At 45.5% G+C, this 71453-nt stretch overlaps 4 protein-coding genes across 4 annotated transcripts; all 4 read right to left on the bottom strand.

Moving 5' to 3' along the window:
- Positions 1-27949: 27949 nt before the first annotated feature.
- LOC142772184 (uncharacterized) lies at positions 27950-35409 on the bottom strand. Its single transcript, XM_075874346.1, has 5 exons — positions 35342-35409; positions 32645-32784; positions 30871-31196; positions 29196-29469; positions 27950-28111 (listed from the first exon to the last, which is right to left on the bottom strand). The coding sequence occupies exons 1-5, from the start codon at positions 35355-35357 to the stop codon at positions 27950-27952; spliced, it is 918 nt and encodes a 305-aa protein (XP_075730461.1). The 5' UTR covers positions 35358-35409.
- A 1723-nt stretch (positions 35410-37132) lies between these two features.
- Positions 37133-50553, bottom strand: LOC119164877 (phospholipid-transporting ATPase ABCA3-like). Its single transcript, XM_037417080.2, has 11 exons — positions 50252-50553; positions 49239-49392; positions 48221-48346; positions 47320-47577; positions 45727-45971; positions 44593-44751; positions 43746-43904; positions 41314-41495; positions 39841-40014; positions 38324-38546; positions 37133-37384 (listed from the first exon to the last, which is right to left on the bottom strand). The coding sequence occupies exons 1-11, from the start codon at positions 50522-50524 to the stop codon at positions 37151-37153; spliced, it is 2187 nt and encodes a 728-aa protein (XP_037272977.2). The 5' UTR covers positions 50525-50553; the 3' UTR covers positions 37133-37150.
- Positions 50554-51301: 748 nt separating this feature from the next.
- LOC142772182 (uncharacterized) lies at positions 51302-57157 on the bottom strand. Its single transcript, XM_075874345.1, has 4 exons — positions 57116-57157; positions 53630-53792; positions 52069-52328; positions 51302-51499 (listed from the first exon to the last, which is right to left on the bottom strand). The coding sequence occupies exons 1-4, from the start codon at positions 57155-57157 to the stop codon at positions 51302-51304; spliced, it is 663 nt and encodes a 220-aa protein (XP_075730460.1).
- A 914-nt stretch (positions 57158-58071) lies between these two features.
- LOC119164878 (phospholipid-transporting ATPase ABCA3-like) lies at positions 58072-64181 on the bottom strand. Its single transcript, XM_037417081.2, has 5 exons — positions 64060-64181; positions 62795-62949; positions 61557-61712; positions 59761-59933; positions 58072-58329 (listed from the first exon to the last, which is right to left on the bottom strand). The coding sequence occupies exons 1-5, from the start codon at positions 64139-64141 to the stop codon at positions 58083-58085; spliced, it is 813 nt and encodes a 270-aa protein (XP_037272978.2). The 5' UTR covers positions 64142-64181; the 3' UTR covers positions 58072-58082.
- Positions 64182-71453: the final 7272 nt, after the last annotated feature.

Below are 71453 nucleotides of genomic sequence, written 5' to 3'. Positions count from 1 at the left end.
AAACGCTGAGTATTCTTTAAAATAAACTGAAAGAAGTGTGTGGCGCATATTGTTCTTTACAACTCAAAGAAATGTAGGTGTACTAGGTCAATAGCTGCAACTTTCAGCATCAGTGAGAGGAGAATGATTGTACCAAAAAAAAGAAACAAACAAACAAAGGTGCTCTTTTTTTGTTCAAAATTCTTTTGATGACTTTAAGTGACCTGGTACGTGTACTTTATTTGACCAGAATGTAACTGCCTACCATGGGTGTGCTAGCTTTCAGTGGTGCTTGTTTCAGAAGGGTTGTGTGTAACGGAAATTTATTGACTTATTTTCAAAGTCACTCTTCACCTTAGCAAAAAAACAGGGTCCTGCTTATCGGAACTGAAAAAGTGATGCAAGTTCATTTTTATATAGGTTACAAGGGAACTTTGAAGGCTTCAAAGTAAAATTTATAGTTGTTCTACCATGTAATACACACTCCTGACGTGTCACAGCATTGGCCTGAGTATGAAGAATCAACTGACACTCGATTTGCCCTTTTGGAGCACTGCTCAATTGATATTTCTCTTTGCCTTAATTTTCCTCTACTATAACTGATGCTTGTTAAATGCCTGTCAATTGCCTCATACCCAACCATACTTGCGTACGTCTGTCTGTCCCTCCATCCGTGCCCTAGAATGATGCCAGCAGTGACCTCTCTCCCTCACCCTCACGTGATGGCATAGTGGAGCATAGCAACAGTTGCGCCACCTCATCTGCGGCCTCTCCCCCTTACACTCTCAGCAATTGCGTGATTGCTAAGAGCGTAAAAACAAAGACAAGAAAAAGAAGAACATGGCATGGTCAAATAGCAACAGGCTTTTGCAGAACACACTTTCAAATTTGTTGAGTGTCCTTAAATTTTTGGTTCACCTTTTTAAATGTTACTACCTGTAGATTATTACAAAGCTTGTGAAAATGTCGGGGATAATTGTCATAATTTCTGGCAGCTCCTAGCAGTAAATTGACTTCGGCTTGGCACCTGCCAAGCGCTCAGCTAACCGCTTTTTTCTACAACTGACAGAGTCTAAACACTCCGATTTCCATAAAGTGATCAAAGAAATCAATTGTAAAAAAGCCACATTGTCAACACATTCATAACTAGAATAGCACTATACAACTATTTCTGACAGGTTTAAATACAGGTGTATATGTACAGGTTGCATAAGCATAAGTGCCACGTACACACCTGCTGTCAATAACATGCACTACGTATACAGTAGACTCTCCGTAATTGGAAATCTCAGATTACCATTTACGATTAACAGATTTCAAATCTGTTAAGTGGAATTGCTGCTTAAGTGGAACAATTGCCTCCAGCACAATTAGGCTTCTTTACCTTTTTTTCATCATCATCAGTCTGACTTCCCCCATTGCAGGACAAAGGCTTCCCCCATGTTTTGCCAATAACTCGGTCCTGTGCTTGCTGCTGCCGCTTTATACCTGCAAACTTCATTGTCTCACCTGCCCACCTAACTTTCTGTCTCCCCCTCGCCCACTTGCCTTCTCCTGTAATCCAATCAATAATGACCAGCAGCTACTGTGCCTTTGTGATACGTGCCCTTCCCGTGACCATTTGTTCTTGATTTCGACTATGATGTCCTTAACACCCGTTCGTTCCCTGATAGACTCTGTCCCTTGGGGTTACACCTATGATTTTCCTTTGCACCGCTTGCTGTGTCATCCTCAATTTAAGTTGAACCCTATTTGAAATCCTCCAGGTTTCTGCACCTTTTAGGGGCGAAGCTCACTATGGCGTGGCTTGGGCGTCCCTCGTATGTAACCACCAGTGGCACATACCCGAAATAGGTATAACACTTGACCTCCAAGGTGGTGCCAGTGAGAGATTTCTTCTGTGCGTTGTTTAACAATAAAAAATAGTGCCCAATGTACATGCCAATGGCTGCTAATGGGGAATGAGAGACATGAGCATTCGGCTTTTAGTCAACGCGCACGCTGCGATCCCCATTAGCAACCATTGGCATGTACATTGAGCCCTATCGGACAAGAAAGGGATGCTACATTATACTCGCTGGGTGTAACCTCCTTAGCTTTAGAAAGGTTTAGCGAGTGTTGAGCCGCAGTGCCATGAATACAATGAACTTGTATATACCATGAATGAACTCAAGGTGGTTAAAAATGAGAAGTAGATACGAAGCGCAAGCCGTAAGAAAGTAAAAGCCGAATTCTCCTGTCTCTCATTTCTCATTAGCAGCCATTGGCATGTAAATTGAGCCCTATCTGACAGGGAAAGGTTGCTACGTTATACTCGCTGGGCGTAACCTCCTTGGTTTTCGAAAGGTTTAGCGAGCGTTTGGTCGCAGTGCCATGAATACAGTGAACTAGAATATACCATGAACTCGAGGTGGTTAAAGGTGGGAAGTGGACCCAAAGCGCAGGCCGTAAGAAAGTGTGCGTGTGCCACCTCTCGTTTAGTCCTTGGAATGTCCGCTGGATGGCGGTGCTTCTATATGGGGAATATATGATAAAAAGATGCGAGATGGTGGGACTTGGAGTGTTGAATAGATGAACGAACGGACACACAAACAGATGCATGGATGGACGCATGAACGGACGCAGGGGCGGATGCACGAAAGAACGCAGGGACGGGCGCACAAACAGACGCATGGATGGTCACACAGAGGGACGCATGGACGGATGAATGCTTCGCCCCACTCTCCATCATTCACTCCCTGGATATGCTGCCATTTTTTTAATCTCAGTAAATGAAACTCCTGTTAAACAAAACACATTTTTTCTGGTTCCTTCACAGCTCATTTAATAAAAGTCTAACGTATTACTATTGAATAACTAGATCACTCAAGCTCAATTTTATACAGACGTGGTTGAAGAAAGTGAAAATTTAAGGGTTCATTTTTATTTGTTAGACACAATAATAATTAGAACTAATAGGCCGTTCGTTCTCACTAATAATGTAGAGGCGATGTTTCACAGTGTACACAGTTTAGTACCACGATTTGGTGCCTAACCCGGCTACATTGTCCAGTACATATGGAGTGCATGAAACATTGACGGCTAAGAGTATTGATTTTTTTTTCTTCTTTAGAACACAATGGTATGGGTGATGGAAGAACAAGTCACATGCAATAGGTCTTTAGCCATAGCCCTTGACTGCAAAAATAACAGTATGGTGACCTATTTTTGCGGACAGTGACAGCCTTCTATCACAGCGAATTTCACATTTTCCCTAATCTGTTTGAGCAGCATTCAGTCCTCCAGTGTACTCTTTATTATTACTTTGTGCAAAGCAATAAGTTGTTACATATTAAAATTGAAGTTCGCGTTAAGGCAACCAGTTTTAAATTAAATTCGGGAGAAAGACTTGCCTCATTGCCGGCCACTAGTTTGCTCTTGCTGCAAGGTGGGAATAAAGGGCCCTGAATAGCTGAGTCAGCAGTGTGCAATGTGTGAGCGTGCTCCTGTCTATGATTGGCTCATGCAGTTCTTGTAGAGTACTGACAGCACTGCATTGAGATAGAGTGTCGATATGTATTCTTGTACAGTCTGCCGAGTGTGCCCTAGCTTAGTCATATGCTAAACAGCTGGGTGAGCACGGGGAAAGCGCCTCCCCCCCCCCCTCCCTAGGAGTGCGAATCCTGCCCCATGTACCTTTACTCAATTGGATCTTTCATGGAAGTTTTTAATGCGTTGAGGTGAGGCTGAATGCTTGTACAAGGGTGGGGGGGATTGCAAAGTCTGCTTCATGCATTGACGTAATAGGGAAGGGAAGGCTCTGCGGCTAGCATTCGCCTCTCCCCTGAAAAGAAACCCTGGACACGTCCATGAGTTATCGTTAGCCTTTTCGGGCTAACGATAAACATGATGGAGGGAGAGAGGATGACACGCTTATCCTTAGCCCGAAAAGAAAAAAAAAGAATGCCGGGGCTGCGTCGTATGTTGCCTGCAGTCCCGTATCACATTTGCACGTGGGGGCCGCTTTTTTGTTGATTTTTTTTTTATCGGTACTATCGTATTCACCGATAGTCTGTTCAAACGACCTTCGTGTGAGAGCAGCCTTTGATAGTTACTTGAGCTTACATGTGAGGGAACCAAAAACGCCGCGCGTTAGGTGACAATCACGTTATATATATATATATATATATATATATATATATATATATATATATATATATATATATATATATATATATATATATATGTGTGTGTGTGTGTGTGTGTGTGTGTGTGTGTGTTTTCATTTCGCTCACTTTAAGCGCAATTATCTTACCACAGAGTGTGTGAAACAACTTTATTAGGCCCACAATAGGTGCACAGAGCGAAAATTTTATCGTCTCTGGTTGCGCGCTGCAAGTTTTGTATTGAATATTTTTATCTAGTGTCACTATTTGAAATGTTCATTAAGCATTTTTTTGTTAATTGCGAAGCTTGGCGGGTTGAAAAAAAATTATTTTGACTTGCTATGTATGGACGGCTCAGAACAATATACTGCGCTAACTGAGGACGCGTAGCGCTCGTGAATATTTTTTTATTATTACTTTGTCCTGGTACACTGGTATATGTCGCACACGTGCCTCGCGGAAAGCGTTTTTACAACGTACGCGGAAGAATATTCGCATTATTCATATCACGATCAGCGAGCCGTATTCATCAAGCCATTTTACCCGCCCGTAAAAATTTTGGTTTACTCGAAGTTAAGGAAGTGATCACGAGAGACCCCAGACGACGGAGGCGGCTAGATAGATTCACTGACAGACAGAGAGATACGTATATATATATCCACGTTAAAAGTGCGTGCACTACGCTAGAGTGTACTAGAAGTGTACGCTGTAACTACGCGAAGAAATGCTTCGCACTTAAAAGAACAAAAAAGGTGTGGTTGGATGGAGGAAAGGCGGTGTACAAACACGTGTCCCTGAGTTACGATTGTCAGAAAAAAGCGCCACTTTACAATGGGACTCTATATAGACTTATCGGTTTTTGTTGTGTGTGTATGCGTACCGTACCGCATGGCCCGGAGAGCTTCTTTTGAAACGTTACTGGCTGAAGTGTATTAACTCTATATTTCCCGTCTCTTGAGGACCATTGACCGGAGGATGTAAAGTTTGAGGTCATTGAAGTTGGGACCTGCTACATATATTGCCGTGCTACTGCTTTCGGTAATTTCTTCGCCGTGCCCGCGCGATGACCGTTTAGCCTAACATTTTAACAGGCTGTCCTGTTTCGCCAATGTACCGTTTGTGATAACATGAAGTTTGAGTTGGGGTTTATTTAATCGCAAGACAAGTACATGGTGCAAAGGGGGAAAAAGCTACACGTCACAGCTTCAATGGCTCCTTCACCCCGAAAAAAAAACCTCTTCAATTGAATGGAACAACTTACCATGAGCCATCGTCTCGAAGCGTGAAGCGTGCACATTCAAACTGTTACTAACAGCTCGCTCAAACTTGGAAGCTCATTGAAACTCTACCACAGTCACTGTATTGCATGCTCTTGTATGTGTAAAATTTGTACGCAAGTGTTTTTTTGTATTTGCATAAGCGCATCTCTCTACGTCTGTTCTCAGTTCCTGCAAAAGTATTGCTCGTGTATTTGTACTACTTTCTTATCTTCTTTGTTTTCCCTGTGTTTAGTAAAATGTTCTCCCCCTTATGCCCCTCCCTTAAGGGTCAAATAAATGATGATGATGCCGACAACGTTTAAAACAGTATGTAAACATTCGTCAGATGTTTGTCTGGTTGGCTATTAGAACTCCTCCCCCGCCCGAAAGACTGGCCAACAATGGACAGGACCCCCGGTGTCGTTTACAAAATCCCGTGCGCCGAGTGCCCTTCTTCGTATATCGGCGAGACGGAAAACAAACCGAAACGATGCAAACAACACGCCAACGACGTGAGGAAGCTCTACAAAGAGCGCAGCGCAGTCGCCGAGCATGCTGAGACGTTGGACCACCGGATAAATTTCGAGTTACTACTCGAGTCGTGGCATATGCAGCAAACGACCCAAAACATCAACGGCTCTCTCCGAACCTTTCCCCCAGTGTATACACGGACTGCACTCCCCGGCAAAAAGGTCGGACGCTCCCTGGATTTCGTGCCGACCGGTTGTGCGCCCGCGCGCTCGCGACCTTCGGCGTCATCGTGGCTCTGGCCGACTGGGCTGGCCCTACGTCACCTCCTGTCGCCGACGGTCTTCGGTGACAGCGCAGCTCTGACCTACTGGACCTGCTCTACGCCATCTACAGACGCCGACAACATCTCTCGCAAGTGTACCCCGTCCTCGGACTCCAGTGACCGTTTTCCATCTTTCCTGTCTCTCCTATCCCCTCAGTTTGTTGTTGCTTCTTCTTCCTCTTTTCTTTACTTCTACTCTTTTATCCCTCCTCACCCCCATCCCTTGTGAGCTCTGTGGCGGTGTCGCTCCTGAAGCAGACAATAACGGGGCTCACTTTTCTTTTCCTTTCTCTATCTTAAGAACCACTCTCCCCGGCAAAACGAGAGAGAGAGAGAGAGAGAGAGAGGGGGGGGTCATTATAACTGCTCCGCGAGTGCTTTGAAGACGCTCTGCTACGTAGTCCGAGTTTCCCCTGAGGAAGGAACCACGTCGGTTCCGAAACGTCGGATTTCTTCAAAACGACGATAGTTATAGCGCGAGAACGGAACGACGATAAAGGGACAAGAAAGAAACGAAAGGCACGAGCGCTAACTTCTAACTGCCCTTCGTGTCCTTCTTGTCTCTTTGTTGTCGTTCTGTTCTCGCGCTATAACTATGGTCATGCCATACCAACGGGATTCGCTCGCAGGATTTCAAGCTGGACGGTTGTGCCCTCGCGATCTCCGACTTCAGCGTAGCTCCCGCCGACGGTTCGCCCTCCGCGGTCTCCTGATGCCGTGCAGCTCTCGCATTGTGGTGCCCCGCCCTTGGACTGCTTCGACCGGATCCCCACTTTCCTATCTCCTTCTTTTTTCCTCTCGTTGGCTGTCTTCTTCTCCTTCTATTTTCCTTCTATTCTTTTTATCCCTCCTTCCCCCCACCCCTATAAGGCACTGCGCCGTGTCGCCTGAAGGCAGACAGAAATTAGGTGCCTTTTTCCTCTTTCTCATGAACCACTACAACAACAACAACATACCAACTAGCCAAAGCTGCCACACTTCTAGGTTTCTTCAAAAACTTTTCGTTGGAGTTTAAACCATTTCCAAGTTTAAACTAGAGCAGGTAAAGCTGGATTTTACATGATTACATAATCACTTCCAGTGCTTTTAACTGTAACGTGATCTTAAAGGTGTTTGCAAGTTACATATTGGACGAGAACAAGTTGTTATGCGGGTAGGTGAATGAGCGTTTACCTTAGAGTGCACTAACATGTCATTGAGATTCCAATTGTGGTGATACACGACATTTGGCACATTTAGGAATGCCTTTCTACGACCCCCCCCCCCCTTTCTTCTCATCAACCCTACCTTTTTTATTCTTCTATGTGTTTTTTTTGCGGAATACCTTCTTGTTTACTCACCCAATTTGCTACAGTGGCCTCTCATTGTACCCCACCCCATACCAACATTCGCTGTCGCCCTCTCTCTGCCCCCTTTGTCAGGGTGGAGGGGAGGGTGCGAAACATACAAGCTCAAGCGCCAAGGTAATGAGATGCAGCCTCAAAATGACAAGTTTGTTTGTCGAAACGTCAGCTTTGTCACTCATCCCCTATTTTCGAATTTCTCATCTCTTGATTTCCATCTTCCCTCTTTTTCCTTAATTATTTTGCTTACAAGAAACCTCTCATGCGTTCTCGCACCATGCAGGTCACCCGGAAGAAAAGTTGTGCGTGGCTGACTTGTTCTGTTTTTCTTCCTAGATTTCTATGTTATGTCTCTCTCCGTACGCCCTCGTACAACGTGGTTAACAAGCCTGTCTTTACTTCGCCTTCCGTCTCTCTATCTCGTGGTAGGAAACCACGTTCCTAGTTGCAGAACACGAAAGACATATTTACGCTGGCATCATTACACCAAGCATGTGTATTGCAATGACCAGAGGTGCGGAAATCCCCCCGAAAATTTATTTGGCTCCTTACCTGCCTCAGCGAGGGAATAATAAAGCTTCCGAAAGGGTCACCTTGTTACACAATGATACATGCCCACATCACAGACAAAAAATACATTCTTGCTGTTAATCCAGAATGTCGCCCACCTTGATGTACTGCCTTATGTGCAACCAGCAGTCTAGACCAATGTCCACCAACTGCTTGCCGTCGTCGTGGCTGTGGCAAGTCACACCATACTTGACGACTCCCGCCAGGCGCATGAAGTCATCTAGTTCGGAGAAGCTCTTGAGGCTCTTCTTGATCCGCGACACAGCCTCATATTGGTCGACGGAAGCAAGTTCCTGAACTTTCTCCGCAAGTCCTGGGTTCGAGTGCACCAACTCGGCAGCCGCCGCACAGTATTTAAGCCTTGTTCCTGCGACGAAATGCGCCGCGCGCATGACCAGCGTGCGGTTGCGGCGAATGACGTCGGCGACGTTGAACCAATCACTGGAGGGCAGCGGCAGTGGATAAACGCGCATGTCCAGGAGCGTGTAGTTATTGGAGATGTTCGGCGACAGCTTTCGCATCAGCGCGATGACACGTTCAATGTAGTGCGGGAAGAAGAACAGCTCACAAAGCGACCCGCTCGACTGCCACGTGTCCGCCAGCATTTCCGTTTCGGTCTTGCTGAAGCAGGGTCCATGAAGTTTCAGCCTGCGTATGCTCTTGTTGGCGGAGAGCGCTTTGGCCAGTTCCCGCCTCCCCTCGTTGAAAGCGTCGCCGATCCCGGCGCCGCTGATCCGCAGCTCGAGCGTCGTGAGCTTGGTCATGTCAGTGATGCACTGTGCAACCAGGGACAACATCTTGCCCTTGAACTGATCCGGCCGCAGTGACAGGCAAAGCGATGTCACGTGACTGCACGTCGACAGCAGGCTCAGAGTGGCGATCGCTGCCTCATATCTCTCGAACATAACTGTATCTACGGCGACGCTGGAAAGTTCCTTGCATTCCTTGACTGTACCTGCGGTGTTCTCGAGAACGTAGTGTGTTCCGACGAAGAAGCGCTCCTGTACCCCGGTCTCCCGTATGGCCCGGCATATCTCGTCAACGTCCTCTTGTTTGAACAGCTCAACGGTGACCTTCTTCAGGCATGGGTTGGACGCGAGTGCCCTGAACAGGGAGTTGTACTCGTTCGCGTGGAACGTGGACAAGTCGAGCGTCAACTCTTCCAGCGTCTTGTTTTCGGTGAAAGCTGCCAGACTGGACGTGCCGCGAACAGCGCATCTGGTCACGTTGACTCTCGTCAGCGTCCGATTCTGACTTGGCAGACGTGTAATGAGCTCAATGTCCTTGTCCTCCAGCGACAACGAGACTAAGCTAAGCTGGGCGAGGTTGTTGTTATTTGTAAGCGCCAATGCGATCTGCCGGGCCACCTCACTGAAATGTTCCACGTAGCGTCCTCCTATGCTAAGCGTGCGCAGTGTTCTATTGCCGCGTAGGTAGTCGAATAATACGGCAGCACTGCGGGGCGAGACCATCATATCGTTGAACTGGCCCGTCCTCAGTACAATGGTGTCGAGCGTCAGTGTTGTGATTGTATGGTTCCGCCCGAGTCCCTCCAGGAAAGCCACAGCGTCCGCCTCGCAAATAAAATACACGTGTGTCACAGCGAGCGCCGTCAGCGACCGAGTGCTCGACAGAAACTCCGAGAGGCCGTCGATGAAGTCGCGGTTGAATGTCATGTCTTCGAATTCGAGCTCTCGCAAATGGTTCAGATGAAGAAGCGCTGTGGCGATATTCCGCAGCGAGTGCCTGGCCATGTGCAGATCGTACAACTTGAGCTTTGCAAGGCTCAGGCTCCTGCATAACGCGTCGCACATCAGTTCGTGGTGTTGAAGGAACACTGACGGGACTACGTCGACAGATCTGAGGCAGTGGTGGTGCGTCAGCAAGTGGTGAAGTAGCGTGGTGACCAAGTGGATCTCCTGGTAATTAGCGCACTCTCCTACGCACACATACTCCATTTCGACAAGAGACAGATGTCCCGGCGACAGCTCCCTCAACTCGAGATGAACTTGGCAGAAATATTCGTTCCACAGCAATATTTGCTCGAAGATGTGGCACAAGCGACCCTCGCTACCTGTACACGATGTCGTGTTGATTTTGCTGCAGCCGGTGAAGTGACTCTTTTCCAAGGACATGTTTGAAGCGGCTGCGCAGACTTCTTCCACGTGCAGGACAATCCGATAAACGTACTGACACTACGCGTGACGCCCCTTCGCTGCTGCTTCACAAAGTAGTTGGCACACTTTCGAAGACTTCACCGTAGCGACGACACCACACTCCCGTCGCCGCGTCGGGCTGCGAAATGGCAGAGGTAGAAAAGGGTTGCTCAGGAGAAAGCAGGATCTTTTGGGCAGCTCTGTTGAAAGAACGGCTAATCCGCGACTCGGAAAAAGTGAGCGGGCAGGGAGAGAGAAGGCCGGTTCTGGCTTTTTCAGTGAGCTGGCTCAGGGCAACACCACTAAGGGAAAGCTTCTACGTACGCGGCCGGTTTGTCTGCCAGAGTCCACCGGAGGGACTCGGCGAGTGCACGCGTTGACATTCTTTGCTGTGCTCTCCCACGTTTTTTTTTGGCAGTGGTTCAATTATCAATTCGTTCCGTATCTCTTTTGACAATTTTCACTCTTTTTGTGGTCCCTGTGAAGGGAGAAGAAAGATTGCTTAGTTGCAGGAGGTCGTTCCCTTGTTCCGGGCGTGACAGCCTCCACGGCTGCGCAGCTCGTAGCGCTTCAACGATTTCGCTTACGGTCCTTTGGAGGCCTGATTGCGCCATTCCTTCGTTTCTCGCCCATGTAGGGAGTGGTGGTGGTACTAGTTAGAAGATGAGAAAAGGCACCTAATTTCTGCAACCCGGTCGGGAGCACGGCGCAGTGCCTCGTGTAGGGAGTCCGGTGGCTGCTCTGTAGACTGAACGCAGTAGACCTCCCCTTGTTTGTAAACAGTGTTTATTTATTTATTGATTTATTTATTGATTCCTCAAAGGTCCCATAGGGACATTACATGAGGGGTGGGCATGACACGGCACTTGAAAGAAGGGTAACAACATGGTAACGGCAACAGACTATGTACAGAAGTTATGGCGGCACTTCTATATAAGGGGTGCGGCACAATACTAGAAAGGAGGGTTACAATATCGTAGCGACAGCAAAAGAATGGGTACATTAATTATGGGGGCACTACAATGGCGTGTTTGAAACGAGATTGGTCCATGATGGTAGCAACTTCAGCAGGTAGGTCATTCCAGTCTCGGGATGTGCGTATCAAAAATGATTGTTGGAATGTATTAGTATACATTAGTGTGACGTCACTGCGGGCACCCCGCCCACCATACCCTCTCTCGGAGCAGTTGCTGGTTGGCAAGAAAGTTCCGCCAGCGGCATCTTTCTGCATAGTAGAGCTACGTGTCTGCATTACTTCGACAGGTATTTCTGCAATGCTATGTTCTAAAGTCACAGCTTTTTGAAAATTTGCTCGTCGTAGATGGATGGATAGAGAAACTTTATTTAGTGTATTGAGAGACGCGACTAGCACGCAGTGGGCTTCACCCACGTAGATGGCAGCAAAAAAAAAAAAAAAATCTGATCTTTTACGAAAGCGAATGTTTTGAATGTACATGGTGACTGGCACTTTGAAGAATATTTACATGGCATGGATGTAAACGTATTCAATTTCCATCGTGGCATGTGCAATGCAGTTTTACACGAGGTACATTCATGGCGGCAGCGTGGTTTTGAGCTGCTGTGCGCGACGTCACGCATAAGATTCTCACTCATTGCGCAAACGTCTGATCGTAGATGTATATAAAAGAAAGAAGCACTTCTTGCCGTGCGTTAGTAACATATACATACTCTCGTGAAAATTAAAGGCAAATTATGCCGCTCCGTTTCTCAGTAACCCAGTGTAAATTCATGTGATGTATTGCTGTGTATACACCACATATATAGGTTATAGGTGTCAAACGCATTGCTGCGTTTGACACCTATAACGTGTTTTCATGCCCATATTGCTCGTTTAGGCCTGATACACAAACTTCTAATGCGCATTGTGACTTATTAAGGATCGAGCCATAAAAGTACAAAGTAGATAAGAAACAAAAACCTCTGCTGTTTCCATTAACACGTATCAGGTTTCCGATAATACGAGTTACAGCCGTGGTGAAGCGTATATGCGGATTCGGCAACGCTACAACATGCTTACATCTCATGCGTAGTCGTATATATCACCCGGAGATCATGCACTTTTATTTTTCTGCACGCCGCGCATACGCTGAGATGCACACCCACTCGCGGATGATCGCGTCAAATACATTTTTACCTTGTCTAAAATGTCAGATCGTGAAGTTCCATTCACAACTGGTTAATGCAACCAGCCCACAACAAATACTGCAGTGCTTCCGCAAAGAGGACGCATCGCGTTATTCACAATGCACGCACCATGCACAATATTCCCAGTTTCACTGTTCGTAAAGGGGACCAATATTATCGATGCCTTTCAACGTGCAATACACGCCACAGTCAACACTGCGCATTTTCGAAGACGATGCCACTGTTTCTCGCACAGACCGCCGCTTGTGTTCACTTCTCCGAGATAAACAGCCAGCCAGAGTGGCAAATATTTAATCACGCACTTCACCACACACGTAGATGTTCTCAGACACATACCACAGCAAATGTTGCCACTGTGAGATGAAGATAGAGCTTTCAAAAGGAAAAAAAAAACTTGCCCCAAACACCGAGCGACTGCACCCCACTCAGCCACCAGCGGGAGTGTTTTGAGATAATTACACTAGGAGATAATTACACTAGGAGATCACAAACGTACCGCAGGGGCGCCTGCGCAAGTAGGCGTTTGGTGTGTAGCGACACCACGAACCCGAGCTAACGGGGGAGTTTCGACTCCCTCCCACGCCTAGCCGTGCGTGGCTTTGCCGTGTCCGAGGAAAAGGGGATCCTGGGGGTTGAGCCGACGCTGGGTGATTGCACCGTTAAGGCCCCCCGGCAGAGGCAACACACCCCTTTGGCCCCGGCTTCACGTAGACGGCACCCCTGAGCTGACCCACCCAGGGGAATCGGCAGTCGCCTTTTCCTATCTCTCTCTCCCTACATCTTCGTCTTTATCTCTTACTATTTATCTGTCCTGTCTTCTACTCTCTTCCGTTTACTTCCAAACTTCCTGGCGGCTAGGGTTAACCCTGTGCAAATAGCCTATCTTGGTCTAGGCGCATTGGGTTATAGTGGCGTTGTACGGCTGGCGTCTGCAGGTTTCAGCATTTGTAAACTTGTAGCGTCCCCTTGTTGGGCTCCGTGGTGGGTGGCCGCCAACGCTGCTGAACAACAATAAGGAAGACATGCATGGAGCTTTCCCACTACTGTCTGATCGTACCGGCTTAAAGCCGGTACGCACCGATGATCTCACCAGAGAAGGATTGGCCACCCTGGTGCAGTATCTGGCCACCCCCTCCCGTAGGCATTCGTCAATTAACTCACGGCCCTCAGTCCCCACCAGCTGCGGAGCAACTGACTACAACGGCGGTCAGATCTGCAAAGCAGCAGAGGGTGCTAGGAATCTCTGGATACGGACAGGCCACCATTGGAACTTGAACTTAGCAACGTTTAACGTTAGAACGTTATCTAGTGAGGGAAGTCTAGCTGTATTATTCGAGGAGCTAGAAGGCATTAAATGGGATATAAAAGGCCTGAGTGAGGTTAGGAGGACAGATGAGGCCTATACTGTGCTACAGAATGGACACGTCATTTGCTATCGGGGCTTGGCAGACAGAAGAGAACTGGGAGTAGGGTTCCTAATTCATAGAAACATAGCTGGCAACATAGAGGATTACTATAGCATTAATGAAAGGGTGGTAGGCATTGTAATTAAACTGAATAAAAGATACAAAATGAAGGTAGTACAGGCTTACGCGCCTACATCCAGCCATGATGACGCTTCAGTTGAAAGCTTCTATGAAGACGTGGAATCGGCAATGAGTAAGGTGAAAACACAGTATACTATAGTAATGGGCGACTTTAATGCAAAGGTAGGGAAGAAGCAGGCTGGAGACCAGGCAGTAGGAGATTATGGCATCGGCACTAGAAACGCCAGAGGAGAGCTACTAGTAGAATTCGCAGAACGCAATAATCTGCGTATTTTGAATACCTTCTACCGAAAACGAGAAAACCGCAAGTGGACATGGAGGAGCCCTAATGGCGTAAATAAGAACGAAATAGACTTTATAATGACTGCACACCCAGGAGTCGTGCAGGATGTGGAAGTGGTTGGCAAGGTAAGATGCAGTGACCATAGAATGGTACGGGCTCGAATCCGCCAAGACTTGAAGAAGGAACGACAGAAACTGATACGCATGAAGCCAATCAATGAGCTAGCACTCAGAGGGAAAGTACAGGAATTCAGAGTGTCACTGCAGAACAGGTACTCTGCTCTTAGCGAGGAAACCAACCTTAGCGTAGATACAATGAATGATAATCTGACGAGTATCATCACGGAGTGTGCAGTGGAAGTTGGAGGCAGGGTAGCTAGACAGGACACCGGCAAGCTTTCCCAGGAAACGAAGAACCTAATTAAGAAGCGTCAAATCATGAAAGTGTCAAGTACAACAGACAAAATAGAACTGGCAGAGCTTTCGAAGCTGATTAATAGACGTAAAGTATGCGATGTAAGAAGGTATAACATGGAGAGAATTGAGCACGCTCTGAAAAACGGAGGAAGCGTCAAAGCAGTGAAGAGGAAACTTGGGATAGGCAAAAGGCGGATGTATGCACTAAGGGATAAAGAAGGCAAATTAACTACCAATATGGATAGGATAGTTAAAATAGCGGAGGAATTTCACAGAGATCTGTACAGTAGCCGAGACAACCACGACCTTAATACTATAAGAACTAGCAGTAACCCAGACGACACCCCACCGGTAATGATAGAAGAAGTCAGAAAAGCTTTGGAGAGCATGCACAGAGGCAAAGCTGCTGGTGAGGATCAAGTAACATCAGATCTGCTGAAAGATGGAGGACAGATTGTGTTAGAAAAACTAGCCACTCTATTTACGAGGTGTCTCCTGACGGGAAAAGTACCAGAGTCTTGGAAGAACGCTAACATCATCTTAATACATAAGAAAGGAGATGACAAGGACTTGAAGAATTACAGGCCGATCAGCTTGCTCTCTGTAGTATACAAGCTATTTACAAAGGTAATTGCTAGCAGAGTAAAGAAAACATTAGAATTCAATCAACCAAAGGAACAAGCAGGATTTAGAACAGGCTACTCAACAATTGACCACATTCATACTATCAATCAGGTAATAGAGAAATGCTCAGAGTATAACCAACCACTATACATAGCCTTCATAGATTACGAGAAGGCGTTTGATTCAGTAGAAATATCAGCCGTCATGCAGACACTGCGGAATCAGGGCGTAGATGAAATATATATAAACATTCTGGAAGAAATCTACAGGGGATCAACTGCTACCATAGTGCTTCATAAAAAAAGCAACAGAATACCAATAAAGAAGGGTGTAAGGCAGGGGGACACAATCTCCCCAATGCTATTCACTGCGTGCTTACAGGACGTTTTCAGAAGCCTAGAATGGGAACAGTTAGGGATAAGAGTTAATGGAGAGTACCTCAGTAACCTGCGCTTCGCCGATGACATTGCATTGCTGAGTAACTCAGGGGACGAATTGCAACTCATGATTACGGAGTTAGACAAGGAGAGCAGAAAGGTGGGTCTTAAAATTAATCTGCAGAAAACGAAAGTAATGTACAACAACCTCGGACAGGAGCAGCGCTTTGCGATAGGTAATAGTGCACTTGAAGTTGTAAAAGAATATGTTTACTTAGGGCAGGTAATAACCGCAGAGCCTAACCACGAGATTGAAGTAACCAGAAGAATAAGAATGGGGTGGAGCACATTCGGCAGGCACTCTCAAATTATGACAAGTAGATTGCCACTGTCCCTCAAGAGGAAGGTATATAACAGCTGTATCTTGCCGGTACTTAGCTACGGAGCAGAAACCTGGAGACTCACAAAGAGGGTTCAACTTAAATTGAGGACGACGCAGCGAGCAATGGAAAGAAAAATGGTAGGTGTAACCTTAAGAGACAAGAAGAGAGCAGAGTGGATTAGGGGACAAACAAAACTTAAATTGAGGACGACGCAGCGAGCAATGGAAAGAAAAATGGTAGGTGTTACCTTAAGAGACAAGAAGAGAGCAGAGTGGATTAGGGGACAAACGGGAGTTAAGGATATCATAGCTGCAATAAAGAAGAGGAAATGGACATGGGCCGGGCATGTAGCACGTAGACAGGATAACCGCTGGTCATTAAGGGTCACCAACTGGATTCCCAGAGAAGGGAAGCGGGGTAGGGGGAGACAGAAGGTTAGGTGGGCAGATGAGATTAAGAAGTTTGCGGGTATAAATTGGCAACAGCAAGCACAGGACCGGGTTAACTGGCGGAACATGGGAGAGGCCTTTGTCCTGCAGTGGACGTAGACAGGCTGATGATGATGATGATGATGATGACACTAGGAGATATGAATGCACACATAGAGGATATAAATGGCTATACTGACCCAACAGGCAAAATGATCATGGATATTTGTGAAAGGCATGACGTGTTCATTTGCAACAGTACTGAAAAGTGTGAAGGGCAAATAACATGGGAGGTAGGAAGGCTGCAGTCGACGATAGATTATGCACTGATGTCACATAGGACGTATGATAGGCTCAGGGTAATACATATAGATGAATGCGGCTACAGAAGTCTGGGTAGGGATCACAAACGCATCAAGCTAAGTTTTGGAAGAGCAATGAAAGTGGGAAGGAGACAAGATGAGCAACTACATTCAGAAAGGCAAAAAAATAGGTACTAAACAAATTGAGAAAGTAATCGCTGAGGATAATAAAACAGCGTGGACGTACACGAAGCTAATTCAACTGTTTGAGCTAGAGCTTGCTAAGGCACGTGACAAGTCACCCCGGAAAAGAAGACACAAACCCAAAAGTTGGTGGGATGAGGAAGTCAAGAGAGCCATAGCAAAACGTCAGGAAGCCTCTACGGAACACATACATGCTAAGCAGCGGGATTGATTTGATTTGATATGTTGGGTTTAACGTCCCAAAACCACTATATGATTATGTGAGAGACGCCGTAGTGGAGGGCTCCGGAAATTTAGACCACCTGGGGTTCTTTAACGTGCACCCAAATCTGAGCACACGGGCCTACAACATTTCCGCCTCCATCGGAAATGCAGCCGCCGCAGCCGGGATTCGAACCCGCGCCCTGCGGGTCAGCAGCCGAGTACCTTAGCCACTAGACCACCGCGGCGGGGCGCTAAGCAGCGGGGTGAACCGACAGATGATGTTGATAGAAAATGGGTTATCTTTCTAAGTTGTAGAAGGGAAGCATTCCATCTGATCAATGAAACGACTAAAAAAAAGGGGGGGGGGGCTCAGTGGCTGGCAGAAGTACATGGAAAGGATAGAAAGGCAGCTGCTAAATTTTATAACCATCTAAACTCCCTAAGAAATGAGACTAGCCTAGAGCAGGGGAACTACAGCTCAAGGATGAATAAAAGGTGTTAAGCTAGAAGGGGACGAAGCTATTGAATATCTAAGAGCAAGGGTGACAGAAAAATTTCAACAAGGAAGTGCCTTATGCATTTTAATAGACAAGGATGGATCAAGTGGTGCAGTGACTTCATTTTTACGTGAGTGGGAAAGGGATGAGAAGATGGTTGCTAGTAGTACATCAACAGGCCCTGACGGCATCCCGATTACGGTGATAACGGAATTAGGTTCCAAGTCTGAGCAGACTTTGAGAGAGGCAGCGAGAAAAACAATAAGGGATGGTGAAGTCCCTGATAGATGGAAACTTAGCAGAATGAGCATGATCTATAAAGGAAAGGGGGACAAAGCTGACATAAACAAATATATCGTCCAATAACAGTGACATCAGTGGTTTACGGGCTGGTTATGCAGATTATAAAGGAAAGACTGCAGGCATGGATACAGGATGAGAGGGTGCTGGGGGAACTGCAAAATAGGTTTCGAAATTATAGGGTATTGGAAGACAATCTGTTCTCACTGACGCAGTGCATCGAAATCGCAGAAAAGAAACACAGACCTCAGTGGCTAGCATTTTTGGATATCAAGGGAGCGTACGATAGCGTGGTTCAAGGGGTCTTGTGGGGAATACTGGACACACTGGGGGTGGAAGATGGAGTAACTAAGCTTTTAAAGGATATCTATAAAAGTAACAAGATAGTTGTAAAATGGGAAAAACAGGTATCCGAGCCAACAGAAATAAAACAGGGGCTTAGGCAGGGGTGGCCTCTGTCACCTTTGTTATTCATGATGTACTTACAAAGATTACAGGCCAAATTAGAGGGGAGTGGACTTGGCTTCAACCTCTCTTTCGTCAAACAAGGAAAAATCATTGAACAGGCACTGCCAGCATTGATGTACGCAGATGGTATAGTGCTAATGGCCGACAACAAAGAATATTTGCAGAGATTGATGGACATTTGCTGTAATGTGGGAGTTAAGTTAGATTTGAGGTTCAGTAAGGAAAAATCAGAGCAGTCATGATTTTTAATGACAATGAAGGTAGTGAGCTTACGATACAGGAAGTCACGTTAGAGATAACGAATAAATACAATATATGGGCGTATGGATAAGCAATGGGACCGAGTACCTAAGGGAACACGACATATACGTAACGGCTAAAGGTAACAGGAATGCAGCGGCGATGAAAATAGGGCACTGTGAAATTACAATGAGTATGATGTTGTGATGGGAATATGAAGAGGGGTCCTGGTTCCTGGTCTGACTATCGGCATTGTGGTTTTATGCATGAGATCAGAGGTCCAAGCAAGATTAGAGATTAAGCAACGTAGAATAGGTAGGCTTGCTTTAGGAGCTCACGGGAATACACCAAATCAGAGAGTACAAGGTTATATGGGATGGACATCATTTGAAGGCAGGGGAACTAGGAGCATGATAAAATTTTAGAAGCGGTTGAGAGAAATTGGGGAGGAGCGTTGGGCTAGGAAAGTTTTCAGCTACTTGAATGTCGATACAAAGTGGAGGAAGCGAAGCAAAAATTGACGGGTAAATACTCAGAAAAGAGCAGGGGGCCAAACCAAAAGAACTATCGGTTAAGGAGAAGGTGAAGGAAATGGAGACCGATATGTCCGTGGAGAATTGGCATGATTAAGAAGTCCGCACTAGAGATCTGTCAAGCTTGTAAGTAAAAAGTTGCCAAGGAAAGGAATACTCGGGGTAGTTCTCTACTGTTTGAGGCCAGGACGGTATTATTGCGAACCAAGACATATCGAGCCAAATACGAAGGGGTAGACATTATATGCAGTGCGTGTGGAAATGAGGAGGAAACTGCCGAACGCTTGATGATGTTCTGTAAAGGGCTTCACCCTATAGTTCAGGATGATGGCACAGAGTTCTTCAAAGCACCGGGGTTTAGCGACAGGGAGGGCAATATAGATTTTAAGTGGGTAGAATTAACTAAGAAGACATTATCTGATTGGTGGCTAAAATTAAGGCACGAGTGAAAATTAAACCCTTTACTGCAAAGTACCATCCTCAACTTCACTATTTAAAGGAAAAAAAAAAGATACATCTAGTGTTTGGTTCACTAAGTATTACGGCTAGGTGGCGTTAGCCGTCGCTCGATCTAAAGGGTACAACTATCAGTTAAAGCGCACGAAAACAGACCTGTCTGTTTTCGCGCGCTTTAATTGATAGTTATACCACGCATATCCAACTAGCCCAACTTTGAATTCTGTTGCTAAAGGGTACATGCATATCAATCCATTCATCCACCGCCTTGCACGTGCACCGGTGACGTCACGCTGTGACGTACTCCGGTAGATGTCTATAGACAGTCTATCTTTGCGATGTCCGTCTTTCGTAGCTGAAGGAAAGGGCATGATCTACAAAGTATGCCTATATTGTTTGTTTGTATCCTCTAATCCATGGCTCGTACCCACTCTTGGGGATTGGCCAAGAGAACATATAGTCTCATATAGACGATAACTGCATTATTTTGTTTTGTTTCCCTGGGATGCCTATATTAGCTAGCATGCTTCTTTTTTTTCGAATCCGAAATTGGTGCCAGTAATGCGTTGTATCCGTCCTGTGACATGGGGAGATGTGCTATTCAGCCTCTTCAACCTTTTGTGCAACTGTTTTTCTCTTTAGGAAGGGCCCCAATATCCTAATGATCTGGACTATCGACGCTACCTCTCTGTTTAGTATACGATCTGTAGTACACTTTTGACAGCTGGTGTTGTTTTGCGAGCAAACAGTTGTGACTTCCCGGAGGAGCCTTTTAGTCCATTGCCATACACACAGGCTTGTACAGTGTTGGCTGCTTCTTGTAGTACTCGTCTGACGGCCTAGTCATTACCTTGTCTTCTCCAAATAGTCACATCGACATCGCCCGCGTAGATGTCGCCCGCGTAGATGGTCACATCGCCTGCGTTGACCACCCGCGCAGAGCTTGTCAAGTTGTTTGGACAGATTCCTCATCGCACATATGAAAAGAAATGGGGATAGGACTGCACCCTGGCGCTTATCTCTAGCACCAAGCTTGCGCAGGGGCTGTTGATGCCTCTGATGCTGAAGGTGGCAGTCCGGACCCCCCCCCAAAAATCGATGATGTACAGTGTCAATTTTTATGAAAGGAAACACGGGAGCGCGCGGCCAGCGCACTCCGGCGGCTTCTGGCAGCGCCTTCAAGCGGGAGCAAGAGCAATCACAGTTTCTTCTGGCGTCATCTCGCGGCGGGCAATAATTCGTAAAGTACTGTAAAATGCAGCATCATAATTCTTCTGCCCTGGTTTCGGTGGACGTACTCACAGGCAGTGGAGAAATATTTGGTTTTGTGCGTATAGTTTCGACATGACTTGAGCAGTTCATTTCATTTCATTCATTTCATTTATTGATACTGTCAGCCCTTTGCGGGCTATTACAGGAGTGGAGTTGATACATATAAAACAGAAATGTGCATAAGAGAAATATAAGAAAAAGAACCTTCTCTACTGGAACACATCATTTCAGAGCACATACAACAAATATATCATAATGGCTAAGCATACAATTTAAACAGAGAAGTTAGTGAAAAAATAAGAAAAGAGAGCATCACTTCCGAAATACACATCATATTTTGCGCTTAATAAAACACGTAATAAATATCATAGCCTAGTTACAAAGCCCGTAATTCACACATATTCACAATCTTAGCGCATGGTATCAGAGTGCACGATATCTTTTATTGCTTCTAAAAAGTCAGTAAGCGATTTAATTTTCAGAACCGAATCTGGTAAGGAATTCCACTGCTGAATCGCCCTGGGGAAGAAGCTGTGCCTGAAACAGTCATTATGAACTTTGGGGGGTGGTATGTACATACTGTGTCTGTGTCTTGACATTTCTTGTGTTTTGATTTCAAAGTACCTGTCGTAGCTTATTTTAACGTGATTATGAACTATTATGAAAAGGAATTTCAGCCTTTCATATTCGGTGCGTTTTTGTAGAGGTAAGAGCTCTGCAAGTTTGCATAATTCGGTAGGTGAATGGAAACGACGGTAATTGTTAAATATAAACCTAGAACTAAGTCGCTGTATTTTGTCGAGTTTCAAACAGTTAGCTTGGGTATAGGGATCCTACACTACTTTAGCATATTCGATTATGGGTCTTAGCAAAGTTTTATATGCTAAAGTTTTCACTTCGGGAGAGGCACAGAGGAGGTTACGTCTCAGGCCCCATAACATCATGTTAGCTTTGGAACAAAGTTCCTCAACATGAAGATTCCAACGCAAGTCGGGTGTAAATATGAGACCTAGGTATTTATATTGCTTAGCCTGAGCAAGTTCGTGACCGTTAATACTGTACGGATAACTAAGAATGTTCTGTTTTCTGGAAATGGACATAAAAACAGTTTTTGTTTGGTTAAGCTGCATTTGCCACTGATCGCACCAGTTTTTAATTCTCTCTAAGTGAAGATTAAGTTCGGCCTGGTCACTCGGTGACTGTACATTTCTGTATAGTATGCAATCGTCAGCAAACATTCTTATTTGGGTAGTAATATTTCTTGGCAGATCGTTTATGAACACCAGGAACAAGAGGGGCCCCAAGACACTACCCGCTGGGGCACCCCAGATACCACAGGCGATAAACCAGATTGGTGGTGCCCTAGTTGGACATATTGTTCTCGGCATGCAAGATAGGAACTGAACCACCGGGTGAGGGCAGAATTTTTAAAGGTACTATTGATTTTAAGTAAGATCTTGTTGTGCGACACCTTATCGAATGCCTTTGCGAAGTAACTGTTGTGTACACATGCCAGAATAAAGTATTATTATTATTATCATTAAGTCTAAAATAATTGTGTCAGTTTGACCACGGGTATTAACTGTGCTAGATAAGTCATGTACGCTCAATAAGCTGAGTAACGATGGATAACCGTTTCCAAAAACCATGCTGGCAGGAAACAAATTATGTTCATCGAGATAGGTTAGCAGGGGCTTTGATACACTGTGCTCTAATACTTTTGAACAGGTGCTTGTAAGCGATATAGGTCGGTAGTTGATAGAGTGAAATGCGGAACCACCTTTGTGTATGGGCACGATTTTTGCACGTTTCCAAGCACTTGGAAAAGAGCCACTATTAACGTATGATTAAAAAATTAATGTTAAAAATTTCGATGACTGACCAGCAGTTCAACCAGCATTTAGAGCAGTACATCGAACCAGCGAAAATAGAGATGGCAAATATTACAGACTAGATAACAGACACTTTACAAAAAAAATGTGTCATGTCCCTCAATGGGACGTCTTTCTGGGTGTCATTTCCAGCAGTTCCTTGTAAACAACTACGGCTCGTTTTAGGTTGAAACTGGATGGTTTCGTGCGCAGTTTCGACATGATAACATTTATTATCTGAGTGAAGAATTGATAGCTGACGGCAGGGGCTATGTCAGACTCTTCTCCTTTCATGCAATACCGAAACTAAGGCATCCCCCTAGTTTAACCTTGCTTGTACAACAAACATGCGACAGACCGATGCCTCACACTGCAGGCGCTATAGCCCAGGCAAGGTAGAACCTATGCCACTCGCATACACACACATACTACAGCAGTACAGAATATCTCGTAGAACCTCCTCTCCAAAACACAGGATGGTAACCTGCGAAGATATCATGATATAGGCTACGAGGCTCTGTCTTTCAAACTTCTAAGGTAATAATCAAGCATATGTGGTAGGCTGAGCATAACAGCGCTCATGAACCTTGTCATCAGTTAAACAGCTAGGTTACTATATTTTTCCTTTTTTTAGGAAAGTGCACATTGTGTCGCATCAATATTTTTTACAAGATGGACTCAAAAGCGGAGGTACTCTTGAGGATTTTTATCGAACATTTGTTACATTGGGCACGAAAGATGAATTTCGGGTGACAATAAACGAATGCACAAATGTTCAAAATCAAGAAAGGGTGAGACATTGCTTTTAGCTACTCACACATCTGGATTGCTTTGTAGGTGACTTTTTCGTCTCACATGTTACAAGATGAGTCTTAACTTCCGCAGCTCGGATTCGATGGTTGACTTAGTTTCTTCTGATCTTTCAATTCCTTCATAACGTTGAAAAAAGCACACTTTTCATGTCGCGCAATCATAAAAATAGCAACAATATCACTCGTATTTGAGGAATAAAGTAGTCTTACCGCAATTTTGTCAAATTTTACTAGATTTTGCGTGTTAAGAAGACAATTATAAAACGACATTTTCACAAGGTTTCCCAATAGTTTTCTCGTCTGAATGAACGCCTACACTAATACGACGACAGCAAAGTAGTATGCGTGGGCAATATTATGTCGGCTAAACTATAGACAACATTAAACGATAACAACAAACATTATGCATTAAATTATGATAAGCGTATATACTAACACTTATGAAGATGATATGAACTCATGGAGACGAGCTGTCGTTAAAGACATTATTTACAAAATCTTCAGCGGGGCACACAATGCATAGTGAAACTGCCACATTAGGAATTGGCAGACCACGGCGATCACAATGAACCAGGAAAAGTACAGGTGTCGAGTATTGCAATCTATCAATAATTGGCACTTTACAAAAAAAGCGTGTCATGTTCCTCGGTGAGACGTCTTCCTGGGCGTCGTCGTCTCTGGCAGTTCGTTGGAGGGCAACTCCGTCTTGTTTTCGGTTGAAACTGAAAAAAAAAAACGAGAAACATATTTATGTTTTATTTGTGTCTCTTGTTTACCTTGAAGTATTTTTTGTGGTTGTGTTTGTGTGAACCATAGAATGTACATGTTCTTTCAACGTCATCTCATATCCATGTTCATGTAAATGACGTCTGTTTTGTCATCATCGTCAGAGTATGTCTAAGAAGGAAATGTTCTGTTGAGTGTTATTCACGTTTGTGGCAATAAATTTTTTCTAAACAGCATTGGTCATGCCCTTAGGAATTTTTATAATAGTCCATCACTTCGAGGAATAACAATTAACAATAAGATCTGGAGTTTTACGGTGAGAAAACTACACGATATGATTACGAGCGACGCCATGCACGACAGATTTTACGAAATGAGACGTGTGACGAAATTTTACGAATTACGTATAGACGTGGACAGAAGCGCTTGTCCCTGTCTATCCTGTCCACGTCTATACTATAGTGCGCTCTCATTTCAAGCAATCATGCATCACCAACTCACCGAATCAATCATATAGCCACAACAGAATGCTTCGGAAACTTCTGCGACCTGGTGATCTTTAACGGGCAGTGACCTCGCGCAGTGCGGACCTTTGAAATTTCGCCTCCGGTGAAATGCGACCACCGCGATTTCGAAGAGAGTACGAATAGGCTGCTGGCTTTCAGTATGCGCATTCGGCATATGAAGTTACTGTTCTTATTTTTGAGCATGTCCCGTGGCTTTATGCTTCCTGCCTGTTATTAATTTTTGCACTCATTTTCTTGGCCCGTAATATTACGTCAGCTATTGTGGTTCGTAAATAATCTTTCAGACAACGAAATACTTTTTAAGAAATATGAACAGCAACATTGCGCCATGTCTTTATCGTCGTCGTTTACTTTTTTTCAATTTGATTTCCTTTAATTTGTCTGAAAAAGATGAATAAAGTGAGCTTTAGGAAAACCAGGATCAGCAACCATCAGCGACAATTGCCTCTGAATTGCATCTGTTAAGGTTACATGCTCAATGAGATATTAATTGAACAAATAGTTAACCTGTTCATGCCAAAACTGTGAAAACTCAATTTGCCGTTAGCAGCTGTGAAAACACACCTGTGGTCGTTTCCACGATGACAGCCCTCTGTCTGGATGCTTCAACGTCACCAGGTGTTCCCATGAGCCTCTCTGTGAAAGCCATTAAGACTTCCAGCTATAGTCATTCTGCAAATTCGACTTTACTTGCTGTAAGATGCTCTACGACTGCATTTTATCATTGCCATATTCGTATAAAACATGTGTTTTTTATGGTTGTTTTCCTCTTCTCCGGCAGCTAAGCACACAAGGTATCTGTGAGTTACCTTCCCGCGTGAAAGGAGACACCAAAGCGTGAAGTAAAAAAAGCTAATCTAAAGGGAACCTAACTAAAGACATAGTGGTCTCAATGTGGCACTAGCACCGGTTTCTGGATTAACTTGAGAAAGGTTGTTGCCTCGATACGTCAGGCGTTCACGATCCTTTACCACAGCGAGCCCTATCCAATGTTTCTGAGATGTAAAATGTCTCTAATTTTTTTCACTAGGTTATATGACCCCAATTATAACTTCTGACATATTTTGATGCCCACTGTACTATGTAAAGCCCTTATTTTAACCAATTTACTCGCCTTTATATACTTTATACATTTCTATTGAGGTTTTTGGACAACTAAACTGACGCTTAACGGGGCGGTCTGGAAGGCAGCAAGGAGTGTTACTCGGTATTGGAGCCACTTAAAATAAACCGATTCATAGTAGAACTTAAAATCAGGAATGATCATGGCGTCAAGCAGCCACTTTTCATCCCAACACAACTCTTATTGAAGCACAACCTCTTCACTTGATCTCACTACTGTGCTTACAAAAGTTGGTTGGCCCATTCTATGACCTCACCCCCCCCCACCCCCTCCCCGCTCCAGCCTCGGCTGCTCTCGGTTCACCGGCTTGTTCACATCCTCTAAGCCGATTGGCTTTCACATCTTCCTCGTTGCAAGTTGAGAGTAGTTCAATAACATTCTGCCCTGGTACTTGTTATACTTGCAGAAAACAGCAAGGCTAAACAAACTTACTATTACAAGATCACTTGCTAAGACGTACTACTTCTCCTGACTTTTGTTTTGTAATGTGACACTTCTTAACTCCTAGTTTCTTCGTTCTCCGAGGTCGTCTCTAGAAATTCGCTAATCAAAATCTCAAAGAAATTGACAGGAACGGAGAGATGAAAGTTTGTGATGAAAAAATCCATAGACAGTGTTTGTGGGGTCGGGCCAATGTTCCGACAAGATGATTCGTCTTCTTCAAGGCTAGAGCTATAGCCTTGTTCGTTCTAGCCTTGAATTAGTTGCAGCCTTGAAGACGACGTGCCCACTTGTCGAAAGGTCGGCTACAGCACACAACCACCGGACTCCTGTTTACGTATTTTCTAGTATGTTAGCGCCAACGGGTGAAGAAGCCAACGTAGTGCCACGATCGTCGCAACCATCATGCTTAAAGCCCAGAGCAATTCACCGAAAAAAGGAAGCCGATTACAGCGGCAATCAGTTCGAAGCCGTACGCAACGCATTAATACAAATCAGACGCGGTGTTTAGTATACCTTTCGAAGAACTCTATGTCCACCCTGAAGTGAGGACGTGCGCATTCCTGCTAATTATATGTGAACAATCCTACAGGTTTGATTATGATGTTCTGTTTGAGATTTTTCGCAGGTTTTCCCAACCAATATTCTGTTGTTAAACGAAATTCACTGCAAGGGAATTCACCTGGCATTATCATCATCGCACCGACGCAAAAAATGACGAGAATGAGGGCGGCGAAGAAGACCATGTACGGCACGGACGAAAGCTCCAGGCCGCGCTGCTTTGTCACCCTGCGTTAAAAAAATCGAGAACCTAGAATTTTCTTTGTACAGATTTGTAGGCAGTCTCATTGAGTGTTATCATTCCAGCTTGTCTCTGTGTATACAGCATACCTTGATTTTGATGTATATGCTAAAGCGTTATCGTAGGGCACGTCAACTCTTTCAGGTTTCGTGAGGAACTTCTCTTAAGTAGATCGAAGTTTATACGCAGACAGTATCATTACTCTGGTGGCTAGAAGCCGGTGTTATATCTGCTACATAGTCTCGAAAGTACATTTCCGCCATAATTCACCGTTTGCATTCCAGGTATTATATTTTCTTCAATGAAAAATTGCGACCCGATTGCCGGGGCTTCGGTTACCCATGTATATGAAAGATTCGAATGCACTGCGCCTAAATTGGGAGATTTCTCGACATTGACTGAACATTAAACAGTTTAAGAATAGGGTTCGTTGTTCTTAAAGTTATATAGCGTTTAATGCTACCACGAACGTGTCAAAGGCTATCCTCTTGAGTAGCCACAGTTAGTTACGTGGATTGCGCATAGTATCTAAGCAACGCAAACGATTTGAGCCCCAGTACATAACTGTATATCAAAACAGTGCGCAACTGTGGATTACAGTATGCGATTGCGGTAAGATCACGGAAAGTGTACCACCGGTTCCCTGTCTATAGCATCGTATTTTGTAATGGATGTCTTGTACAACCCTTAGTTTCAAATTGCCTACAGGATGCGATGGTTCTGGTCGTCCTCCGATAAGGCACACAGTCCGTGGAACTGGCCGCCTACGGCATCGTTTAGGTTGTGCCCTTCCTGGTTCGATCTGATGCTGCCAACGCTGCGCTGCCAGGAACCGGTGCTGCCTCGACGCGATTTCCGACTTTCCTGCAGTGAATCGATTGATATTGGATAGGCTTAAGTCACGATCAGAAATAGCCAGAAATTTAAAAAAAGCCAAAGTCGCGAACAAGATACTAAATTTGTGAAAAGAAAACCGGTAAATGTCACAGGATCAAATCGAGTCTGCATGATTGAGGGATAAGTGTAGATGTGCACAAAATGTAGAAGCAACCGGCTATACTTGCATCACGTGCAATATATACGTCATCAGGACTTCTAAGACTGTGTCCTCCGAAAGCAAAATAAAGATTACGGCACACATAACGTTAAGAAAATTCTGTATACGTAATACAAATACGCCAGATATGTTCTCCCGTGCCAGAAGCGCCAATACTGATGTTTTTGCGTCTATTTAGGGTTTGCATGTACTGAAAAATAAAAAAAAGGCTTGTGTGAGTGACGTCAAGAGAAGAATGGATGAACCTTGGTCAATTAGGGCATTTCAATGGGCACCACGAGATGGCAAGGCCCACCAAGGACGGCGGTGAAGCGATAGAATGAAGAAACTTGGAGGTTTAATGCACGGTGTGAAGCGGTGTTATGGTATAAGCGGGTAATAGAGAGTTGTAATGGTGAAATTTGGTGTAAAATGTAATCAGCTTTCGTATAACACGTTGTTTGCAATCATTGGGAAAGGCCTTCATCCTGCAGTAGAATGAAGAAGAAGAAGAAGAAGAAGAAGGCGGCTGCATTTCCGATGGAGGCGGACATGTTGTAGGCCCGTGTGCTCAGATTTGGGTGCACGTTAAAGAACCCCAGGTGGTCAAAATTTCCGGAGCCTTCCACTACGGCGTCTCTCATAATCATATCGTGGTTTTGGGACGTTAAACCCCACAAATCAAATCAAGAAGAAGAAGAAGAAGAAGAAGAAGAAGAAGAAGAAGAAGAAGAAGAAGAAGAAGAAGAAGAAGAAGAAGAAGAAAAAGAAGAAGAAGAAGAAGAAGAAGAAGAAGAAGAAGAAGAAGGAGAAGAAGAAGAAGAAGAAGAAGAAGAAGAAGAAGAAGAAGAGTTGAAGCACCTGTGATGAACGCCGTGCAACGCCGCCATTTCCCTGCGATTGGACGCGCACTCTTTCTTGGCAACGCTGTGGGCTTGGCCTCGAGAGTGGGTCGGTACGAGACCGTTGGCTGCCTTCGCACTCCGGTTCCGGCACTCCGATACCCTCGATTGTAGCGCCGGCGGTGGCGGCGGCCGTTTGGAGCACCTGAGGCGCGCCCACTACCGCGGGTGGCATCGCAAAAGGCGGCCGGATCCAGAAACCACTGTGATCCAGTACCAGAGATTCGTGGCCGACACCGTCCGTGCCGGCGAAGATCTCCGGTTCCATGGTGGTGCCTACTGTCCTGCGAGACCGAATAGACAGCACCAGTGACTTTGTCATCCTAAGCGGTCATGTCGACGTTGACGATAACTAGACATGCACAGGAAATTGTCTCAATCAGGATCATTTATTAATTTTTTTCACAATTCACGCCTGAAAATTAAACCTATTATAGTGAATGTTCTGAACTATTATAGTGAACAATCTGATATGTCGGGTCGTATAATCATCGTTATAAAGTTGAGGCCCCGTTTGGTCATGCCAACTTTCTTTTCGATGCTTTCGAACAAAAGACGGCCAAAGCGAAAAAAAAATTAGAAGTGCCTGCCCACCTCCATCGTCCCCACTTCAAGTGCTTGTTTGAACTAGCCGCTAACACACACACACACACACACACACACACACACACACACACCAATATATATATATATATATATATATATATATATATATATATATATATATATATATATATATATATATATATATATATATATATATATATATATATATATATATATATATATATATATATATATATATATATATATATATATATTGTAGTGGGGAATTCCAATGACCAGTGGGACCATCCCTGAGTGCGAAGCGCGAGCGTGTGCGCGAGCTGTAGACACTGGACTGCTCGAGTCCGTACCGGCTGTCTGCCTACTACATGGCGTCGCTATTTAACTCCCTTGCAATATACATATATATATATATATATATATATATATATATATATATATATTGTTTTAGCGATCACTCCCTTTTGTAACGCCTCCTGGCAGCCTAAATAAGTAAATACATTTGGCCCCACTGCAGTGGCATAGCAGTGCAAACCATCTGTGGTATAAAATCACAGCTCGTGTCAAGCAGACGAAGCCGTTTGGTAGAACTATGGAGTATACAGGGAGATCAACTAACAGAACAATGAAAGTATTCGGGAATGAAATACAATGCAGGATGGGGCGTCGCCATCATAAGAAAATATAGAATTGGTGTAAATGTGACTTGTTGCTGAATCGTTTGCTGTTATATTCATAGTGTTTCAATCAACCCACAGCCGTCCAGAGTAGTAAGTCTAAACACTGGCGTGCCACCTTCGATAGCTCTATCCATCCTCTCGCCAAGTTCAAATAATTGTTGGCATTGTGAACAAGCAGGCCCTGAAATGCAATGTTCTTGACTGTTTTCTCATAATCCACCTCAGAGAGGAAGAGACAAAGGAAGAAGAGGAAGGCTGATAGACGTGCTTCCAGACCTGCTTCCAGGAAATCAATGGTAGTGGCAACAGTAAGCGAATCACCACTCGGTTTTTCCACGCCAAAATAAGCCTATTGGCGTGGAAACTAAGTGGAACCATATTTGCGTTAGACAAACCTCACATCGAATTGTTGCTACGCGTATCGTGTGTCAGTGATACCTGGTTGCGGAAACCGCCTCAGTAGAAGTGCCCCTTGAGGTCCAGGAAGTGACGGATCTCCTGCACCGGTAACAGTCGCGTTGACTCCTGGGCCACACCAGCCCCGAATTCACAGTTGGCAGCACGTCCAGACGATGCTGAGCACGTGGAGACAGTGACCGAGGCGACCTGCAGTGGTAGCGTGGTGCAGCTGCGCGACCAGGTCGCCTTGGCATACCACGTGATCGTGCCCATCCAATCGGAGGAAGCGCGTGAAGGCCGCAAGGGCGTGGTGGCAACGGTGGTCGATTCGGACTGATCGGCCATCCGGGAGGCTCGAGCGGTTGCTGCATGGACGTGATAGGAGAGATAGTCAGAATTCGTGTCACACGAAAATGCGTTGAACGAGGTAATAGCGCATATTCATCACGAAGAAATTCACGGCAATCTGACAACATATATGTCGTCATATCATCCTTACTGAATATATATGTTGTTATTACCCAGGATTCTCTGTCCCTTTTTTTTTTCTTTTACAGTACAAGCTGTATATCGCTAGGAGAAACGAAAGACCGTTTGACAACGGTGTCACGAGTAGTTTTCATTGGCTGTGCTATCAGTTACGTAGTTTTCACCGTCATACGCAAGCACGCGCCCCATTGGCTGCGTTGTGAGTGACGTCGTCCATCCCGTCGCAGCACGGCGCCAAGCACACCCGCTTCTACTGAGAGTTTCCACATGGGTAAGCCACGGACAACTCTAGAAGTGCGCCGACAGTGGGAATGTGAGAGAGCTCTCAATCACCGTGCTGATGGCGCAGTCCGGATACAAAAGCAGGCACGGGAGGCCAACTGCTGGTAGCAACTGCTTACCGATGATGCGGCGACCTTCCGCTAAATGGCGAACGCGAATACAACCACCGGTGGCGTGCGGATCCTGTAAACTAGTTAGCTCGCGACGTTAAACGCTTGCAACAACGCCATGCCAACAACGCCATGCCAAACAAGCGGCGTTGCAGCATCAACGTGATGTTGGCCGGAGCACGTTCAGCGGAAGTTTCACCAGCAACACTTTGGCTTCGGCTGCGACGTCTGTGACCGCCACTGGTTCGAGAACAACCAGTGCATTCAACCGATCATTAAACTCCTCCATGACTGATAATGCGAGGCACAATGTGCGGCATGTGAAATAAAAACTGTGGTAAACCTAAGCCGAACGTTTGTTTATGCTTATTAAGAAACACGAAAATGTAACCAATAATTGTGAAAGGCTTCAGTGCAGCGTTGGGTTGAACCCACAGCTAAACAACGGGGCCGCCTGTTTCAGCTTTTGCTGGTTAACCATTTGTACGGAATGCTTGGGCGGTGATATCGTTTTCTTTTTGTTTTTGCAAATGACAAGTACTGGCATCGGCAATAACGTGGTGTGACGTCACTGACTAAACATTTCAAAACTAACACGTCAAGGATGACGAGTCTTTTATGATGAAGATATATGTCCGCCTATCGGAAAGCTGATTAGCCTGTCTGAGGCACTTACTCCTGCTCCAATGAGCTTTACACAATGTATATCTTGCAGAGCACAATTAAAGAACGAGGCAGAAACTCCCTTCCGCAAAGCTGCCTTAAAATATTGCTTGAAATATCATGTTTCTTGGGACAACGCCGAAATCCAGTGAATAAATATTTGTGAAGATTCACTCTTTATAAATAAGTCCTAAATCGTCGCTATCACTTGACAAAGCGTGGTCTCATTCTCGGTGCTCGTCGTAAATGTGAAGGTAGCTGGAACGTACCCTGAAGAACACAATGCCGAGAAGACCCCTGACTTGCTTTTTGGTCAGCGGGGTGTGCCTCTGTCCTGCATTTAAACGTGTCCGACTCTTTTTCGGGTCCTCCTCTTCTTTCTTGGACGGATCATTCTTCTCTTCATCAGCTGCACACGCGACGTACGCAGTGCATATTAAGGCACAACAGCTTTAGGCGCGTAAAGCAGGCTGCTATGAAATTTCTGTTCTTTTTGTTTTATCGTGATCGCATAAACGTAAATGAACACGCGCACTTGAAACCGCGGCATCGTCATTCCCGTTTCGTGATAAACACATCGAGCAACACGTCACACGCAGCAACACATTCGAATTTTGATTTTTTTCCCCTGCTTCTGTTGAAACGCGAAGTGCTTTGCCCTGGGAGATTATCGACATGGATAATCTAGAAAGCTCTGTGGAAAGTGCATAACTATTTTTTACGCTGTCGTGTAGTTATGTGCTTATTCTTCATTCTTTAACTTTTGCTTAAAAGGCTGTTGAATTCTTCGTTGTATCAATTGTCATTGGGATTGTTGTATCAGTTATCGCGTGCAATTGGATCTATTGTGTACATTGCACTAATCATGTGTTTTTTTTTAGATCCCCTCCATCTAGCGGCCTGTGAAAAGCCCCCCCCCCCCCGCCCCTCTAATGATAGTACACAAATAAAAACAAAATAAAATAAGTATATTGCTCCCCTCAAAGATTTCCCGCTCTTTTTCAATGAGAAAGAAATTGTGACGATCCCCCACGGTGATCTAGTGATTGCGGTACTATAGAATGCCGACCCGCAGATTACGGGATCGAATCACGGTCGCGGTATCCACCTTTTCGATGGAGGCTGAAACGCGTGACACCCGTGTTCATGTTCAAAACAGAGGTAGTGAAAATTTTCGGAGGCCTCCACTACAGAATCCCTGATATTCATATCGTGGGGTTGGCAGTTAATAAAGGGGAACTCCGGATTATCCGACCATACTTAAATAATGCTGTTTTCAAATAGTATTGACAGTCCTGCAACAGCTATGGTGGTTAATTTTGCCCAGCAGCACTTTGGCTTCGGCTGCGACGTATGTGACCGCCAGTGGTTCGAGAACAACCAATGCATTCAACCGATCATTAAACTCCTCTATGGCTGTTCATGCGAGGCACAATGTGCGGCATGTGAAATAAACACTATGGTTTCAATTATGCAATGAACGAGAAGTCAAAACAGAAACCAACACAGGTAGCTGTTCCACCCTCAATGATGGGTATCGGATGACGTCACGAGAATCCATCTCCTATGACGTCACGAAATCCGCTACACCCCGCCACGGCTGGCCGGGGTGTAAACACAGCTCTCGTGCCTCCTCTGACGCGCGAAAAGCAAGTTGGCGATGTCATCCGACGCGGAATACAGCTGTGACAGGTCGTCTGAACTTATCGGCGACTAGTTCAGCGAGGATTGCAGCTAGCATCTGAGCGTGGAAGCATCGCCTTTTGATTTCGACCCCCGGCGCCTGAAGCGCCTGACGTGCCCCGAATCGATCTCTTCGTTGCTAAACATTTAGGACCCGACATCAACGACGAACAACACGTTGTACGCAGCTGACAAAATGGAACTGTGCTCATCGCCTCGTAGAAGAAAGAACGTGCTGCATCCGTCCGCTTGGAAATGCGCGCTTTTCGAAAAAAAAATAGTAGGTGCTTACGTCACATAAACAGGGTGGCCCGCTTTAGCAAGTGTGATTCCAGAATCGGCGACCAATTTTAAATTTTTAAAATTTTTTAATGTTGTGTGACTTACGGTTGTATAATTTGGCACTTATCACCATGGTGCCGACGACAACACATGTTAAAAGTTTTAATGAAATCGGTGGATATGGGAAAAAAAAAACGCCGGAGTTGCCCTTTAAACGTCAACAATTATTATTTTTGGAAAATTGCAACGTTGCGAGATTTAGCTGTGTGACAGTATATGAATAGGTGACGTAAGATTTGAAACGTTAGTTATCAAAATGAAATAGGTCTACTAATGATTTAAAGTCATATGCACATCATCGTACCGTATCATGCACTTCGTTGCAATAAAACTTGCATATCTGCTATATCGGCCCCTCCACGGTGGTCTAGTGTGGCTGAGGTACTCGGCTGCTGACCCGCAGGTCACGGGATTGAATCCCGGCTACGGCGACTGCATTTTAGATGGAGGCGAAAATGCTGTAGGACCGTGTGCTCAGAATTGGTTGCACGTTAAAGAACCCCAGGTGGTCGAAATTTCCGGAGTCCTCCACTACGGCATCTCTCATAAACGTATGGTGGTTTTGGGACGCTAAACCCCACATATAAATCAAGATTGCTATATCATGAGTGTCGAGTTCACGTCGGACCATGAGCTACCATTTACATACCAGTGTAGTCGGTCTGCTTGGGAACCCCACAATATGGGCTCAACCACTAAATTCACACAAGCTCGTCGATCGACCTCACATAAAGTTTAGCTCATAGTGAAAAGTCAGGCATACGCTCGTACTCGCTGACTGCTACGGATGAAGTCGATTCAAACCGTTTGTGGGATCTGCCGGGATATTTCTGAACGAAACGCATCGCTCACACTTTAGGTACACAGGAAGAGGCTGACGACACGATCGTAGTATAGCTCCGCATCGGGCCTGGTTGTTTCATGATTGCGAGTGAACTTACGCTGTTTGCCTTCCATTGCTTCACTCAGGGGCGGAAGACACGGTGCACTACGAACCACTGGCCTTCTTCTTCGTCTTCCTTCAAACCCTGTTCCGCGTTCAAGTTTCTCCCGGATATCGCCGCTGCCAGTGGTGGTGATGATAATGATGATTCTGCAAGAAGTATTGGCAGCTACCCACTATAGCATGTGGGCCAAGAATCAGACGGATAGCGCGATCCGACTGGCCAGTGAAGAAGAAGGTTGTTGTTATGATGACAAGCCACAAGTATAGCGCGTACCCATTAAGGTGAATGTGTCATTATTCGGGCGGCGAGAGTACAGCTAACAACAAGCTGTTACACTATAAGAGCATGAAACGAAGGGAAGAACGCGATGGTTTATTATAACGATCACTGCATTTAATTTTCGCCTCCATTGAAAACACTTAACATTTTCAACTCCATCGAAAATGACCTGTGAAGTGCCGTTAATATTCCATGACAAGATATAGCTGCCGCAAGGCACGTTTCTTTCAGCCCACGTCGTACTTAAGGTATGACCGCAACTTCCTTCACTGGTCTTCTATAATGGTAGCCCTGCTAAAATTTCTGACTGGAAGAGTTGACGAATTATGATACGTAAACTATGATTGCGTGACCTGCACAGGCACTTTTATGCGCTTGTCCTTGCCTTCCAAAGTGGCTCTACATTAAAAATAATTTGGCAAGGGGAACATTACAAGGAGAACCTCAAGAACTCGTTCTGCCTCGTGACTAGAAGCAAAAAAAGAACGATCATTTAAGTTCCAGCTCTTGATTTCATTTATAATGATTGGACAAGCCTGATGCCTTCACGTAGCACGCGAGGTATTATTGGTCAGCTGCCAGCTCCTGAAAAGAACACGTGGTACGCGTGATGCCAGCAGGCAACAAAGAGTTCCACACTCGCCGTCATGGCTACGGGCGGTGCTGATACCACCACCCCGCTTAAAGGCACATAATATACAACCGATACGGGGAATGGTCTGACCACCGCCAACATTGAGCACCGGGCCAGTCATTGCCAGGTAGCAGGTTTGATCCCCGCCAGCAGCAAGTTTTATTTCCGTGCGCTTCACTGTTTTTCTAATTTAGGTAGTAATTACAATAAATAACGTCCCCAATAATTCCCCAGGCTTGATTGCCTGTTGGTTCTCATCAATGTTGTTTCTAACAAAAATAGAGAGAAAAGAAATGTGCCCTTAAAATTTCGTTTTCATCGTTCATTACAATCACTTCTTTGTAGTCAAGAGTTCAACGAGAGTTCGTTTGGCCAGCTACCATATTATGATGAGGATGAAAATGCGATAATTAACCAAGTCACGGTCAAAACACAGATGCTTCGACACCCACATGGGTTCCTGGATCACACCTGGTATGATTTAAAAACCCGTACAGATCCCGAAAAGTCGCTGTGTGGTCATCTAGACTTGGTAAATGAGCGCACCTTCATCCCCAGGTCACTTTTTTGTATAAAAGATGATGATATATGGTGTTGTTTGATGAAAGAGTCTTTTCATGGCCAAATAGCACCAGGTCATAAGACAAGAAGATATGAACAATGATTATATAATTGTATAATTGGCACTTATCACCACGGTACCGATGACAACACTTGTTAAATGTTTTAATGAGGTAGTTTAATGAGGTAGTGAAGTTTTAATGAGGTAGTCTTATACGTGGCTGTATACGAAGAAAATTGTGGATTTAGCTTGCAGCTTTAATTTAGAAGTCTGCTAATAGTACCAAAAATCAAGCAGGCACACAACGCGATAACGCTCAGACGCCTGTTTATATTCCCAGTGCTGCGGGTGCTATGATGGACCGGGTCCCTGGTGCCCCGCGAGCAACCGCGGCCGCAGCCTCACTGGCCTCCTTCCTCGTGACGCTCAGGAATATCTGCTCCAGCGACGTGTCTGTGATGAAGAAATCCTGCAGCTTGAACTTCTTCTTGATGCGCGCCATGCGGGTGAACATCTCGCTCCACAACACGCGAACGTGACACAAGCGAAATTCCAGCAGGCCCTGCAGAAAACAGACGAGGCTCTCGCTAAGCAATATCGGTAATCGAATTCCCGTCAACCAAACAAAAAACAAACCAATGTTGGTAATCGTAATCCCATTAACAAACAAACAAAAACAAACAGACAACAACAACCACACCAGCAACAATGACGACAACAATAAAACTGAAGCAGAGACTATTTCCGGACAAATGCACGCAGTGAAAACCTTAGGACAGCGAAGCTCTAAGAGCGAGTGAATTTGATTGGCTGGTGAGACCACGTGGTGTCGCAAATGTGCCTCTAGATTTCAAAGACGCGCGCTTACATACTGCGCTAATCATCATCATAATCATGATCATCATCATCTGGTCTTATTTTATTCGCATGCCCCTCTATTCAGGTGACCTACATGACGCCTACTACTTCTAATAGCACTAACAGTACGACGATGGTGAAAGCAGCCGTGGCGGTGAAACAGTTGTAAAAGCCGATTACGGGGAAGGGACAGGCAGCTGCTGTGTAAGCATTACATTGAATAACTCCGCCTGAGTACCACAGGGCAGGTAACACCAAGAATACACTTGGCTACAAATCAGATATACGCCATTTAAGTTAGCCAGCACAAGCTATTGTCTTTGGCGAACAGAATAAACGCTCAAGCGTTTATTATTATTATTATTATTATTATTATTATTATTATTATTATTATTATTATTATTATTATTATTATTATTATTATTATTATTATTATTATTATTATTATTATTATTATTATTATTAAGTACACTCTAGCTCCAACCCTGACGTTGTTTTGAATCTTCCTGTCAACGTACTACACTCATTAGTAGATATTTGTTTTCACTCGAAAGTACTGTGTTGGGAATCAAGGGCACGTCTTTTTTTATTATGCTATTTAAAGAGTGGCGGCAGCCAAGATAAACAGCGTATGAAGGCCCACCTCGTAGCTGTGCACAAGTTCGGCCTCCTTGAAGTTCTTGCGTACGTCCTCGGCCACCTGGCGCTGATAGAAGAAGTCCTGCTTGCGGTCAGGGTATGTCTTGACGCTGATGGTGTAGCCCTTGCCGAACTTCTGCTTCAGGTGCACCAAGGAGCCTAGGCACTGAAGTCGACCACCGCCTAGGATTGCGATGCGGTTGCAGAGGAATTCCACGTCCACCAGGCTGCGACGTTTGGCAGTATCCGTACTGTTGCGTTAAAAGGTACTGACACGAAAAATTTTATTTTTTTAGGTTAGCTTAAAAGCCAAGTCAAAAAGCCCAGAGAATGTATACTTCTGAGTGAGCGCACTATGAAAAAAACGTAGCTAAACCGTCTTTCTAGAAATCGGTATAACACGAAAGTGCAACCTGTCTTCACAAAAGTAGCTGAGTGTTTATTGTTTCGCCACAAGCATCGCGAAAGAATGGATGCAACAGCAATAAATTATTAAGTCCCGTGAAGAATAGCAAGCAGCTATGGAAACCTGCAGCACGCATTTCATGCATAAAGCACGCCCAGAATTAGCGTACACATGATGAGAGCGGACTAACAATTGCCATAGCTGGGCCCTTGAAGCAAGAAATACGCGTGAAACAAACACACAAGTGTACACTGGACCAGCGCGAACAACTGTCACAATTCGTACTTCGTGTGTGAGCAGCGTGATCCTTATGTAAAAGCGACCGCTACAGCGAGTGAAGTGACCTTCGTGGTCTCCCGAATCACGAGTCTGATAAGGATCTTTATGTAAACGCGGCCGCTACAGCGAGCGAAGTGACCTTCGTGGTCTCCCGAATCACGAGCCTGATAAGGATCCTTATGTAAACGTGGCCGCTACAGCGAGCGAAGTGACCTTTGTGGCCTCCCGAATCACGAGTCTGATAAGCGCGCAGGAGAGACCACGCTCCGTGGAGGCGACGACCTTTTCACGACCCCATGACCAAAGTTTTGTTGTATCCCGTAATTCAGCATACGCAGCAGCCTTCGACTAATGCGAGGTCATTACGTTAGCAAAGAAAACAAACGTTCTGGTTCGGCGTGTTCTCGAGTCAAAGGCTTGTATACGACGACATACGCGTATACTAATGGAGAAACACAAACAAGGCACATGTGCGTCGTTCTCACTGACAGGTCAGAGGGAAAGTGCCTGGAAAGTATTTTAGCTGCACATCGATTAGTAGCGACATCTTCAGACACTCCGTCAACTAAGGCGCTCCGTGATTGACTCCGGCAACGCGCAACGGCACGCTGCCAGAACCCATTGCCGAGTTCATGTTACGTATACACGTTGAATTTAATGGTTATTCGTATACACTACGCCTTCGTTGGAAAAAATGAGCATGATGTCTAAAAGATGGCATGCGCGAAATGGAAACCACACCATAAACATCTAAACATGCTCGATTGTGCGTGGAGCATTCATAAATGTATGTTATTCCGCACTATGAAAAACCTACGACAGATAGATCAGCCTACCTATGCGATGTGAGCACGATGGAGTGCTTGGTGACCTTCTGGAGCGCACTGATGTAGTTGACGATGCGCCTACGGGACGTCGTGGCGATTCCGGCGTACGGCTCGTCCAGCAGGACCAGGCGAGGTATGCCCAGCATCGACAGGCACAAAGACAGCTTGCGCCTGTTGCCAGCGCTGCATCACACGCATGAAGCAAGGCATTTTACTTGCAGCTAACAATTTGTGGCTGCATGCGTGTGACGTTTTTTTTAAGTCTGTTAATGGGCACTCACAAAATAGGATTTTTATTTTGTATCAGTGATTAACCGTTTCACGATAGCAAAAGTACACGCTTGCTGTGAGAAACCGAAGGCGCTTGGCCAGCTTGGGGAAACGCGCAAAAAGTAAACGCGGGTGGCGACAAGCCTGAAAATTCCGCACCGGTTGCCATGACGCCACAGATTTCGATGACGTCTACTGAGTACTACGCAGTTATCAATCACTAAAATAAGTGCATTGCCTTATAGGCAGCCAGAATCTTAGCGCAGCATGTTACAGGAAATTGAGTTTATCCTATGCGGACAAAATGCAAAAGAAAACAGTATAAAATCTGCGACGTAAACTTCAGAGATCTCGGGGGGAAACTTAAAAGTGATTGATTGATTGATTTGTGGGGTTTAACGTCCCAAAACCACCATATGATTATGAGAGACGCCGTAGTGGAGGGCTCCGGAAATTTTGACCACCTGGGGTTCTTTAACGTGCACCCAAATCTGAGCACACGGGCCTACGACATTTCCGCCTCCATCGGAAATGCAGCCGCCGCAGCCGGGATTCGAACCCGCGCCCTGCGGGTCAGCAGCCGAGTACCTTAGCCACTAGACCACCGCGGCGGGGAACTTAAAAGTGAGACATGTGACATTGTACTTCTCATGTATAATTTAAAATAAGACGGTGACATTAGTAGCACTATAGTTCAAAGGGCATAATTTGTCAGTATGAAACAATTTTTCTCTCATTTTTTTCTTCCATTAAATGGCTGGAGCTTTTTGCGCGTCATATGCGACTTGGATATTCAAATAAGATGAATATGTCAGTTTATATAACAAAACATTCCCCGCTATTTACAGACAATACGTATAGGCTCCACTGAAAAAAAATGGCATTCCTTATTTTATGTTATTTAAAATCAGGCATATATACCTTTATGACAAATGGAAGAAAAAAAAATAGGGTTGCTTATTAGTGTGTTTCAGGACGGAAGAGCGCGGCATGGCTGTTTTTCCGTAGTCACGCACTCATTCTTCAACTTTCGAGCCTTAAATATGTCAGAACAGTTTTACGTTAAGCCTCAAAATTTCTTCAAATATTCAAGTTAAAATATAATTTATGGTAGACTCTTCACATTTCCCCGGTAATGGCAGCGGGCGTTTTGTCAATTGCGTTGCGTATAAGTTCTCATTCGCAGTAATGTCTTGCCATACAACAACGCACCTGTACGTGGATACAAGCAGCTCTCCGATTTCGTCCAGGTGGAAGACGTCCAGCAACGTGTTCACGTATTCGGTTGTCATGGAAACGCCTACGAGACGCCCGTATAGGATGAGCGTCTCAACACCCGTGAGCAAATCCAGCAGGCCGTCACGCTGCGGGCAGTAGCCGATGTAGCGCTGGAACTGCGTTCATGTGCACATGCGGAACAGCAGGATTGAGTGAACTGACAGTGTTTCGTGTAACTCGTAGTAACTACAGTATTAGTTTCTAGGAAATTTAATATTTCCAAACAATCAAGCAAAAAAACGTGGCCAATCTCCCTATGTAGGAATCGGTATAACTCACAAGTGCAACGTGTTTTTACAGAGGTAGTTGAGCGTTTATTGCGCATTGTTTCATATACAGCAGCAAATTTCAAAGTTACGTTAAGAGTAACAAGCCGCTCAAAGCTTGCAGCGCACCCCCCTCCCCCCCAAAAAAAGCACGCACCAAATTAGCATACACAGGACGAGTGCGGACTAACAAGTGTCACAGCTCGACACCTAAAACACACAGTTAAATAAGAAACGCGCACGAAACGAGTGCATAAGCATACACAGGACAAGCGCGAACAAAAATTCTTTCTGCGTCGTGTGTCAGAGCGCGCTCCTTTCGTAAAGGCGGCCACAAAAGCGTGCGAAGCGATCTCCCTACTCTCTCGTATTAACAGTCTGATAAGCGCGCACATAGGAGAAACCACGCTTGGTTGAGGCGGCGCTTCGTGGAGGCGACGACTACTAGAGCGGGCCAATTTATAGAGTAAGTATAGAGCATATACAGTAACTCTACCCAACTAGAGCCCGTCGCGCCATCTCGCCACTGATAATGAAAACGCGCTAAAGTTTCGAAGCTCTGATGATTCCTAAACGGTGTGTGGTGGCTTGCCGCTAGCACGCCAGAAAACATATGCTCCGTGGCGTAGTATTACAGTCTAGTTCACTATAGTAGTGGTCAACGCCGCGCGCTGAAAATGGAGAGGTTGCCGATTCGATTCCACGTGACATATACTTGACTTCAGTTTTTTTTCCTTGCAATCTCTTAGTATATATTTTTCTACATCACTTCAGTGACGGAAGTACGTCAGCGGAGCCGTGATGGACCCCGGCATAAAACACATTTGAGCTGAAAAAAAAAGGGGGGGAGGGGGTATAGGGCAAGCCAACTTTGCGTGTGCATGTCTGACATATAACGTTTCTTTATTTTCTTTGCATTGAATCGCGCCATGATCCGTTCTAACATTTTCTTTCTATATATGGGAATTGAACCTTGACACAAATATTTTGCAGCGTAACGCTTCTGTTGCTGCAGGCTTCAAAACCAGTCATGCGCGAGACAATGAAACACAACAGTGAAAGGCAACCAAGAAATGTGGCAACGTGAAATGACAAGTAATCTCTAGAAAAGGATCAGATTGCCATATCAGAAGTGGTTGGTCACCAACCAATCTGCAATAAAAAGAGCATCGATTATTGTAAAACGGTGCGTATGAATACGAATGTAACCGGCACCCTTTTCAGTGCCGCTCTACACTACTTCTGCTCACGCATTACTGCTGCTTATCGCATATAACGCCGCTGCCAACACCCATGTTCATGACTACCATAGAATTATTACGGACGGCTGCTCTCCCATAGTTGAGTACGAAGTACTCGAAATCGTTAGCCACTTTCTCTATATACACACACTTGGTGAAATATTTGACTTTCGGAGGGACGGCTTTTTGCTCTCCCGTAGTAGAGTACATCGTACTCTAAATCATTAACAACTTTTTCTACACACACGTCTACAGATTCATTGCCGATTCCCCACATCGGCTTGGTTGCTTTTAGCGGGACGGCTCAGTGCTCTCCCATAGTCGAGTACGAAGTACTCGAAATCATTAAACATTTTTTCTAAACACATTCACATTAAAATTTGGCCGGGATCTGTGAACTTCGCCGCAAATTTCGAAAGACGATTGTCTTCTGCTGGCCGTCTTTTTTGCGCATAGCGTCGCATTTCCAGCGCAGTGCAAGAAATATCAATGCTTTTGGAATTGCGTGTCTTTGTATTTTATAATAAAAGGACACACCATCTAATACTTACGCATTGGTTTTGCGCCTCAGATAAGCGTAACATTTGCGTTTTGATCGACAATGTTTACAAGTATGAACGCAGCCACCAAATCAAAGACGGCTGAGCGTTGAGGAAGTGCTAAAACGTTCGTCGGGTGACTGATTTGTATGACAGACAGACAGAACAAAATTTCTGCGTTCAGGTATCCCAGAAATAGCCAAATTAGGGACGGCTCACTGCTCTTCTATAGTTAAGTACGAAGTACTCGAAATCGGTAACCACTTTCTTTATACACATCTCAAGAAAGACTATCGTCTTTAAAAGCAGAGGCAACCAACCTGCTGTCTTTCGTGCACAATTGAAAAGCCCGCGGCGAAGGCGTCCCCTTCGTGCGGCAGCATCTGGCCCGTCAGTATGCGGAACATAGTCGTCTTGCCCGCGCCGTTGACGCCCAAGAGGCCGAAGCACTCGGCGGGGCGGACCGTAAAACTCAGCCCCTGCGTGCAAGCAAACAGGGACACCTTGATTGGCGAGGTTTAACGTCCCGAAACCACGATGTTATTAGGGGAGACGCCGCAGCGGACGATTCGGGAAATATTGGCGGTAACGTGCCCCTAAAGCTATAGGCACTCATGCCTCCAGCATTTCGCTCCCATCGAAAGCAGGAATATAGCCTCCATCGGAAATATTTTGTCACGATTCGACCTCCTGACCTTTGGGTAAGCCTAACAAGGACACTTAAACAACTGCCGGATTTCCACTGCGTCATTAAATAGACCTGCAGTCAACAAGTCTAAATTTTAACAAAAACAGTTGATACATAGACGACTACGGCAAAAAACGGCGCAAAAACGTATGCACCACAAGGAAACAGGGTAGTCTCTTTTAAAAAATTACTATAAGAATGGGAATCTTCAACACTTCTTGTAAAAAGTGAATATATTCCCGATTGAAAGCATGCTCTACTAAACACTCCTTTAATTTTTACTGAACATTCGGACAAGGTCCGATATGATGCTTAACGTATCAAAATAACGCATCTGTTTAACGAGCCCGTTTCATGAACCAGCCTCACTCAGTGAATAGTTCACACACTCCGTCTGTGCCGCTTTAGGAAACCCGCCATAGATGTTGTGAGAGCGAAGTTCGATTGGTAAGCTCATCTCTAGACCACGAAGCACTTGCCTGTAGCACTTCGTGGGTGTCGACGTAGCCGTAGGCCTTGTAGAGGCGGCGAGCGTACATGAAGGGCCTCGGAGTAGCTGGTGCCACTTTACCGAGCGCAAGTTCGCTGACCAGTTTGTCCTCTTGCAGGACGTCGGTGTCCTGGAGCTTTCCCGTACGCTGCACGCAAGTGTTGCCATATTCGTGTTGTCCGGTTTTGCGAGATGCATCATTATCTTATTAGAAGCAAGACAGACAGACAGACAGACAGACAGACAGACAGACAGACAGACAGACAGACAGACAGACAGACAGACAGACAGACAGACAGACAGACAGACAGACAGACAGACAGACAGACAGACAGACAGACAGACAGACAGACAGACAGACAGACAGACAGACAGACAGACAGACAGACAGACAGACAGACAGACAGACAGACAGACAGACAGACAGACAGACAGACAGACAGACAGACAGACAGACAGACAGACAGACAGACAGACAGACAGACAGACAGACAGACAGACAGACAGACAGACAGACAGACAGACAGACAGACAGACAGACAGACAGACAGACAGACAGACAGACAGACAGACAGACAGACAGACAGACAGATAGACAGATAGACAGACAGATAGATAGATAGATAGATAGATAGATAGATAGATAGATAGATAGATAGATAGATAGATAGATAGATAGATAGATAGATAGATAGATAGATAGATAGATAGATAAGAATGGGGTGGAGCACATTCGGCAAGCACTCTCAAATTATGACAGGTAGATTGCCACTATCCCTCAAGAGGAAGGTATATAACAGCTGTATCTTGCCGGTACTTAGCTACGGAGCAGAAACCTGGAGACTTACAAAGAGGGTTCAGCTTAAATTGAGGACGACGTAGCGAGCAATGGAAAGAAAAATGGTAGGTGTAACCTTAAGAGACAAGAAGAGAGCAGAGTGGATTAGAGATAGATAGATAGATAGATAGATAGATAGATAGATAGATAGATAGATAGATAGATAGATAGATAGATAGATAGATAGATAGATAGATAGATAGATAGATAGATAGATAGATAGATAGATAGATAGATAGATAGATAGATAGATAGATAGATAGATAGATAGATAGATCTATTTACCTGCTTTCCTGGGCCAAGGCCATGCGCGATGTGCAGCGCAGGCAGCTTGGGAACGTACAGATGGTGGGTTTCTTCGGGCAGGCTCAACCATCTGTCTAGCTGCAGGTGCCAAGACTCGATGCAGAGCAACAACAGAAACACCACGACGCCTTCGATTAATAACGTGAGGACCTCGTAGTAGGCCGAATAGGCGTTCACATCCAGGGGATGGATGGCGTACTCGTAAGGGTTCGGCTCGTGTAAGTCTGCGCACGATGAAGTTGTGGTCTTAAGCAATCATTTTATTGCGATGGCGATTATGTAGACACGCACCGCGGGTTTTGAATACGGCGTTGGCGTATAAATAGCGTGGCAGAAGAGTGAGAGAACAACCGGCCACCACAAAATGCTGCGAGTGTAGCTCACTGCTTCCCAGCCACTGGAAAGTGTTCAGGCATAATTATTCATCATTATCAGCCACTTACAGTACGAACGGAATGGGCATAATACTTTATAGATGTGAAGTGGGCATCTCGCTTATTTTCATAAAGACGTATAATGGCGCAGTGGATGCTGTATAGCTCTGAAGAAATGATGATTTATGGCGTAGTCGATGCCCTGTGGAAAACAAACTTCAAACACAGTTCCCGTTGCCGCCACACGAAGGCTAGTAATTATAACTATAGTTATGCCATACCAACTAGCCAAAGCTGCCACACTGCTTGTAGTGCACCACAATAGTCACCGCTATCAGCACCACAATCGTCAGTGATTTTTTAAAATTGCATTTGTCCTGTCTTTTATGCGCGTTACAAGAAAGGTTCTTCTGAATATGTCTTATCAGCAAGTCCGCATTGCGTCCCTCTTGAACTTCATCAGTTGTCATAATACTATGATAGTTCTGCTGTGATAGACTTTTAATAGTTGATGCCTTCAGCCACTCTTACTTGACATGTTACAGATGGTCATATTCTAAGTTCGTGATCGGTCGGGTTGAGGCTAGAGCCAGGATAAACGCATGTTTATACTCATCGACTACGATCTTCGTTCCGTGAAGGTTCCTGTAAATACAGTAGAGTGAACTTTGGCGCTTTAGTGTGCATGGGAGCTGAAATGCTTCATCGAGCATGGAACAATGAATAGGGCACAAATTTGTCTAATCTTCGTACTTCGCGCTCCTTTTCGCTTCGTGTGGCTTGGAGTCACTTTGTCATGAGATGACAATCGGCAATTTAGGCTCACCAATTCAAATCGGGCCACGAAGATTAACGATAGTTCAATCAGTTCATCCGAGACAAACGCAAAACACAGCAATAAACAAGTTGATAGAAATTGTAGCGCAAGCCCGAAAGTGTTGGAAGAAGGTGAGGAACGGAAGGCAAAGAGGGACGGAACTAGCGCGTGTGTTGTCCTTCTCTGCTTTCCGTTCCTTGCCTTCCGTACACTTTTCCTTCCAGCACTTTCGTTGCAGCCACAAGCAAGACAACCCACAAGCAACAGACCAGTTGCAGCCACAAGCCACAAGTGCGTTCGAAGTCCACAAGAACGAAGACTAGGCAAATCCGTGTGCTCTGTTCCCTGCGTCACGATGCTGCAAGTTTAAAGTGTACTCACGCTTGCAGCACTGCAGGAGCGACATCCGGCGAGTGGCGTCGGGCGCGTGGCAGTAGTTCTCGAGCTCGGCGCCGCCGGTGCGGCACAGCGAGTTCTCGTTGGCGAGCTCCAGTATCTTGATCATGCCTCGGGAGTATGAGTACGAGGGCAGGAGCCGCAGCATATGCAGCGCCAAGTGTATTAACGTGACGAGGCTGGAACTCATCGCGTTTGCGAAGTACGGCTCTACGAACACCGCACCGAGGCAGCCTGCGGACGCTGAAAAAAAAAGACGACCATAATAGGAACACGAGAATTAGATCTTAAAGGGGGTTAAACCTAAAAGGCAACGCTTTTTAAACATGGGCTCGAAACGTTCCAGGTCAGTAGTTGAGGTTCATGTGAGGATATGAGCCAAATGTGGTAACGCAGCAAGCGGCAGGAAATTTACTAATAAACTTCAAATCAAGTAAGAAATCACTGACTTTCTTCTGGACAAATTACGTCCCTTACCCTAATAAACTGCGTCACACGTCCAAAAGACGCGGCCATTGGTCGATTCGAATATCGTGAGCTACATAGTTGCCCCGGCTACCACGGTGAGGCATCGCGGATAAGTGAGCCTAAAGCCGTGAGTGTTCGAAGAAAAAAAAGTGCTCGAACAACAAAGTGCCGTTTCATCCACCCCCCACCCCACTCTGCATAGCTTTCAGAGTTTTTTCTTGGATCAACGTATACCTTGTTGAAGCACTGACAATTACTCGTCATTACTGGAAGTGTGCTTGTATTGCAACGTGCTTTCACCTTTTTGACGTCAGCAGAAACACCCATTACTGTCATGTGACGATGTACGCTGTTCCCCGCGGCTCATTTCAAAAGACATTCACAAGTGCAAACCAAAAAAAAAAGAATGGCTACTTACACACAATAAATGCCGAGATGACAAGCGTGGTGAATCCAACGTTAGGATTGTTGAATAGGAAGGAACATATGTAGATCAATGGAAGCGCAGCGTAGCCGTGCAGCAGGTTAAATAGGAAGATAAGTTCTGCGAAAGAAATAAGTATGGCAAGTGTAAGAGCGTCACCGTTTGCTGGCAATGCGGAAAGGATCAGCAATTGCAGCTGGTTGAAAGATACAAAAGGACTACTTTCTCGCGAGATTTTCAGAGAGTGTGTACTAAACAAGTTAATTTTAAGACACGTAGTTATTTCAGCCCCTGTGTAATTTTTCGTACGCTATTTCAATACTTTTTTTTCTGTCTACTTTCGTGTACTGTTCATATATTTTTCAAATAGCAGCGTCAGAATTTTAAGCAAATATGAATTTTTTTCAATACATTACCGGGCGTTGAAGCACGCAATGCGGTAGAAAATCCGTGTCGTTTTAACATACTGACGCCTAAATACTGGTAAGCCTATCGTTAAGTGAAACACATAATGGTAGTTTGAGAGGCATTGTGTTAGTGTAGGGTGGCTTAAATAACACACGTAGCTTTTTCTTTTAAGATCGAGTGATTCGATGTCATTGATCCGAACTAGTTCACAGTAACGAAATTTTCTTGAAATGATTCTACTTTCATAAAAAATAAAAGAATGAGATGAAAAATGTTTTCCCTAAATATGTACCGTAAAATATTGTACCCAGCACCTTCAACAACGTCACAGGCGAAATAGTACAGGCAGTCATGAGTTGACGTTTTCCCCAGAACCAGACCAGGAATAATGTTCTCTTCTTCCTTCACTTCTAAGCGAGTACATACCACTGCGGACGACTTATACGTAATGACATGTGGCAATATAGAATTTTCAAAATTCCGATTAACACGTTACTTGTATGAATGTGTCAAGCGTAGAGTGTCACTAATGGCTGCTTCTGGATATATGACGTTTCCACTTTTTATGAAACACGCAGCTCAAGAAAAAAAAAGTAGTACTCACGAATATCGCTCATCGTGAGCGGCGTTTGCGGAATAAAGAACAGCGGTGGCAAAATCGTCAACGCCGTCCCCATATAGAACATGAAATCGAAGGCAAAGTTTATCATCCAGTAGAGCAGCGAGCTGACGCCCGCGATCATGTGCAAATGCTTCACCTGCGAGCATGTGCGCCAACAAAAGTCATGGTACACTGGAACCGGCAACCAGTTCGTTAATTAACTACACCGAGTAGCGTCAGTGCTTCAGTAAGCAGTTATGTACAGTCGACAAGAAAAAGGTCATTGGGGTACCTTTTAACTTGCCTCTGGTGAATCGAAGGCGAAAGCCACATTTTAAATCTTAGTCGATCGTATCTATTTCTCCCCCATCCCTTCTAAGGGGCGGGGGATAAACCACATGAACACGTGAAGTCATAGAATTTCGAATATGACGCCACTGTGGTGATATATGATGACATCACCAGATAAAATCGTCGCTTGTTCACAAGTGTACCGACCCAGGAGGCAATGTAATCTATGGTGTCATCACACGATGGTGGTTACATCGTATGATGACGTCATTACAATTTTTCGCGTCACGCCTATTGACACGCATGACCACTTTTTTAATTTATCGAGTCATCTATGGTTTTTCCACTCAATAATACGGCAAATGACAGCGTGTGCCGAGATGTCCATCGGAGCCACCTGCTGTGCCACCTGCTGTGCCACCTGCAGGCCAATAGTTTAGATTTCGTGCCTCTTGCATAGACTGAGTCACCACTCAAAACGGTGGCGCTGACAATACGGGTAGTGTCACCTTGGCGTCGTGAAAAAAATGCAATCTAAATTTATTTTGCATCCCCAAGGACCTGACGATTACGTAATAATGTGCTACTCTATTTTTCACAAGTTTTAGGTTGGGCTTCTCCTTTATAAGCATGTTATAAAGAAAAAGCAAGCTTTACAGGCGCCTTAGCCAGAGACTGACATGCATTATGTACACCATCATCATTCGTCTTGCAAAGAGGCGTACCTGCAGCGCCCGCTCTGTGATGGGGAACATCACGAAGTTGCCACACATGAGGCTGGAGATGAGCGGAAAGAAGATGGAGCGCAGAATCTTTGGCAGCACGACGCGGTACGTGCTCTGACTGCGAATGTCCTCCTCGGTGCTCCTGGTGGCCGCCCCGCCGCGCTCTTCCTCGGTCCCCCGGGACGTGACGTCGAAGCCGAACTCTGCCGTCGTCACGTTGGTCACGTTTCGTAGCCGCGCGGTGTTGTACAAGCCAAGCAGGAGGGGCGCCATGTGCGGGATCTGGCCATTGTACCAAAGTACATCTCTGCGAAGAGTGGGCATGTCTTAAAGACGGTAGTCTTTTTTGGGGGGATAGTTCAATGCAGACATTTCGTCTGTCTGTGTCTGTCCGTTGGTGTCCTTTCAACGATTCGGCCATCCGGTGAAAGCTTAAGCCCGTGTCCAATACCCATCCACCTTGACCTGGTAGCTGCGTCCATGCTTGTGAACGGGGCCAATCAAAAAGTCAATATTACACATATTTGATGCACAACATTAATACGTAAAGTATTTGGTTGAGAGTTTCTTTATTTCGAAAGAGCACAGATAAGTGCTGATATCGAACAGTATACGGGCCTCTACCATTCCTCCTTCATCGAAACGCGACCGCCATGACCGGGACCAAACCCGTTACCTTTGCGCCAGTGGTCGAGCACCCTAAACGCTAAGCCACGGTGGCGGAGAGTGATAGACAACAGAAGTCAATGGATCAAACAATTACCCGTGTCCGCCTCGTTGAATGAGTGGCCAGAGCTCAGCTGCTGGTTCGAAGGTCTGGCCACGGCGGTCGCATTTTGATGGAGGCAGAATGGTAGAGGCCCATGGACGGTTCGACATCAGTGCACGTACAAATCACCTGATAGTCAAAATTTCTGGAGCCCTTCACTATACGACGTCTTTCATAATCATCATGGTGGTGATGGCATGTGAAATCTCACGTATTAAAGAAATTAGAAAAATTACTCGTCACTTAAACCATTTCGATCCTTGGCGTCCATGTTTACGAACTCACCCAGACTTGTTGGTTATCTGAATGGCGAAGTGAGTGTCGAACACGTATTCGTACAGGGACTTTTTCGAATCGTCAAGCAGCATCTGGGATAGGTCGACGTTCGCGCCGACAGAGGTCACGTGGAAACTGGGTCCAAACATCGGCTCCAACCAGCGTTGGTGGAAATAGCCTTCCGTATCCGCCTGAACGAAACCCTGTGCAGGTACAATGGCAAGAGCTTCGATGTAGTGAAATATGCCGTAGTTCAACGCACGAACTGAAAGAACGATATCACAAACTGAAGTGACTCGACACGGTTCAGTCTGTTTTAAAAGCACCTTGCTCTTACGTAGCGAAAGTCTGGCCTGGTTAAACATTTTAGCTCTTTGTGTGCTTTTCTACTTTGTTGTTTTCTGCTGTCCGTCGCTGTCATGCGGGCTCAGTGTAGCAGTTGATGGATGTCCGCATTTATTTTTAGTTTGCTTCACAAAAAAAGTCAGTGTAGTTTGGCACGTATGAGTGACTTTCACAATGGCTATTTAGAATTTTCCACACAAAACTATCATAGAAAGATACAGCGAATGACCAAAGTTATCTTTTTGTGCGATTGAAAATGATACCAGACAATCAAGTTTGAAGGCCATGTCAATATGGGATATTCGGACAATCAAAGTTCGGCCACGGAAACAGCAGCGGGGTGCCCAAACTAAGCAGACCGCTTATTCTCTAAGAGTGGCTTGCTAGGTAGCCTGTGCGATCAATGACGTAGAAGCGACTCGCTTACCCGAGGGTTGGTGACCACCTGAAGGAAAGTGTAGGGTAGTGTGTTCCCCACGTGTTGCAACGCGCCGCCGCTGTTCTTGGCACCGATGTACTCGAGAGAAAAGAGCATCGCCAGCAGCAGCGGAGGCATTATCCAACTGAACAGCGCCGCCCTCTTCTGGCGCCACGCGTAGACGGCGCGCTTCGTCATCATGGCCACCACGCGGGCCCCAAACGACGGCTCCGTGACGGCCTTGCTGGCTATCGTCTTCACCGCACTCACTGCGACGAGACGGTGCAACCTCGGTTACCCCCGTATTTTAGAACGTCCCTTCACTCGACGCTTCACCTTCACTTGAGAAAGCCGATGGGAGCGCCGTCTCTAGGCACGGCAAGTCACTGCATATCAGCCATAATATGCTGCAATTTTCGAGTAGCGGAGCGTCATTTTTCAGTCGAGCTGTGGCGTAGTGCTCAACTCTGTCAAGTGAAGGGTGAAAGTCGAGTCGAGTAGCGTTTGTAACTACGGGGGTTAGTCTCTCAATACGAGACACTCGATGGCAAGTTGCGGTTTCAAGAGAATCGTTTCGTTAAAGAGGCATGTTCTCGCTACGTTTTCTTCACTGGCTATTGCTTGCTTCGCACTCCCTTGCACATGCAGTTACAATTTGTTAAAGTACAGTGCAGTTGGTCACAATATTAGTACTGTGTCCTCCGTGGCTAAACCTTGTGCAAATATTAGCGTGGCATTGTGGGCAAGTTGGTACGTACAGGGGTGTCAAAAGTTCCCAGGTCACTATACTGTATATTCCTACGGGAGCGTGGCCCGAGAACTTTGGTATACCCTGTACATGCTTCTTCGTAAGGGAATACAAGCAACACCAAAGCAAGGCTGGAGAACCAAGCATCCTTCCCTGTTTCTTTCTTCTCTTTTTTTCTTGCCTCAGTTATTCTGATTGTTTTTAGTGTTGCTGGTATACTCTTACCATAGACTTGTGCAAAGTAACTGGCACCAACGTTGTCTACGACTTCGTAGGCGCGATGCAATGGGCACATTCACAAAGCTATCATCATCGCCACCACTACTTTATATACCTTGGAATCCCTGGTTCTTTATAAAACGATTCAAGCAGTTTCTTACACATTCACCAAAGCAGACTCGAAGGTGAGAGTCGTGTTCTGTTTATTAATTTTCTTGGTCGTTTGTATTGCTTCCCTCCTCCCACCGAAAGCTCTTCTACATTTAACGTGACTTCGCACTGCCTTCTGTATCGGACTCGCTGGAAGCTTCCCACACCTCACTTGCTTTTTGAGTACCTTATGTACACCCAATTTCCACCCAAGCAACAATATCGCGTTATTATGCCTTCGTGTGACGTCACAGTAGCGTAATAACGTCACAACTGCGGCGACATTCAACAACGAGGTGTCATCATACGGTGACGTCATCACGTGATCACGTATTCATTGCATCACTTCGTGTTCACACCGTTGCGTACGGCCACTATTCACGTTGAATAGTGCATCAAAACTTTCGCCTTAAAATGGATTGCATAAAAATCCGAGAATGTGCGATGACTCACTCCTGGCGTCTATCACGGTGGGCCCGTCGCTGAAGACGTCCGGGTGCCGATGATGATGGTGAAGGTGATGCTCTTCACCCACACGAATGAGCACATCTTCCAGTGACGTCACGGCCAAACCCACACTCTCAATGCCCAGGTTCTCGCTTTGCTGTTCGATGTCCTGTTGGAGAGCATGAACAAATCTGCTTGAACTAGCTTTTGGAGGAAGCTGCACGATTCGGAGCCGCACGTTTCACAGCAAGATTTGTCTTTCAGAGGCAGCACAGTCGGGTTTCACGACACGATTGCCCTTATAGACGCAGCAAAATGATAGGCCCTCACAAAACTGGCCAATAACAGCACATTTGGTGTTGTAGACGCAGCGCGATTGGCCTAGCACTACACAACACAAAGGCAGCACCATTCGCCTTGCAGACGTTAGGAGCAGACGTGTCCGCGACGGAGTGTTTGATGGAAATTATCTCGTAGCTGTGAAAACTATCAGAAAACTAAACACTTTATTTATTTATTTATTTATTTATTTATTTATTTATTATTTATTTAGCAATACTGCTAGCCCCAACATGGGGCCATAGCAGAGTGGGTGTACATAGTACAACAAAATCAACAGTACAATACTGCAGTCAACACAGAACAAAGCACTTCAACAAAAAAAAAAAACTAGTCAGATATAAATTTTTCAAATGCCTCGATACTGGCTGTTTCAATAATTTTGCTGTCAAGCTCATTCCATTCTTTGGCAGTGCGCGGAAAAAAGGAGTACTTGAAAGTATTATTATTGGGCTGGAAAGGAACGACAGTGTGTTTGTGACGTTGTCTGGTAGAGTAACCGGAAGAGAACTTTAAGTATTCACCTGTGGTACTATTTATTCGACCATTAACTATCTTAAAGAAGAACAACAAACGGGAAATTCTATTTCTTTCTGAAGTCCATTTGAATCCCGCTTTGGCAACTAATTCAGAGACTGACGTTGGGCCGTATTTCTTGAAAATAAATCGGACAGCCTTGTTTTGGATTCTATCTAGTTTATGGATATTGACATTGGTGTAAGGATCCCAGATAATATTTCCATAATCCAAAATGGGTTGGATAAGAGATTTGTACGCCAGAATTTTAGTGTCGTATGATGAATAGCGAAGAGAACGTCTCAAAAAATGTAATTTCATCATCGCATTATTAGATATGTAGTTGATATGTAGATCCTAGTGGAGGTTGCTACATATATGCAAGCCTAGATACTTGTACTCTGTTACTCGATTTAGGATATTTCCATCAGCTGTGTAATTGTAAACAAGGGGACACTTCTTATTTGTTATCGACATGGCCACACTTTTTTGATAGTTTACACACATCTGCCAAGAATTACACCACTTCATGAGTTTCTCAATTTCTGTGTTAAGCTTAACTTGGTCTTCAACTGTGTGAATAAGTGAATACAACGCACAATCATCTGCATATAATCGTATTTTAACCCTGCAATTATCAACAATATCATTTATGAACACCAAAAACAACAACGGGCCGAGCACAGAGCCCTGGGGAACCCCTGAGCCAACAGGTAACATGTTTGAGGGAGTGTCTTTAAAAACAACGTATTGCTGCCGGGATGTTAGATACGATTTAATCCAGCAACACAGTTTCCTGTTTTTTAATAATGTGTTCAGTTTAATGAGCAATTTAGAATGGGAAATCTTGTCAAATGCTTTAGCAAAATCTAAAAAAATTACGTCTATCTGTTTTCTGTCATTAATAGCTGCGGCGAAGTCATGTGTCATTTCAACCAGTTGAGTTACAGTAGAAAAGCCTTGACGGAACCCATGTTGCATTGGTGTTAATATTGAGTAATTTTCCAAGAAGAGCGTAATATGCTTATGAATAAGATGCTCGAGAATTTTACAACACGTGAATGTTAAAGCTATACGTCGATAGTTAGAAATAAGCTGCTTATCGCCATTTTTAAACAGTGGTTTTATCTTGGAAATTCTCCAGTCATCAGGCAAAGTACCCGTCAAAAGGGATGTACGGAAAATAATTAACAAAAATTTAGATGACCACTCAGCGTATCGTTTAAGGAATGCATTAGGTATATTATCGGGTCCATATGACTTTTTCACATCTAAATTAAGCAAGAGGTTAAATATTCCACTTTCTGTTATTTCCAAATCTTCAATAGGAGGCAATGTCTGGAAATTGTCAAATAAGGGTATGCTACCATTATCTTTGGAAAAAACGGATTCAAAGTGGGTGTTGAACGCATCAGAAATCTTAGCAGCATCGGATGTGAAATCATTGCCCATGTTAAATGTATTAGTACTTGAGGTCTTCGGTGTGATGGTCCTCCAAAACTTAGCTGGTGCTTCCTTTACCAGCGTGCCTGAACGGACGTTATAGAAGTTGAAACGTTCCTGCTTCATCTTTTTCTTAAGTTCACGAGAGAGCATTGCCACTTCAGCGATACGTTTTTGACTACTGTTCTTAATTTGTTTCCTGGCACGGTTTAGTTTTCTTTTAATGTGAATGCTATCACGCGTTATCCAAGGATTCGCAGAATTGATTTTTCGATACTTGACTGGTACAAAGAGCTGAATGCAGGCGTGAATTGTATTTTTGAATTTCAGCCATAATGAATTGACGTTATACACTTCAGTGATCATACTACTGCAAAGTTCATCGTAGGCTATTTACAGTTTGTCTAATATCGACGTATCATCAGCAGCTGAGAAGTCAGGAAAATGAGATACGTTAACGATGGGTTTCTGCAGTAATAAAGAGAACTCTATTAAAACACATTTATGGTCGGAAATTCCCTCAACTATTTCACATTTAGAACCACCACGAATACTTGAACTAGCAAAAACAAGGTCAAGCACAGATTTACTAGTTAGTGTCTAGCCCTGTCTTCGCTTCTTTTTTAAGTGATTTATATGCCAGCGGATATGCGTATCATGATAAGCAATTTTCCATTTATATTTGCTGTTCATTTTTTATACAGCCTTTCCACCTTGGCTTGACTGACTTAGTTTTTCAGTGATAATCACGCAAGCAGCTACACACGATGAGCACATCGGTATGGTACGACAAGCAATTTGAAATGTCCCAATTCCAATCAGTATCTATTATTTGTGTTGGAGAGTAACCAACATGAACTCAGCCTCAAAACGCTCGAATATTTTTTTTTCTCATCTTAGGTTTTATTCGAAGTAGATTGACCTTCTTGGCAGAGATTTAGTGAAGTTCTGTAGAATATGTGCGCATCGAGATTGCAGTACTCGCAGTTCTTCTCGATCGCTTACATCCGGACTTTTGACAGTGATGGCTAGTCCACAGTGCTGTCAAACGTCTCATGCCACCGGGTCAAGGATGTTGCGCACCAATGGCAACGCTCTTTCGTTGCGATACCAAATATATGCACAGTCACGACGGGTTCTGGCTGTCGGCGTCGCCTCCATTTTCACTATCCACCTGCGCATCATATTTCGTACCGGCTGGTTTTTGCCTTGAGCGCCGTCGTCACCGCCATACATTCAATATTCCTGCGCGCATCGTATTTTCTACCGGCGGAAAAAATCACGCGAGTGGGTTTGATGAACACGGCTGAAACACATATCAAACGAGATGAAACATTGCCGCTCGCATGGAGATTGAGATAGCATGAGGAAGAATGAGATAGCATGACCTCCGCTCAGAAAGCTTGTCATCTAAACAAAAAGATTGCAGCCCACCCGTCTTGAATGAGCGTTAAAAAGACGTGATGGGTTCGCTCAAGCAGCAGTTTTGAACACTGATTCTAAGGGGGTGGTCACGATCTCTGGCGCGTGCGCTATCTCGGCAGCCTTCAGCGGGCCGCTTGCATATCCTTCTATGTGCTGAGCGCTCAACGCGAAGATACTGTGGAAACAGCATCTCTTCTTGGAGCGATCGCATTCTCTTACACTAGTGCTTTGCAGCGTTACGCGAAATAATATGCAAAGTGCTAGCTTTCAGCCTTACTTCGTATATAACATTTCATTTTTTTGCTATCGCATTTGTTACTTCGCCCTTGTGACGAAATTTACTTTTTTTAAAACGACAACAACTGTTCACAACTTTAGACAAGTATAAACTGTCCGTTGTGTTTCTTCTTTCCTCTCTCCTTTTACTTAACGACTGCTGCAGACAAATACGTGAATGCGTAACTTTCGCTACGAAAGTAACCGATTACATTCTTTTACATGCCCTAATAGTATTCTTGACTCCACTGAATAGGCAATGTGTGTCACGAGCAAGCGCCCTTGCTAAGTAATCGCGTGCATTAGCGACCGAAGGGACTCACCGACCATTAATTTTTACGGTATCTGTCTTTTTTTTAGTGCAACAGAAAGCTTACCGAGCTGAATGTAATCGCGAAAAGGTAACGCGGCGAGCGCCATGCAACATTGGAGATTTTACATCTGCCGCAAATATGGAATCTTAACTCTTAATTTTGTTATAAGCTGTAGGTCGCACCTTGAACATCGTGACAATCTTTCTCGTCGGGTGCACGTGACCGATAACGAACACTGCCTCGTTGTCGGAGTCGCTTTGCAGCTTGACCTTGGGCGCGTACTTTCCCAGCAGTTTCTCGATGGCCGGAACATTGCACTTCGGCAGTTTGTCGATCTTCATGTGATAGCCGGTGTCGAACCGATGCTTCAGAAAGCTGGGAGAACCAGTACACCTGTGCGGTAATGAGAGACAGGTTAGGGTTCAAACTTCAACGGCGGTTGGGAGGGTACATCGCGCTAATTGATGTGGGGAGTTTTAACGTCCCAAAACCACCATATGATTACGAGAGACGCCGTATATAGTAGAGGGCTCCGTAAATTTCGTCCGCCAGGGGTTCTTTAACGACCACCCAAATCTGAGCACATGGGTCTATGGGATTCGATCCCGCGACCTGCGGGTGAGCAGCCCAGTACTTAATCCACTAGACCACCGCGGTGAGGCAGGACGTCAGGGTAGACGCGGACAAGACGAACGCAGTACTGTCCGCATTCGGGCTTTACGTTTAAGTTTCAATAATGTGTCATACAAAATAACCCACCACAGCATACCTAAATTGTGAATTGCACAGTTACACTATGGATTACACATTTAGTGTAATTCATTGCGTGAATGAATGGACAAGAAGTGTAAAGACCGATGTATCATTGCCGATGTTGCTCTACCATGATGTCTTATTGCACTCCATAATTGTTCAGCTGCGAATACGCAGTTAGTGCCACGTTCTAAGGGCCGTTATACTTGTGGTATGGGCTGGGGCACGTTCACCATTTTTTTCTTTTAGATGCGGAAGCATCTTATACTCGCGCCTTATAATGCGCCGTCCGCGCCGTCCGCACCGCTTCTCGAACATTCGACAGCTGACGAGCGCGCATGCGCCGTCGCGCCGTCACCCACCATCTGTGCCGCGCGCGCTTCTCCTTCGAGAACATTCGACAGCTGACAGCGCATGCGCCGTCGCGCCGTCGCCATCTGTGCCGCGCGCGCGCTTCTCCTTCGAGAACATTCAACAGCTGACAGTGCATGCGCCGTCGCGCTGTATATATACTCAAGGTCGGCGCTCGCTCGCTCAGTTGCCGCTCGTCGGTTGGTTTGTACGGCGCGTCGACGTCCAAGGTCGCGGTGAAATGAATTCCAACGAATCCACAAACACAATGATCGACGTCCCTTCGACCAGCGCCGCCCTTTCGCATACGTGTGTACGTGTTCACTCATTTAACACCCCCTCCTACAACCACGTTAACCAATTTAGCCATCGACCCAAGTAAGTCGCACTTTAACACCCCGTTAACCAATTATATGCTCCGCATCCTCCTCAGTGTTCCCCCGAGGGAAGCTGCGGGCAATTTTTTTTGCCCCACAATAGACGTATGTATGTATGTATGTATGTATGTATGTATGTATGTATGTATGTATGTATGTATGTATGTATGTATGTATGTATGTATGTATGTATGTATGTATGTATGTATGTATGTATGTATGTATGTATGTATGTATGTATGTATGTATGTATGTATGTATGTATGTATGTATGTATGTATGTATGTATGTATGTATGTATGTATGTATGTATGGGCGTGAATTCGCGTTCGACAATGTGCACCTGATGCGACCGTTGGCCATGATTATGATTCGGTCTCCGAGAACGTCCGCCTCGTCCAGATGCTGCGTGGTGAGGAAGATGGTGCACTGACGGCGGATCTTGAGCAGCAGCTCCCACATCTCCCGCCGAGCTTCGGGGTCCATGTTGGCCGTCGGCTCATCCATGATTATCACCTGCAACAGTCCAGTCGCCGTAACAACTTGTGGACATCCACCTGAACATCTTTGGATGTACTGGATGTGTCGAGCACATGTATAGTCAAGTGATTATGATGGAGACTGTGAACGACTGATCACAGAGTCTGCGTTTTGTGGACGTTTCAACTTCTTTGTAAAAAAAAAAATCACCGCCAAGCCCTCCGTACAAATGGTTAACCAGAGAAAGCTGAAACGTGCGGCCCCAGTGTTTAACAGTGGGTTCAACCCGACGTGGCACTGAAGCCTTTCACAATTATTGGTTACATGTTAGTGCTTCTTAATGAGATTAAACACACGTTTGGGTTGAGTGTAAACCTTGGGTGTACCACAGTCTTTATTTAACATGTCGTACCTTGTGCCTCGCATCATTCTGGTCATGGAAGAGTGTGATGAGCGGTTAAATGCGTTTCGCATTGCGTTAATCACAGTGGTTGTTCTCGAACCTCATGCGGTCATATACGTCGCCGCAGAGGCCAGTGCGCCACTGGAGAAACTACCGCGGGCGTTCATTCCGGCGAACGCGTTCCTATAATCATCACATTGATGCCGCAACGCCGCATTGTTGCAAGTGTTTCTAACTTGGCGGCGTGGTTTGCAAGATCTACCCGCCACCTGCGCTGGCGTTCCCCTTCGTGATTTAGCGTGGCTTGGAAGGATGCCGGATCATCGGTACGCAGCTGCTACCGGCACACGGCCTCCCGGATCTGTTTTGTCCCGGGTCTGCGCCACCAGCCCGGCCAATGCGAGCTCTCTCACCTCTCAAGTTCCAGAACTCTTCCAGAGTTGTTCCGGGCATAGCCACCAGGAAGGTTTCACGAGAAACTCGTGTGCGCGTGCATAAGGCCACCGCTGCGACGGCGTTAACGACGTCACTCACAACGCAGCCAATAGCGTGCGTGCTTGGGTACGACGCTCCGACGACGTAGCTGATAACACAGTCAACGAAGACCATTCATGACACTGCTGCCGTACGGTTTTTCGTCTTTCCAAGCTATGTACAGCTTTCGCAATAAAAAACCACTGCACGGACATGCTAGCTATTTAGCACAGTCTTTATGTTCGCAGCAGTAGCATTGTCACTGGTAAATATTTAATGGCGAGAGTGGCCACAGGTCATCCTGTTGCACATAAGTAAGCGCAGGTGTGCGGGAAGAAATTCTGCAGAAAGGTGTTCTCCTTTTCAGACCATCCTTCTGGCGCAAGTTACATGTTGAGCTGAACAAAAACAAAGAGTATTTTTTCTGGTACTCAACCGTAAATGAGTTTAGAAAAACTTAACTCAATGAAAAAAAAATGATGCACAAATCTAGGCATACGAGCGATACGCAGACGCATTTTGCAATTTTGACGCAGAGCGATATATCCGTGAAAACGACCAGAAGACTGCGCCTCAAGGAAGACAATTCAATGTGGTCTAGAAAAGGTCTACACAATACGGTTTTGGGTGCATTCCCTAGGATAGTAGGGTTCGTCTTTATGTGTCGTCACTTGCTGGTCTATAGGCCTATCTGTCGGCCTGCCGCGGGCTTCGCCGCGCTCCAGCCCTACACAACACATGGCAACTCGTATTTCGAACCGGTTAACAGAAGAGTTTCCAACCTTCGGTGTACCAAGGATGGCTATCGCCGTGCAGAGACGCCGCTGAAGACCCAGGGACAGGTCGACGGCCAGCACGGAGCGATTCTGCATGAGGCTGACGTCGTGCAGCAGGGTGACCACCTCGTAGCGAACTCGGTTGAGCGGTATGCCCTTCAACTAAATCAGACACGACAGGTGGAAACGTGGCCATGTTAGTAAGGGCATAAAGTGCAAGAACAGCGCAATAGAAAACAACTGGCGAAACACCTTCTTCCACAAGAACTTTGGAGGGGGGGGGGGGAGTGGTCCTAGGGCACACTTTTGGCTACGGGTCTGTACTGAACTAACAAGCGAATAATAATAATAAAAAGTACAAGAAAAGCGGCGCGACTTTCGCGAAGAAGCCTCGAGAACGCTGGAATATTGTTTTTATGGTTATTGAAAGTATTTTTAATTAAAACAACATCGTCACTCAAATATGAAGTGAGAGTAAAAATCACTTATCTTGCACAGCGAAAATATGCTCAAATATGAACGAAAGTACCCATTTGTTTTTTACCACTACCTCCGGAGTTGTCTCTGGTTGAATGCACATTTGCGAGTGCATGATTAATGCTACCTGTTGATTGCCCCAACGTATATTTGAACTCAACAATCGACTACTCAAACGCATAGACAAACGCTTTATTAGTGAACGGCAAACGTGCTAGTGGCGAACAGATGATTACTGAAAGTACTATACATTCACTAGAAAAATGCAAATAAGCTTTAAAAATGACACGAGACTAGAACATTTTACAAGACAATCGGAGAAAAAAGAAGCCTCAATCCGCATATTGTAAGCTGAACTGGCAATCCTGCACTTAAGCCTGATTGGCTGTTCCTCAACAGTCCCCGTCTGTTGCACTTGCGGAAATCCCAGAATTAGAGATCAGAAAAGAGAAATTGATTGCTCAGACTTTCAGTTTCGCCTGGGGAAAACACGTGACAAATTTTTTACCAGCTATCGCTTTCAGAAAACAACTATATTCATCGAATGAGCAGTAGTCCTTACGAGTTTTGACCATAAAAGCACATTTAAAATAAGGTATTTGCTTTTGTACAGATCCGGATGGAGTGCATCTAAGCCAACAAGCGTTGTGTCCCGTCTCGGTCTGTCACCGTCCGTGCGATTTCTTTGCTCTGCTGTTCTTAATCGTTTAAATTCATTGTTAATGCAAAAATAACGGCTATGAAGGAATAACCAAGGCCAGACGTACAACTGCGAAGAACACCAGATGTTCCTCCACGGTGAGGTCTTCGATGAGGATATTGTGTTGCGCACAGTAGCCGATGCTTTCGCGCGCGTCTCTGGTGCAGTTCTTGACGTCGTAGTTGCCGATAAGAATCAGGCCTGACGTGCAGTCCAGAAAGCCTGGAGCAAGGGGGAGCTAGTTATGTTGGGATTTATGGTGCCGAGACAGCAATGGCTATGATTCGCCAGGCACTAGGTGATTTGTAACGAGAAGGTATCAGGAAGAGTATGGAAGCTGACATTCATTTACACTTTGTTTAAAATACCTTTGGCCTCTAGAAACTCAATGACATCCTGTATGGGGGTGATTCAATTCATCGCAGAACTATCATTGAGTTTAGAGATGTTAGTTTTTTGTGGAATTCAATAAAGTAATCATGTCTTTTCTTGGAAAGCTGGGCACGCTATTCGAACACGATTCACCGTCACAGGTTCCTTGAAATATTGGCACTGCTGCTGCTCTGCTATTCACAGCAAAAGAAAAAAAGTATTTTTTAGGTGAATATGACAGGGGACATAGTTTTACTTGGATTAATCGCTTTTGACGACAGCATAAGTTAAATTCTTGTGAAAGAGGCCCGACTGTTTAAGTTGCCCTTTCAACCATCGTTCTGGTATCTCAATACATTGGTTCCTGGTGCTGGACAGTTAATTTTATCAGCTTGCGTTTCAGATCCTTCACGTGTCGAGATTATTCCATCACCGCCCCTGACAACGTGGTGACGCACAGCGAGGTTACAATACAATTACACCGGCTCTAGTTTTAACAGTAAGTGTTCATTCGTTCAATGGGGCAAATGAACACTGCATTACTATTATTCAACATTCAAGTTCAATATTATTCAACAAAGATACAATTTTTGGGGAAAATTATGTACAGGATTGGTAATATTTGTATGGATTGATATTAAGGAGCTTTCGTGTTCGAAACTGTCAGAGGGGTGGGGGGTGTTGGTGCAGACTTTGATTCATCGTGCGAACAGGATAAAATGACATATATGTTTAATAAACAAAAAGGAAAGGGGAGACACTGAAGATCAAGAGATTACCACTTACAAAGTTAAGAGCAATATAACATTTACCAATCGAAAAGGTTGCGAGGATGAAGATAAAAATGTGCAAAATATGTGTGCACTCAACGGCGATTTCAACTATACTACGGCCATTCTAAAGAAAGTAAAATGAAGAGTACCGAGATCATGTTCAAGCATTCATGCGATCATAACTTACCTGTGATCATATTGAGTAAAGTTGTTTTGCCCGCGCCGTTGTGGCCAAGCAACACGGTAATCTGGCCCTCGTAGACGCGCATGGTCACATCTTGCACAGCCACCACACCATCGTAGTCCTGTGCCCATCGCGTAAATAGGGGTACGCATCTTAACACTGCAAATACTAAATCCACTGATTACATCCTACATCCAACGTTCCAAGCCACACTGACGTGTGTTTGTAGTGATCGCTACCATCGAGAATATACAACACATGCACAACGTCGTCCCGAAGAGCCCTATATAAACGCGGGTGTGGCTCGACGGATAAGTATATATCGCAGATTTCTCGATCAGCACTCGAACAAGAGAAATGCATCGATCTGAATTGAGGGTCCCGTTTGTTACACTTGAAGGACACCTGCTTAGCTGTTGTAGAAGGGCAGACAGGCAGGCAAGCGAGGTATTGGCGAGAATCTTTTGTGCCCCTCAGGAATTAACAACCAAGGCCACTCTTACCTTGCAGGCGCCGACGAGTTGAATGGCTGCCAAAAGGTCTCCTGGCTCAGTTTCAAAGTTGTGGAGCTCTGGGCCCACTTTCGTTTGTCGCGGCAGGAACGTCATAGACGGCACCCAGTACTTAGACTGGAGACAAAAATAACATCTGTGTAAGTACTCCACAGTGGATTTCTCTGAAGATTCACACACGCACAGACTCTCGTAAGCATGTTCTACAGCAGAGCACGGAAAATTCTGTGTGCCATAGTAATCCTGCTTTGAGACTTATCAAGGAAAGGAAGCCATGGAATAAAAATTTCGTCGGCTTCGTGTAGTACGATGTTACCTCAAAGAAAACGTGAACTATATATATAGCTCACGTTTTCTTACGTACTTTTCGCTATACCGTCACCGGTATCATCGACTGACGCTATGTGATGCAGGGTTCTTGTTGCTGATTTGTTTCTCTCCCGGGCTGAGCCTCAGAGAGTTTTGTTAATAAGGACAAAGCCGTTCGGTTTCCAAGAAACACACAAAAAGTTTAATTGAAAAGTAAAAAGGCAAAGATTCCTCACAAAACAAAACACTTAATAAACAGTTGACTGGACATGACGAAACACATCTGTAAACACCCAACAAGAACGTTCAAAGTCAGTAACTAAACCTAACGTTCGAAAGGGGCTGAGTGATGGGAGTAGCGCAAGATATCTGTTCGGTCTCACCCACACGCTGAATTCCGCCGACGATGAGCAAACCGGAACGCGGTGATTCCGGCTTCAGGACGCGGGCAGGACGGGGATGAAGGAACGCTGGCTGCTGACGACACGTCGAGAAACCAGGCCGGAACGTGGTGGCTCTGGCTTTAGGAGTGTGGACCCGTCTGTGACGAGAGAACGCAGGCTGGTGGTGACGCGTCAGAGAACCAGGGTCGACCTAGTCAAGCAGCCGGGCGCACAGCTCGGGCCCGGAGCCCGACGGCTGTAGCTCGCCTGCCGGAACCAAAGTCCGCAGGCCCTGGAAAGGAGTTCAGGACCGGATGGCCACGGTCCTTTGGAGCGGGAACACGACGGCAGGAGGCCCCGGCCGGTTGAAGTCCTGTAGGCTCGGGTCCGGAACCCAACGGCCCATCTTCAGCGCCCGGTCCGGTGACGACCTTCCGCTTGCCCCGTCTTCTTCGAACTCCCCTTGCTCTGGTCTCCTCAGGCTCCTGCTTCAGCTCTGGCCCACTTGTCTCGTTCTGATTGGAGATTCTGTACTTTCGTGGTACCCAGCCATTGGGCCTTGAAATCTCCGTGGTCTATGATCATTGGTTACCTTATCTTTTATTTTGTTCACGGGATGCCACGCGTCCTCATGCACGCGACATCTTCACTGTCGTCGTCTTCGTCGTTGTCTAGGCAGCACCGCGCGTGCACTCTGTTCTCTTCTGTTTTTGTGACGCGCACTTTCCAAAGGCGCGCACTTTAAACGCGCACCACACATCACATACGCCCCCCTTTTATTCAAGTTTTTTTTTTTTTTAGAAAAAAAAACTGCCGATGAGTGCGCGTTCTGCACTACGTCACAATTAAACCACGTATTTGCACCACGCAGTTCAACACATCACCGGGCTACAGTTCGCTACATCGTCCAAATGTCCACACTTAAACTTTAGATTCACTGCATTGCCCAAAGGTCCACATTCACTAACCACTATATACACACGAAGCAAGAAAAAGTATGAACTCATCTAGCTTATTATAAAAAATACCTGAATTAGCCTGTTTAGTACACCACCTTTTTTCATATATACCCTATTAGGTAAAAAAAAAAAAAAAAAACTACACATCAAGTCAATGTTACATTGCATGTAACTTCTTCAACTGCAAGTTCACATCAAACACCCTTCCGTGGGCCGCAATCAAGATCCAAGAGAAACCACCAGAATATCGAACTTGACGATTACGTTATAGCGTCCCAAACAAGACGTTTAATGGCTCTAACCAATTGACAAAAGTGAGGAATTCGACGCCGGTGGAATAATTGTCGAACGTATGCCCGTCTGAACCTAAAGCTGTGTATCACCAGACGCCCAACCTCTAAATCACAAGCATACACGCTGGAATGGCTGTACGCCAATCGGAAGCGTTTCCTCCAGGCGTGGCAGTAAAACCACGTCTGAATAATTTCATCCTTCCCAGGAACGCTTTCCTTGAGCTCGTAAGCCGATAATTGTACAGACACCTTTAGAAAAGCGACCTCTTCAACCGAAGATGCCGGAGAGCACCAGTAGGTGTCCTTCCTCGTACAATGAGTTGCTGGACCATTACTCCCTGCGTGCTCAGCCTCCATCACTTCAGCTTTTTGTCTTGCTCTTTCATCAAAACTTTGAACCCCTCTGCCCGAGTCATCGTGCCTATCCTCATTACCACGTAGAGCTGACTTACACTGCAACTCTACTCTCTGTTCTTCAAGTTTTTCTGCATTTTGCTCCAGTTTACTCATGAAAGCATCATCTACAACTTCTCGAGAACTCAAGCCCTCTCTCTGTATAGGCGAGTTATATTCATCGTGAAAAGCTGTGTACGTAGCACCTGTTGCTACATCCAGTGGCCCAAAACAAAAGGCAGAAACTAGATCGGAGCTTTCATTACGGCATTCGCCGGCGTTAGCTAGATGTTTTATTGCTCCTTCAATGGAGCTCTTCAGAGACAATCCTACCTCTGCATGAAGTGTGCTTGACTTCTCGCAGGTTTTAACACACCCTTTACTTTGAATGGAACGTTCTTGTTCCATGCTCACGAAGCATTCCCGTGCTTCAATAAGCTCCTCGAGCCTTTTAGTTTCTTCACTACCCACCTCCCTGTCATACGCTTGCCTAGTTTCACTCTCTAGCGAAAGGTCATGAGGTGGTACAGGGTCAGCCTGATATAAATTCAAATCGCTCGTGACGTAACTGCTGTCAGAGCACACCTCAGCCACTCGTTCACTCCTCTGTATCCCCAGCTTCCCCGTTCTTGCCAGGGCAAGCTCGAGTCGCCGCTCGAAGTCCACCCTCTCTAATTGGAGCTGCTGCTTCTTTGCGCGTGTCTCCAGTTCGAGCTGTTTTTCTTTTTCGCGCGTCTCGAGCTCAAGCTGCTCCTTCTTGGCCTGCGTCTCCCGTTCCAACTGTTCCTTTCGAGCTTCTCGTTCCGCAGCCCGTTGCTCACGCTCCCTCTCCATCCGCTCCTCGTACCATACTCTAAACTCCGCTCCCGTCAGTCCCATTTTATCCGCCAACTCAATTAACTCCCACGTGTTCGTCATCGTGTTAACCGCGTCAAAAAATCTACTGGAAAAACAAACGACTTTGTCCTGTCGCTGCGGACGCCAATTTGTGATGCGGGGTTCTTTGTTGCTGATTTGTTTCTCTCCCGGGCTGAGCCTCAGAGAGTTTTGTTAATAAGGACAAAGCCGTTCGGTTTCCAAGAAACACACAAAAAGTTTAATTGAAAAGTAAAAAGGCAAAGATTCCTCACAAAACAAAACACTTAATAAACAGTTGACTGGACATGACGAAACACATCTGTAAACACCCAACAAGAACGTTCAAAGTCAGTAACTAAACCTAACGTTCGAAAGGGGCTGAGTGATGGGAGTAGCGCAAGATATCTGTTCGGTCTCACCCACACGCTGAATTCCGCCGACGATGAGCAAACCGGAACGCGGTGATTCCGGCTTCAGGACGCGGGCAGGACGGGGATGAAGGAACGCTGGCTGCTGACGACACGTCGAGAAACCAGGCCGGAACGTGGTGGCTCTGGCTTTAGGAGTGTGGACCCGTCTGTGACGAGAGAACGCAGGCTGGTGGTGACGCGTCAGAGAACCAGGGTCGACCTAGTCAAGCAGCCGGGCGCACAGCTCGGGCCCGGAGCCCGACGGCTGTAGCTCGCCTGCCGGAACCAAAGTCCGCAGGCCCTGGAAAGGAGTTCAGGACCGGATGGCCACGGTCCTTTGGAGCGGGAACACGACGGCAGGAGGCCCCGGCCGGTTGAAGTCCTGTAGGCTCGGGTCCGGAACCCAACGGCCCATCTTCAGCGCCCGGTCCGGTGACGACCTTCCGCTTGCCCCGTCTTCTTCGAACTCCCCTTGCTCTGGTCTCCTCAGGCTCCTGCTTCAGCTCTGGCCCACTTGTCTCGTTCTGATTGGAGATTCTGTACTTTCGTGGTACCCAGCCATTGGGCCTTGAAATCTCCGTGGTCTATGATCATTGGTTACCTTATCTTTTATTTTGTTCACGGGATGCCACGCGTCCTCATGCACGCGACATCTTCACTGTCGTCGTCTTCGTCGTTGTCTAGGCAGCACCGCGCGTGCACTCTGTTCTCTTCTGTTTTTGTGACGCGCACTTTCCAAAGGCGCGCACTTTAAACGCGCACCACACATCACACGCTACCGGTGAAGGAAACGCCGGACAAACGCAGGAAAAAAAAACGCTGTACGTAAAAAAACGTCTTTGTGATGCCACTCCACGTTGTACAAAGAGCTGCAAAACGGCTCCCGCGAAATGCTAGTCGCGCTGTATCAAGGCGGGCTCGCATACGGGTTTAGACACAAGAAAAACGTGTTGCTGCGTGTGCCAGAAACGTTGCGACTCAACGCACATTCAACCATGTTCTCTACATTTAGTATCGTCCCTAAATCTCTCATCCTTACTTTGTATATCAGTCCAATGGGTTGCTATCGCATTCATTGCTTCATCATTGTGCCGAAGATAAGCTGACTTTTTTCCCCTCCCCCTATAATGCGGTGGCGAGGCTCGGATTCAGTCGCGCGATCTGTGGGTCAGCAGTGGGGCACCATAGCCACTAGACAACATTGGTGAGATTTAGAAACAGTATAAGCCACTAGGCCACAGTGGTGAGTTGTAGAAGCAGTAGAAGCCACTAGGCCACAGTGGTTAGTTGTAGAAGCAGTAGAAGCCGCTAGGCCACAGTGGTGATTTGTAGAAGCAGTAGAAGCCACTAGGCCACAGTGGTTAGTTGTAGAAGCAGTAGAAGCCACTAGGCCACAGTGGTGAGTTGTAGAAGCAGTAGAAGCCACTAGGCCACAGTGGTGAGTTGTAGAAGCAGTAGAAGCCACTAGGCCACAGTGGTGAGTTGTAGAAGCAGTAGAAGTAGGGATACAGTCACCAAGAAAATTCACCTTGAAAGGGAACAGATACGGCTTGGGTATGCCCGGTCCAGTAGGAAACACGTTGTCGAGGTACCACACGGTGATTACGATGGCGCAGTCGGTGAGGATTCCCACGAACAATATCTCAGCCAATGTCACGTTGTCGGGTGTGGCCGACCGATCGAAGAAGTTCGACCAACTGGCGCCGTGTACAACTGGGCATTAGGAACAGACTCTGAGCTGCTTTCGAAGGAAACTGCCTATAGAAATAGGCTAAGGGCTTCGATGGAATATATGCAAGTATATACAAAATTCACCGCGCATCTATCCTTTCTACGATAACGGTAATGCATGATCAAAAAAAAGAATAGATAAAATTGTATCACCATTCCCGCGAGCTTCCGTTATTCGCAACCATTCGAGATTTCAGCCGATTTTACTTGCGACAAGCGTAAGTGCAAAGCTTCGAGTAACCTGTTTTAACATTCTTGACGCATGCGACGAATTCCAGAGATCACACCAAAGACGGCGCAGGATATCTTTACTGTATGAGTGTGGGAGGGGGGACTCTCGACGAGCAAGTTTCTTCAGGGAGGACAGAGAGGCTGAGAACATATGCGTCATGTTTTGACTAAGCTTGCCCTTGGAACGGGGGGGGAAGGCAAAGGGGGGGGCAGGTAAAAATTTGGTTGGGGGGTGGGGGGGAGGTCCAGTTTTTTATATCACCTGGCGCCGCCCCTGGACACACGCATCGTGGTAATCGAATTTCACGCGAAGCTCTCACCGTCGCCTATGTTGCACTTTCATGGCTCGGAAAGGAGCCTCCATCGCCTATGTTGCATTTTCATGTCTCTGAAATAAGCTTCACGAGGTGGTTAAATGTATTTCTCTATATTGAGTGGTTGCATGCACGCAGTGGCGGCCGCGTCGCTCTAATGTCAGTTCTCATTCACCCGCAAAGCCGAAAGTTTCTAAAGCGTTAGCAGAGGCTCGTATTGTAGTTTTTGGGTCGATTATAGCATAAAATGTCTCGCATAAGCTACGGGGCCACCGTCACGAATCCCTTGAAGGGCTGGATAGATTTTGGGATGAAGAAGGCGAAGAAAGGGATTAAGTGACACCGGAACTGTGAAGTTGGGAGAGAAAGGTTGGAGGGGGGATTTTATACTTTAATGTCACCCAACGTTGCCATTCTAAAGAAGGCTTCCATAATATCTCATACGTGGTTTACTCTGACGGGGATTGGGCGTCTGAATTCAAAGAACATATCAATAAGGATCTCTAATATGACAAATTGGGACGTCAGCCATGAAGTATAGAGTTTTTTGTTTTGCGGTTATGTTTCAATATATCGGGTTTCCCACAAAAACAAAAAGACAAAATAAATAAAACAGTGTGTAAGATCACTTACGTCTGTGTAGTTTTGAATACAACGAGAGAACTAACTTGATGGTACAAGCGTTCACAAAGTAAAAACATATATATGGGACGAACACTATCATTTGTGGGCCGTGGGCCAGCCGCTTCAGCTCCTGTTTTCTGCAGAAATATGCAAATATCGACGCCATAACGATACCTAGCCTAACCACGCAGCGCAGTAGGTACCTGTGCTACAATTCAAGCATCAACGGAGGCCTGCAGGTAACGTGAGATAACAATTTCAGAACAACAGCGCCCGCGATCACGCGCTCCAAGTGTGATTCAGAGTGTACAAGTGCTAATCGTACCGAATTTCTCGAATCGCTCGAGCACCCGGAAGCTCCAGTGCAGGCTCATGCCAGG

The sequence above is a fragment of the Rhipicephalus microplus genome, chromosome 9, assembly GCF_043290135.1.
Source record: "Rhipicephalus microplus isolate Deutch F79 chromosome 9, USDA_Rmic, whole genome shotgun sequence".
NCBI classification, from domain to species: Eukaryota; Metazoa; Arthropoda; class Arachnida; order Ixodida; family Ixodidae; genus Rhipicephalus; species Rhipicephalus microplus.
Note: the sequence above shows the minus strand (reverse complement) of the source record. Positions and strands in the feature narration are given on the sequence as shown.

What these genes read in the sequence shown, in the direction of transcription:
- LOC142772184 (XM_075874346.1), bottom strand. An exon ending in TCGGCATTGTGTTCTTCAGG is followed by an intron (nt 31,197 to 32,644) that starts GTACGTTCCAGC and finishes ACGTCCATGCAG; the next exon opens with CAACCGCTCGAGCCTCCCGG. An exon ending in CACAGCGTTGCCAAGAAAGA is followed by an intron (nt 28,112 to 29,195) that starts GTGCGCGTCCAA and finishes GATTCACTGCAG; the next exon opens with GAAAGTCGGAAATCGCGTCG.
- LOC119164877 (XM_037417080.2), bottom strand. Translation starts at nt 50,524, where the DNA reads ATGGCGCCCCTCCTGCTTGGCTTGTACAACACCGCGCGGCTACGAAAC. An exon ending in TCACAGAGCGGGCGCTGCAG is followed by an intron (nt 49,393 to 50,251) that starts GTACGCCTCTTT and finishes ACATGCTCGCAG; the next exon opens with GTGAAGCATTTGCACATGAT. An exon ending in TTGTGCACGAAAGACAGCAG is followed by an intron (nt 41,496 to 43,745) that starts GTTGGTTGCCTC and finishes ACATGAACGCAG; the next exon opens with TTCCAGCGCTACATCGGCTA.
- LOC142772182 (XM_075874345.1), bottom strand. Translation starts at nt 57,157, where the DNA reads ATGTATGGCGGTGACGACGGCGCTCAAGGCAAAAACCAGCCG. An exon ending in CACCGTGATAGACGCCAGGA is followed by an intron (nt 52,329 to 53,629) that starts GTGAGTCATCGC and finishes GTCTCGTCGCAG; the next exon opens with TGAGTGCGGTGAAGACGATA. An exon ending in AGGTGGTCACCAACCCTCGG is followed by an intron (nt 51,500 to 52,068) that starts GTAAGCGAGTCG and finishes GTACCTGCACAG; the next exon opens with GGTTTCGTTCAGGCGGATAC.
- LOC119164878 (XM_037417081.2), bottom strand. Translation starts at nt 64,141, where the DNA reads ATGCGCGTCTACGAGGGCCAGATTACCGTGTTGCTTGGCCACAACGGC. An exon ending in ATCTGGTGTTCTTCGCAGTT is followed by an intron (nt 61,713 to 62,794) that starts GTACGTCTGGCC and finishes TGTCTGATTTAG; the next exon opens with TTGAAGGGCATACCGCTCAA. An exon ending in ATGGCCAACGGTCGCATCAG is followed by an intron (nt 58,330 to 59,760) that starts GTGCACATTGTC and finishes ATTACCGCACAG; the next exon opens with GTGTACTGGTTCTCCCAGCT.